This window comes from Carassius gibelio, chromosome B20, assembly GCF_023724105.1.
Source record: "Carassius gibelio isolate Cgi1373 ecotype wild population from Czech Republic chromosome B20, carGib1.2-hapl.c, whole genome shotgun sequence".
Classification (NCBI taxonomy): Eukaryota; Metazoa; Chordata; class Actinopteri; order Cypriniformes; family Cyprinidae; genus Carassius; species Carassius gibelio.
In genome coordinates this window covers 25,055,729-25,116,676 of record NC_068415.1, presented here as the reverse complement: position 1 = coordinate 25,116,676, position 60,948 = coordinate 25,055,729, and the positions used below count along the sequence as shown (strand labels likewise).

General features: G+C 39.3%; 1 protein-coding gene across 1 annotated transcript; it reads left to right on the top strand.

The window, feature by feature from the left end:
* The first annotated feature begins 14,634 nt into the window (after positions 1-14,634).
* Positions 14,635-30,101, top strand: LOC127984364 (transmembrane protein 200A). Its single transcript, XM_052587009.1, has 2 exons — positions 14,635-15,545; positions 21,690-30,101. The coding sequence occupies exon 2, from the start codon at positions 21,708-21,710 to the stop codon at positions 23,199-23,201; it is 1,494 nt and encodes a 497-aa protein (XP_052442969.1). The 5' UTR covers positions 14,635-15,545; positions 21,690-21,707; the 3' UTR covers positions 23,202-30,101.
* Positions 30,102-60,948: the final 30,847 nt, after the last annotated feature.

Below are 60,948 nucleotides of genomic sequence, written 5' to 3'. Positions count from 1 at the left end.
GTCAGACTTGGCGGAGCAGTCTGTCGCCAGGCCCAGTACTGGCGTTAGCATGCCCGGAGCCGGTCAGCCCCTGTACTGGGCTAGGTGTCCATATGGCTGGGTTCCCTACGGGTAATCCCATATGTGTATTCTTCCATGGTAAGGTTTCCCTCTTGGCAAACCCGTGTCTTCCCTTGACAGACCGTTCTGTCAGTCTCTTCTGGCAGCCGTTCCATCCCTACTCCAAGGTAGGACCTGCCTCAGAGACCCCTTCCATATGTAGTACTGCCCCCTGGGTCAGTCCATATCGGTATATCCACATGTCACCTCCCTACGGGTAGGATGTGGTCTCCGTAGCGGCCTTTCCTAAAGGCTCGCTTCCCCATTGTCTTGCCAGCTGAAAGAACAAATAGGGAAGATTTGAAGCAATCTTTCACCGAAGGTTGAAATCCCTTCCATTTACTTATGTGGGCGGAACAGCAGCATGGCCTTCTCCAGCAGCGATGTACTCACCCTTTGGCCCCTTCGGTACCAAGGTCAGTGAATTTGCGCTGGGGCTTTGGGAAGGTTACGACCTTAAGCGTAGCTTTTGTGGCACGCCAGGGCTTGTCAACAATTGCAGCGCCACAGGGTTGTGACGAGGTTCAGGTTGTGGCGTTTTCCATAGGACCCCATTTGTCGGTCGACATAACTCGTAGTGACCGTCAGATAGGGAACGTCTCGGTTACGTACGTAACCCTCGTTCCCTGATGGAGGGAACGGAGACGTTATGTCCCCATGCCACAACCTTGAACCATTCGCTGTTGCCGGGACACGTTCTCGGCTCCTCAGTGTAAAACCTAATGAGTGGATGCACCTGTCACCCTATTTATAAATGTCGGTACGGGAGTGGCTCAGGTATGTTAATCCACTAGCCAATTTTCATTGCCGTTTCTCTTAAATTCAGAGATGATTGGCCTCCCAAGTGAGACCCCATTTGTCGGTCGACATAACGTCTCCGTTCCCTCCATCAGGGAACGAGGGTTACGTACGTAACCGAGACGTTCTTTCCACTTAGACCTATAGGGCTTCAAACGTTCATAGTGAACTACCTTAGGTTCTGCATTCACATTTCTCACATTCAACACTGTGTAAAAAATAACTGCCATATCCAGTGTAAGCACCTGATGTGGTCCTGTCCATTTTGGCTCAAGTTTCTTTCTCTGTGTGGTTGGATCATTCATCCACACCAGGTCACCCACTTTAAAAGGCCTGAATTTCTCATACCTATTAAAGTAGTAACTCACGCTTAAGTCTCTGATCTACACTAATGTTAAGCACTTCTCAAAACACAGTTTCATACGTTTGACTAGAGCTGAACCATAAGTCTGTGTAGTGTCCATGGCTCCATCTGATGGAGAATCAAGGTACATGTGTGCCGGTAAACGAGGTTCACGACCATAAGCCAAGAAGAATGGTGAGTACCCAGTACTAGAATGAGGTGTAGCATTAAATGACAGTGCAACTGCAGATAAGTACTGGTCCCATTCACCACCACTCTGAAAAAGAACCTTTGCTAATTGATCCTTTAATGTTCTATTAAACAGTTTTACCATTCCATTACCATGGGGTGGTAAAGGTGTAGTTCTCTTTTTAATAATGTAATCTCTTACAGATATCCTGCAAAATCTCAGACTCATACTGACGTTCCTGATCAGAGAACAATTCCTCTGCAACACCATGTTCAGGTATGTACTGGTCACACAACCACCATGCCACTGCACTGGCTGTTTGGTCCACCATAGGATATGAATTGATGCATTTAGTAAAATGATCTTGCACCACCAACACATACCTATTACCACAGGAAGTGACAGGCAGTTCTGTGATATCAGTATACACAAACTGAAAAGGTCGTAAAGCACTAATAGACTAGAGAGGTGCTCTTCGCTGAGGAACAGGCTTCTTCCGAGATTCACAAGCTTCACATGACTCACAATGCTGTTCAATGGCACGTCTCATTCCTGGCCATAAAAACAAACTCTGAGCTCTTTTCAGTGTACGTTCAGCACTGTAGAGCCCAGAACAGGGATCACCATGCAAATAGTATAAAGTGTCCTGAATGAGAACATCAGGAATGACCACCTGATAAGTTTGAGGTTTACCTGGAGCACTACAGGCTGTTCGACACAAGACTCCACCTTTCAACACCATACGGGGAACCTGCCACCAAAGTTGTCTCAATTTCCCCTTTACTTGTCTAACATCAGGTCTCTTCGGATTTTCAACCCAACTATAGACCTGTGAGAGCAAATCATCTGTTTTCTGGTGGTATTCAATGTCCTTTCCCCCTCACCTAAAGAGGTACACAGCAACTGCACAGTCGACTCAGACAACCCATCATTTTCACATTCCATCAGACAAATTTGTGACTCCACCTTAGGCTGACTTTCTGTACCATTTACACCAACCAAAACAGCAGTCTGAGAAGTGGAAGGCAAGTCATCTGTTTGAATAGATACTGTCTGTGTGAGAGGTGTCGGAGTTGTAGATGAATATATAGGAACACGAGACATTGCATCCACATTAATATGGCTCTTGCCATCTTTGTGGATGATCACCCATTCATACGGATCAAGCTCCATAGCCGACCACTACATTCCATGGGATCAATATCAAAGTTAAATTTTCTCAGGCCAACAAGAGGTTTGTGATGAGTAACTGCCGTTTTATGATTGTTACCTAAGTAGTGATGAAAATGCCCAAATGACCAAACTATTGTCCACAGTTCTTTGTCGTAAGTGGACCATTTTCATTCAGACGAGGTAAGTACACGAGTAGCGTATGCAACAACTCGCTCTTTGCCAAATTGAATTTGAGACAGGACAGAACCAATAGCTGTATTGGATGTATCCATACTCAATGTAAATGGCTGATCAACTGGGAATGCCATGACAAGTGGAGATGTCAGAGCATCTTTCAGTTGCTGAAAGGCTACTGAACACTCATCAGTCCACTCAAAACATATGTTTATGGAAAACCAACATATATGGAAAACCAAAGCAAAAAGTTAATGTCAAGCCCTATATATATATATATATATATATACTGTACAGAGAGAGAGATCGAGTATGTTTCCAGAAGTCATAGTACCTCTTATGACTATTATTAATTTCTCATTGTCATTATGATATGTCCCCAAACCCTTCAAACTGGCTGTTATTAAGCCTCACATCAAATAAAAAACCCAACTTGACCCCAAAGAACTAGTTAATTATAGACCAATCTCAAATCTCCCTTTTCTGTCCAAGATAATAGAAAAGCTGGTATCCTCACAATTATGTTCCTTCTTAGAGAAAAATGGTATATGTGAGGATTTCCAGTAAGGATTTAGACCGTATCATAGTACTGAGGCTGCTCTCCTTAGAGTTACAAATGACCTGCTCTTATCATCTGATCGTGGTTGTATCTCTCTATTAGTTTTATTGGATCTTAGTGCTGCATTTGACACAATTGACCACAACATTCTTTTGCATAGACTTGAACACTTTGTTGGCATTAATGGAAGTGCATTAGCATGGTTTAAATCGTACTTATATGACCGCCACCAGTTCGTAGCAGTGAATGAAGATGTATCATATCGATCACAAGTGCAGTATGGAGTACCTCAAGGCTCAATACTAAGGCCGCTACTCTTCACGCTTTATATGTTACCCTTGGGAGATAACTGTTATGCTGATGATACTCTGTTTTATATTTCTGCGCGGCCTGGTGAAACACACCAATTTGAAAAAACAAACATCGTATAGATTTAAAAATATTGCCTATTACTTATAAAGCCCTGAATGGTTTAGCACCTCAGGATTTGAATGAGCTCCTTTTACATTATAATCCTCTACGTCCGCTACGTTCTCAAAACTCAGGCAATTTGATAATACCTAGAATGTCAAAATCAACTGCGGGTGGTAGATCCTTTTCCTATTTGGCGCCTAAACTCTGGAATAACCTACCTAACATTGTTCGCGAGGCAGACACACTCTAGCAGTTTAAATCTAGATTGAAGACCCATCTCTTTAACCTGGCTTACACATAACATACTAATATACTTTTCATTTCCAAATCCGTTAAAGGATTTTTAGGCTGCATTAATTAGGTAAACCGGAACCGGGAACACTTCCCATAACACCTAATGTACTTGCTACATCATTCGAAAAATGGCATCTACGCTAATATTTGTCTGTTTCTCTCTTGTTCTGAGGTCACCGTAGCCACCAGATCCAGTCTGTATCCAGATCAGAGGGTCACTGCAGTCACCCGGATCCAGTACGTATCCAGACCAGATGGTGGATCAGCACCTAGAAAGGACCTCTACATCCCTGAAAGACAGCGGAGACCAGGACAACTAGAGCCTCAGATACAAATCCCCTGTAAAGACCTTGTCTCAGACGACCACCAGGACAAAACCACAGGAAACAGATGATTCTTCTGCATAATCTGACTTTGCTGCAGCCTGGAATTGAACTACTGGTTTCGTCTGGTCAGAGGAGAACTGGCCCCAACTGAGCCTGGTTTCTCCCAAGGTTTTTTTCTCCATTCTGTCACCGATGGAGTTTTGGTTCCTTGCCGCTGTCGCCTCTGGCTTGCTTAGTTGGGGTCACTTCATCTACAGCGATATCGTTGAGTTGATTGCAAATAAATGCACAGACACTATTTAAACTGAACAGAGAAGACATCACTGAATTCAATGATGAACTGCCTTTAACTAATCATTTTGCATTATTGACACACTGTTTTCCTAATGAATGTTGTTCAGTTGCTTTGACGCAATGTATTTTGTGACTTGACTTGATTTGACTATGTACTAAGTAATGAAATTTTCTAGGGATTAATCTATTGACAGACCTCTGCTGCTGATAGAGCAAGTCTGAACATGACTGTTGTGGAAAATAACTTTATATTCGTAATGTAAACATCCCTTCCTTTAACTTTAAAAATCTATAAATTATGCTTTTCATACATTTTACCTAGATTCATGTCTCTACTTTGTCTGTTATCTACTGTCTTGAAGATAAATATGGGTAAATAAGTTTCACATTCATTCGTGCTTCTTCACAGCCATAAACAGGGTTTGGGTATTGTTGAGGATTGTGCTATAATTACACATACAAATGCAACCCATTTAACCCAGACATGTAGCTGTTTGTGAAAAATGTTTAATGGGGAATGTCTCTAAGCGATTGAGGTTTTTTGTAGTCGGATGAAATAATGAATATAGCAGTCATCATTTACTTATGACATCTGATCCACTGAAGACGCAGTGTTGTTTTTCAAGGGAATGCATCCCCCTGATCTGTCTAAATGCATCTATGTTTGCGTGATTTAGCTTCACCTCCAGAAGTATTGAGTCTAAGTTGTAGGTTTTTTTTTTTTTATGAATTTTGCAAATCACTTTTCCTAATAATGTGCTAGTTAGCAAGTTTCATGAGGCTAAAGTTTACAGTTTACAGCTCATTAGCATTTAAACGGAAATGCACTAAAACGGCTTGCTTTGAAAAGAGCTGTTTTTGACAGGGTAAAAGGCGTTTTGTTTTACACTACCATTGAGACATTTTAACCAAAGTATGTTATAGACTTTTCATTAAAGGGGTCAATGGATGCAAAATTCACTTTTGTTGTTGTTTGAACTTAAATGTGTGTTGGTAAAATGATAAAAACCCACCCAGTGTTTTATTATTATAATTTTTTAATCCCTATTTTAAAATCCCCTTTATCAAATCAAGCTGTTCTGTGATTCCTGTCAGAATGACATAGTTCTGCACAGGCCCCTCCCATGATAGTTGATTGACAAGTCCGTCTTAACTTAAGACCCGCCCTGAGTGAGCTGTGAGCCGTCAGCCATTGTGTTGACCCTGGTGCAGTGGAAGAATGTCTTAGATTAAGCGATTGTTGTTGATTGTTACTGATCGTTTTGTTGCTGGATGTAATAATGAACATAGCAGTCGTCAGTCGACATTTGAGCCACTGAAGACACAGAGAATTAACGTTACTTTTCATTCATGATTGAGCTTCATCTACAGAACTGAGTATACACATCTAGTAAAAAATTTTTTGTTGTTGTTGTTTTTTTATGAATCTCTGCAAATCGCCTTTCCAAATAATGTGCTAGTTAGCAAGTTGCACATGTGGTGTTTTTTTGTTTGTTTGTTTGTTTTTTCAGAAGGGACCATTTTTATTCAGTTTATGGAAAAAATGTGGCACCTGTGTTTGCCAGAACTTTACAGTAAAATAAAGTGACAGTGTTACAGGCATTATGGGATGGCAACTGTATTTTGTCACTGTTTTTCATGTCATTAAATTATAGCATTTAAAGAAACCATTCTCAACACTATTAAGTACAAAGTAAATGTTAAAGCTAACTCATAAAATAAGACAAAGGGAAAAATGGAAGGCTACACAATGACTTCACAAGTTCCAGTAATTGATGCCAATTATAGGAGGGTAATACCAGGGTAGTCTTGTAAAGACTAGATGCTAGAAGGTCTTATCCATATAGCAGTTAATTCTGAAAGGTTCCAACACAAGTGCTTAGGGGTGCGGTTATCTGAGATTAAACCACTCTGTGGATAGAGTCTAGAAGAATATTTCAAATAGTGGTGCATATTTTAAAGATTTGACACAAACCTTGCAACCTTACATTAACAGAGTTTATTTCTTCTTTAAAGCACATGCTTAATGATCTCTGTACCCTGTAATCAGGACTTGGTTTCCAGATTGACATTGAAAACACCTGTGTGCCCTTGTAGTTTTTGTCAAAGTTATTTAAAACCACCCAATCAGATTAGGAGGGCCAGTGTCCAGAAGAGTTTAGCTCCATCCCTAATCAATTTTTCCATCTTTCGTCTCTGGTCGGGGGCTGAAGTGAAGGAGGATGCTTTCATCATAGGGATTTAGAGTGGAGTGGCTGGCGGGCATGACCGTGACACCCGCTGAAACATGTTGATACAGGTGATCATCCAAACTGCACCAAAAAATGGTCTTTAGTGTGTCATCGCTTCAGGGCACTTGATGTGAAAACTCTAGGAACTCCTCTAAGTAGCCCTCAATCGGACGGCCATCTTGGAAGAGAGAGTGAAAAGAAGATCTGCTGGTTTGTGAGGGTGAGGTGAATGCCCATGTTGTAAGGGAAATTTTGTAGGTCTGTTTTTCTGTCAGCAAACAGGCCAGAAACACAGAGGGAAGTTCTCAACAACAGGTTTACTGACAAACAGGCAGTAGTCTGAAAGGGAGTAGTTCAAGGTAGTAAAGGAATTCAAGTCTTTTAGCTGAGGTTTAATAGAAGAATGTCTCTTGCAGGTGATCCGAGGGAGCGAAGGAGCATCTAGGGGTAAGTAAACGCAAGTAGTCAGGCTTGGTAATGCTATGCAAATTGTAGACCAGACAAAAAGAGAGTGCAGTGATATGGGGGCTTAACGAGCTGAGGCAGGTGCGGCCAATCAGTGCTCTGCTGATTGGGATCTGGTGACTGAGGTGACTGTGGTGAGGTGGTGAAAAATGCTGCCTTCATATTCTATTGGAAATTTTTCCTATTTCCTGCTTATCAAGTCATGATTACGAGCTTGTCGTATTCAACTGCTTTAATGTTAGAAATAATAAAATGTAGCATCCCCTTGGTTGACTATCATAAACATTCAGTTGCATTTCAGTCAAAAACATGCTCATTTCACTGCTTATAAAACATACAATATACTTCGGATTATCTTTCATATCTAACCTACAAATACACTACTTTAGTGACAAGACAAAAGGATGTAGTTGTGAGAACAGCATTGTCAGCAGCAATGGTTGTCCCCTCGACCATGTTAGATTATGACCCGCCCAACTTGGAAGCTCTGGAATCAGAATTATTTCCAAATTTCCCAATAGTAAATACCGCTTGAGAGGTGTTCAGATCTAATTTTCGATTAGGAAACTTGTGTTTTCGATACTTCCGAGAACACATGAAGACAACATGAGTCTCCCTGACAATTTTGCAGTAAGATATAAATATAAAAAATATAATTGTAACTCCCACATCAGGTTCTGCCTAACAGTAATTACCAGCACTTAGCTTTCCAACTTCTGGCAAAGTCCTGTGAAATCTAGCACTTGTTGTGAATCAGGAGGATATATTATACCCCATATACTGTATCTGTGTAACTCTGTATGTATGCACACAGCTCATGGGCTTTCTGGTGCTTTGTTGCTGTTATTTGCTGTTTTGTCCATTGGTTTATCTTGTGTAACCTCCACCAATCTGCAAATAAACCTTGCAGTTGCACCCACATTCTGGTTAATAGAAGATTCATTGCAATAATCTTTCAACAAATATTGTAAGGTAACTTGTGGTTAAGCAATTAACAGGTTATAATGTTTTTGTTAAACTTTAACTGTTCATGTTAATCTTTTTTTTATGTTAGGTTAACTTTTGTAAATGAGTGGAGTTGTCAAGAAGGCAATGTCTCCACTGTTTTTTTAAATGCATGTGGAAAATATGACTTGTCTCTTCGGATTGGAAACAGATGGTATTCCATGGCTGGTCTTCTGCTGGAGCAAAAGATGTTTTGAGGAGAGATGTCCCAATGTCTTAACATGAGACACAGATGCACGAGTGCTGTGATGAGAACTGACACGCTGCCTGAGACCAGTTTCAACCGTTCACACAGCAGTCCAAATATCTCAGCCGGCAAAGAAAAGTGCAAGAGAGTGAGAGAAAGACAAATCAGACAAAACCTAAGCCCCTGCCTAAAACTTGTGATTACTGCCTGCAGTAATTTTGTGGTTGTTTTTAATGCTTGTGGTTGTGATGCTTGTGGAAACAGCAACATGAGTTTACTGGTAAAACACTATTTGGTTGCCAGTCCTTGGTAATTTTACACTGTTTCTGATGTGTTGACTCACAAGACATAAGACATTCATAAGACATTCAGATTTGAAGTCTAATTGTGAAAACAGATAACTTTATTTTGTTAAATTTGCTTCACACTACCTAAAAAATACTTTCTATGAAGCCCATATTTATAATACATTATGAGGGTATTCTTAAGGCATTATAATGAATGCATAACCCATCATAAAAAAAAATTACAATATGTTATATCAACTCATGAATAATCATAACAACAATTATAATACATCATAATACTTATGTATGTGTTGTTATAAGTTAAAGAGTATGATTATTTATAAAATACAATGAACACCGTATTAAATCTACTTTATTTTCAGTATGATGGACTGTATCATATCTTGACATTGTTTAAGATCTGCACAGTATCTTACTACAGCTTGTGATTGGTTAGATGTTGAGTGTTATTTGAGTGTTTCCTGTGGGGCTAATGTTAATTTATTGATGTGATGTGTAAAAGATACTCCAATCCTCCAACTGAAAAAAATCTTTTATATGGTTACATTTTATTTTGATGGTCCCCTTAATCAGTCGACTATAACCAACTTTGCAACTACATGCCAAATAACTCTCATTGGAGTATTAATATGTTCAAGAATGGTTGAATCTAGTACGGTAGAATAAGCTGACGTACTTTCAGAGACACTTATAGTCAGTTTATCTGTTGGCTGAACATCAAAATGAAGTGTTAGCATATATTTACAGAAGCAGACATACTAATACTCTAATGATCACTAGTTGATATGTAGTTACAGAGTTACTTATCAAGAACTGTCTAAAGGGTACCACCAAAATAATCAAACTGATATTACAATAAAAATAGTTCAAAGCAAATGTCAAGTCAAGTCACCTTTATTTATATAGGCTTTAAACAAAACCGATTGCGTCAAAGCCACTGAAAAATTTTTATTATGAAAACAGTGTCTCAATAATGCAAAATGATAGAGGCAGTTCATCATTGAATTTAGTGATGTCATCATTCAGCTCAATTCCGTTTAAATAGTTTTATTTCAATCAATCATTTGCAATCAAGTCAATGATATCGCTGTAGATGAAGTGACCCCAACTAAGCAAGCCAGAGGCGACAGCGGCAAGGAACCGAAACTCCATCGGTGACAGAATGGAGAAAAAACCTTGGGAGAAACCAGGCTCAGTTGGGGGTCAGTTCTCCTCTGACCAGACGAAACCAGTAGTTCAATTCCAGACTGCAGCAAAGTCAGATTGTGCAGAAGAATGTGTCATATTACACATTCATCTGATCTGATATCTGATCGTATGGCTGTTTGAGAGAATTAATATTTTTATTATTATTATTACTACTTATATGTGGTCTTTGAATGCGTAACTAAAGTAGCATCAGAAAAATGGCAAGATATGAGATTTATAATGCATTATAACTATGAGAAATATACTCCATTGTAATAGTGGATGAAATGTGTTCATTGTGTTATAAATCATCATACTCTTAAAGGCTATAACCACACATAAGTGGTTACAACATATCATACGTTTTTTTTATAATACATTATGCATTCATTATAATGTCTTAAGAATACTATGACGAGCGTCCCGTGTCTCCCTGGAAACAAAGGAGGAACACCTGGCCGTCCTCATCACGGGCTCAGGATCGGTCACAGCTGCACATCATCAGACATAAGCCACGCAAGCCCTAACACCAAAGAGACACTTCTCCATGAAACTGAGCATTAACTCTCCCTCTGATTTCTCCCACAGACAGCAGTGTGTGACCGATCATGCCCACAGGAGCACAACACAGACCCACTGCACTGGGAGGAAGGAAGAGAGCACTCACCTGGATCTTTCTCTTTCACCCTGCCTCTTATAAATAAATCCACCCTCCGGGGCATTTATTGAGCAATCCTTGTCATGTGGTTCTTCACCCCGTGAAAATACCCTTATAATGTATTATAAATATAGGCTTCATAGAAAGTGTTACCAAAAACTGTAACAAGCACTGTTTTCCAATGCTTAATGATGAGTGTGTGTTAACTCTGTTGGTGTTTGTGGAGGTAGTGTGAACTAGTCTTCGGGTTGTTTTTGCAGTGGCTATACACCAATGCGCTCCCACAGACACCTTTTTTAAAGATTGTATATGTGTCTGTCACCTCCAAACTACCCTGTGTTGGCACGTAACAAAAGACACTGCTTGTGTACATGCTGAGGAGATAGATGAATCCTCGTGTGTGAAGGGTAATCCATCTGTGGACTGAATTCTGGTCACTCATTATGTAACAGAAAACTGTTGGAGCAGTATTCAACTCTGTCAACACGTTATAATGCTTTTACCTTATATAATCATACTCAAAAATGGCTAAAAACTGAAAGATGGTATGTTTGTGGCACATGTGGTTCTCTGTAATGAACTAATGTAAGAAGCATGCATGCATTCCTCCACAGTGAACACATATCTAGGATTCATGACGGCATCAGGCTTTCCTCAGCTGTCTCTTAAGATGATCGTCTTTTCATGAATAATGAAATGATCGAGCAAACAACAAAATCCTGCGTCAATGCAATGGTGGGATTCTTCATTTTTCCCCCAGCATGTGCAGAAAAGCACTCATTAACTGAAGAACATGCCTATTTTTAGACACTCTTTGACTATAGTGATCACACCTACGCTGTCTGCCGTGCTAGATTCATCCTCCACTGCTCTTAAGACTCATGTCTCTATTCACCTCCTCTGTGATGCTGGCTCAATTACACGCTTGTGGAGGAAATGAAGATGTTGTTGTTAGGTGCTTGTGATAAGCACTCTATAAACTCAGAGACTTAGTGCAAATTTTCAGTTCACTCAAGAAATTTAAATAATCTTCATTACTTATATTTTATCAATGGACTTTATAGAGCACTTTCCTTTCTTTCCTTTTCATTTCCGTGGAGCACAAAAATAGATGTAAGGCAGAATGTCTAAGCTTCTCGTTTCCATGCAACAAAAGTGGATGATTTTATAGTATAACCAAGCTCCAAAATTGATTAAAATTAAAGCACAATAGATGTATCATAAATATCGAAGGTATCACTCTTGTGTAAAATTGTGCTACTCTCAGAAAATGTAATTCTGTATTATAGCTCTCAAAAAATATTCTCACATCCAAGTTTGCATATTGAAACTTGGCATGTCATGTTTAGCTGTGAGCTGGGTGGGAAAATGATCGCCATCACCAGCCAAACGTGGGTAATTTTTCACAGGGGTGGTTAATTTAGCTTTATTTACCAGCTCGATGTGTCAGACGGCTTGTGTTGGATTGGCCTTATGCATTCTTGTTGAAGTAACATATTTATGTACTGACTAGCAAAAGCAGAAACAGGTTCTTGTTCACTTCACATTTTTGTTCTTGAGTTTGAGTTAAATTCTTTCAAAGTTTTTTTCTGTCTTTTTTTTTTATTTTTTATAAATCCACACCCATCAAGGTGTAATACTTTGTGCATTAATCATTTTCATATATGCAGTGAATTCTGATGTTTAAATTCAAAATCTATAATAAAATGGTTGGCTGATGTGCCATGTGAGTATGTGAGTGAGATTTGAGAGTCCCAAAAAACAAATTAAAGTTCTTGTATAAAAAGCTATTTTAAGATTTGTCATGGTACTTTTGAAGCAGTACCATCTACTTTTGTTGAATGCTAAGAGCAGCTCAGACATTTGTGCTTCTGATGTGTCTCATGAAAGAAAACAACACAGGATCAGAAAAAACTAAGGGTTTATAAATGATAACAGAAATTTCATTTTTAGAGACTTTTTTTTTATTTTTTAAGCTGGCTCTTCTCTGACTATGAGTCTAAGGCTTAGTGTTTAAGAAACTAATCATGTATTCCCCTAAAAACACATCTCAAGCTCATTTATGTCTGGTGGAGTCTGATTGACTTTCAGTGATTTAATGATTCATCAGCTTAGGATTGTTCCTCTGTGTCGTTATCATTATTGCTGTGGTTAGAACTTCCCCACAGAGAAATAGAACGACAATTAAAACCTCATAGTTACCGTCCTTGTTATAAACGGCCCATTAGACTGTGAGAGTGTGTTCGGATGTAATGTATTCACCTGAAACATCTGCTGGGATGACAACACTGAGAAACACATTAATACAGAAGGAATATGTTGTAGCGCACTACACAAGCCCATCTGCCTACGCTCCGCTTGAATAAAATATTCATCAGACAGACTACGCAGGCTATGCAATCTTCTTCATGACTCCAATTTTGAGCAGAATCCAGCTATGCTTTCATGAATACCAAAATTACTTATTTTAAAAAACCTGTTTATTCTTCCTCAGTCTTGTTTGAGGGCAAAGACATAGTCCCTGTGTTGAAAACGGAAGAAAACTCATCCCAGATGCACAGTTTCCTTCTGGGGTGCATGCATGCATGTACTGATGTTAGAAAAAAGGACAAACATCAAGTCATTTGAACAGAATTAAAATGCCAGATCTGCTCCAACCAGAAGGTTTATTGGACATGCCTCCCTCTTAGCGTATAACAATGTTTTATTTCCTAATTGCTCATTGCATCCCTGTTAACCGCAGTGTCAATCAAATAAACAAGGACCTCTGAGAGCTGTGTGTGGGGGTGAGCAGCTCCAGAAGTGAGAGGCACTTCTCCACAGCAGGAAGACACACAGACACAATTACACTGATTCATAATTCAAATTAAAACAGTTAAGGGTCGGAGCCGACGTGTAGTGTGGTTTTCACTTTGCTTGCTGTCAATTCTAAGGACTGTTTTGTTAAAATTCATCTGTTTAGTCTGATGTCACTGTTTCTGGCTCCAAACGCTCCTTCAGATGCCAAAAACCAACAACGAACGCCACTCATATACACTGACTTTTAAAAGCTCAGCTAAAAGTTGTGCTATAATGAACATTACACTCATAAATGGCTGCTGGGAGTGTTCTCACCTCAAGGTTCCATGCATCGCAACTTAACAGACAGGGAGGAAATCATCCGAAAAAAAATGAATCTTTAAAACTGTTAATGAATTACAAAATATCTGATCACAAGAAAAGAAGAAAAATAGCACGTTGTCATAAAAGCCCTTGTTAGCGAGTGAGAGACAGAAAGAGCGAGAAGAGAGATTATATATTCATGTTTGTGAGAGAGAAAAAGCCTTGTGAACTCAGTTATGCATAGCTTAAACACAGGAAACCAGAGAGATGCCGACATCTGTAGTCTTTTAGATACAGCATTTCAGTGCATTAACTCTTCAGCTGCCACACACAGATGAAAACATGGTGTAAAAGAAGGAAAAAGAATAAGTCAAATTTATTGAACTTCCTAAAACTTAATAAGAAGTGAGGACCACTATATGTTAAAAAATTTATTTAAAAAATCCCCATTTTATTATAAAGAGTTAAAAGGGTTACCTCATGATTTACTCACTCTCAAGCCATCCTACTGTATTTGACTTTCAAATGAATCCAATCAGAGTTATTATTTAAAAACGTCCTGGCTCTTCCAAGCTTTATCATGGCAGTGAATGGCTGTTTTTTTTCAATAGTCCAAAATTTGTTCAATAAAGTGCACCCATCCTTAATAAAAATCCCTCACATGGCTCTGGTTGTGGGGGTGAATAAAGGCCTCCCATAGCAAATCAATGGACCCCCCCATATTTAAATCCCCATATGCTAAACAGTGAAGTATAGTTTACAGTATTGAGATTAAATTAAATATGAATGGTTGGATTCAAGTGTGTCCTTGTTCCAGACCCTGTCATCCAAATCTCACTCCAGCCAGTCAATTCACATTGCTATCTAATATAGAAAGTGGCATTAGTAACAAAGTTTATCTCCTGTAATAAAATATGTTTTTATGACAGTAGCTGTGGTTGTTAGCCTACAGAAATATTTGCGTCCACGAAATGATCATGTCAGCGTTGGTTTCAAGTAACATACGTAATGTGTTTGCAAGGAGGTTTCTTTTCTTTTCTTTTTTCTTTTTTTCGTCCCACGCAAATTATTTATTAAAATTCGCGCTCTCGCTCTCTCTCTCTCTCTCTCTCTCTCGCTGTCAGTGTGCGTCATCTGGAGTGGCGTCACGTGGGAGTACAAAGCCAGCGCTCGCGCTCTGCGCGTTACTAACGATTCGCGCCTCGGTCTCGAGAGGAGATACTTCACAAAGAACGATGCTATTTCTTATTTACTACAACCATACAACCAAATATGAGTGACTTTTACTTTTTGTCGACGCGAACTCGTCTATTTAGTAGGATTATTCACGCTCGCCTTGTGCTGTTTATTATGGATGTTTAGACTAGAAAAACGCTCGACCGGTGGACAGAAAGAAAATAAAGGGAACAGTGGAAGAAAGAGAAACTAACTTGTTCCGTTTTCGAGATATTCTCGTCCAAACCACATCTTTTGCTCGTAAATAGTGAAGTTTGTCTGGAGCACGTATCCAGCTGCTGAGATGATGGAGAGGATGAGCGCTCAGAGGGAAGTTTTCTCTCCAGACATCCAAATAAAGAGAGTCTCACCGACCCGATTATCAAACTACAGAAAAACAGCTCTCAAAGCAAAGTACTGGCGAAAGTGTCCTTCACTGTGAGGCGGAAATATGATGCTGCGCGCGAGATCTACTTGTGCGTAATGGACACATAACATCAGGAGGAGCCTCTCAGCAGACAGGTGTGTGTTATCGGTCAAAAAAACATTCATGTTAAGCTTTATCATTCACTGAATAGCAAACCAGTAAAACATATACATTTAGTGAAGTGGTGAAGGGTGGTCTTGTTTTTAGATTAGCCTTCATCAAACCTGTTTTTGTCATTACGCACAGATTTCAAATGTATTTCTCCACTTCTGCCAGGTTCTCACAAGTATTTTATCTACTCATTTATCTGTTTATATGAATGATGCGATAAAAATAAATAAATAAAATGTTGAGCATGTTTGTTAAAGGTCAGTATCTCTCCATCAGAAAAAAGGCCAGTATTGGAGAGCAAATGATCGATGTGATTGGGCCACAGAGGACTTTATTACTTCTGCCTCCCACACACGCACACAGATCTGTGCTCATGAACACCAGATGATCGTGGGAAGTCATATATATTCATACAAGAATCTACCCTTAAGAATTTATATATGAATTCTATCTCATAATGAAAAATAAATACACTTATAAATATTCAAATATATTTATACATTTAGCGTGCGTATTAAATATCGTGTTTTTGTAATGAAACAATGACAAACAGAAAAGATCATAGGATTCTTTGCTAAATAAGTAACTGTTTTTTCTATAATTTAACCAGTTTTTAAGCATGAAATGAAAACTGTCCCTGTTTACTTTCTTAATCCACAGTTTGAGGCTTCCGGTGGGATTCTGTTTAGCTGTTGTGATCATTTAGACAGCGTTACTGATGATGGCAGGCACTGGAGGCTTGTACGGATTGCTGTGGAAGACAGCTACAGAAAGCTCAGGGCCATCACTGTGGCAGTCATAAAAACATTAGGGCTCAGCTCTCAGTGCCGAATGTTAACAGCCCCAAGGAATGGTTCATGTTTCTGCCTGGTTTTATGTTTTGCACAGAGTTGAGCATTCTAGCCTTTCAAAGCAAGAATCTTGAACCCCGTTCATGGAGACACACTGAAGGCTTCGTTGGAAGGTGTGTGTACACTGTGAAACTTCAATGTAAACACCCACTGCTATGATTGGCTAATATTGCTGTGCTCATTCTTACATACCAGAGCAAAGTCTGCATCAAAGTATTTCTGTATTGACGCCAGAACTGTTTACACAACTGCATTCCCAGAATTTTTTTTTTTTTTTACATGAGTTTGTACAGTTGTGTTTGACATGCACAGCTATGAGGACTGCTTTTGAGGACCATACAGAGATCTTATACTCTTTTGAGCTCATTGTACAAATTGCACATCCACTGTTGTTATTCCAGCTTTGTTTTCTGTTATCATTTTCATTTCTCATTATGTTCAGCTACTATAGTTGTTATCAAACTGCAAGTGACACATATTTTTCCTGTGTACTGTGGAGCCAAAAAACAAAACAAGACACCTTGGTGCTGGTGCTGAACAACAAAGTTTTTATTCCTTTATTTATTTTTATAAAAACGATACAAATATGCACATTAAACTGTTTGATTAAACATACTGCTGAACAATGATCACTGGTATTGTGCTTTGTTAGGGGATTAATTAACTTAACCTAATGCATCCTTTACAAATGAGATGGATCTGATAGACAGATAGAAGGACAGTTTTCATATGTTTTTGCATCTTCATGTCAACTAAATTATTATTTTATCAACAAAAATGAAGAAAATAGAGTAAAACCAACTAAAACAATTAACTGAAATATTTACCAACATTAAAATATTTAAGGCAAAAGTTTATTTGTCTAAAACAAACAATTGTGTTAAAATGATAAAATGAATCTTCTCACATTATCATTGTGCATTTTTGTAAAACTAGAAAGGCACCCTTGTTAACAACAGCCAGGTTTTTTGTTTGCAGCAGTTTTGTTTGAATTATATTTATTCGCTGTACCCCTTGTAGAGGGTTCATTTAAAAATATGGAAAAAATATAAATATGTTTTGATCTACTGCAATCATGACCTCAAGTTGAATAAAAATATTTCAAATAAGGCAAAACAGGCATTAAAATAAGCTAAACAACCACATAAATAAATAAAAATCGAGATCATTTGGATTTTAACTCACCTTCTCAACATACATTTTTTCTTTTTAAAAACCCTTCTATCCACTGTCTTGGAAGACCTGAATACTAGAGGAAGACGTTTTCAAAACATAATATAGCATTGTAATTCAGTAAATCTGGGGCAGGGAATGAGAGAAATGTGAGAATTGTTTAGTGTGTCATATCCTCCTCCATTGTGTGTGACAGACCTTTGGAAGACGAGAGCAGATTTTCTGCAAAAATAGTTGCTATGTGTGACATCCTCTACAAAAATTGAGTTACAATTAAACATTGCCTTTTATTAGCACCTCGTGAAATGCTCCTCGAAGTGCTTTATTGTATTGTAGTTCCTTTGTATCTCTGAAAACCCATGTCTAAAATAAAACATCTGGGATAACGAGCGATGAATGTATTGTGCAGTCTGTTGAACACATGTTTGAAGATAAGATGTTTGAAGCTGCTGATAAACACACAGGCAATTAGTAATGGCTCGCAGAGAGTTAAAGCATTCTTTAGAGCAAAGTGCCCATTTCCAGACTGTAGCATACAACAGATGACTGTTGGCTATGATCTCATAATGTGTGCTTTTGTTCTCATGTTTGTTTATATAATCTCCTCTAAACACCTCTTCTATCCTGAAGCTTTCAACTCTATTAACATTTTGTAGATTCATGGCTTGGTTTCCTTTAGTAGAAAATAAGTTTGTGTATGTGCAGTGGATTGCACTACTCGCCTTGTGTCGTACGTACATCAAAAGTCATCGTTGACATCACATGCTTCATTCTCTTGGATTATAAATACAACATCACACTAAGGCAGGCTAATAACAGGGTTTTAAGCACCACCTGTTAAGTGATTAGATTAAAATTTAACTAGACATGACACTAATATAGATGGATGTTTGCTTAGTAGATTAAATCTTTCTCCAGTCTTTCTCTTGTCTCCTCCCTAATGATTTTTATAGTGGACTGACAATTTTATGTATTTTTTTTATTAATTTATTAGAAGAGGTTGGAAGACTCTTCTGGCTTTTATTAACACCCATCTCCCCTCAATCTATCTGCCCCCTGCCACCAATATTTGATGAGTTTACCCAATGACTCAACATCAAAAGAGAAAAACATCAATACCTCTTACTACTATCTGAATGCATGGGGGTGCTAGTTTCACCTGGGATCTGATTAGTTCCTGTTTGTCAACATTTAGTCATAATTTTGATCATCACTCGCTTTGTCAAGTCACCTTTATTTATATAGCGCTTTAAACAAAATACATTGCGTCAAAGCAACTGAACAACATTCATTAGGAAAACAGTGTCTCAATAATGCAAAATGACAGTTAAAGGCAGTTCATCATTGAATTCAGTGATGTCATCTCTGTTCAGTTGAAATAGTGTCTGTTTTTATTTGCAATCAAGTCAACGATATCGCTGTAGATGAAGTGACCCCAACTAAGCAAGCCAGAGGCGACAGCAGCAAGGAACCGAAACTCCATCGGTGGCAGAATGGAGAAAAAAACCTTGGAAGAAACCAGGCTCAGTTGGGGTCAGTTCTCCTCTGACCAGACGAAACCAGTAGTTCAATTCCAGGCTGCAGCAAAGTCAGATTGTGCAGAAGAATCATCTGTTTCCTGTGGTCTTGTCCTGGTGCTCCTCTGAGACAAGGTCTTTACAGGGGATCTGTATCTGGGGCTCTAGTTGTCCTGGTCTCCGCTGTCTTTCAGGGATGTAGAGGTCCTTTCTAGGTGCTGATCCACCATCTGGTCTGGATACGTACTGGATCCGGGTGACTGTAGTGTTCCTCTGATCTGGATACAGACTGGATCTGGTGGCTATGGTGACTTCGGAATAAGAGTGAAACAGACAAATATTAGCGTAGATGCCATTCTTCCAATGATGTAGAAAGTACATCGGGTGTTATGGGAAGTGTTCCCGGTTCCGGTTTACCTAATTAATGCAGCCTAAAAATCCTTTAACGGATTTGGATATTAAAAGCATATTAGTATGTTATGTGTATGCCAGGTTAAAGAGATGGGTCTTTAATCTAGATTTAAACTGCAAGAGTGTGTCTGCCTCCCGAACAATGTTAGGTAGGTTATTCCAGAGTTTAGGCGCCAAATAGGAAAAGGATCTGCCGCCCGCAGTTGATTTTGATATTCTAGGTATTATCAAATTGCGTTTTGAGAACGTAGCGGACGTAGAGGATTATAATGTAAAAGGAGCTCATTCAAATACTGAGGTGCTAAACCATTCAGGGCTTTATAAGTAATAAGCAATATTTTAAAATCTATATGATGTTTGATAGGGAGCCAATGCAGTGTATTAAAACTTTATCTGCAGCCAGAACTAACTCGGATGTAAAATCAGCAAACTCTTTAATAAAGTCTGTATGGTGGCCTGTATACAGTAGCCAGTACAAACATAACAGGGGATTTATCATTAACATTTGTTTCTCTGGATAATGTTATATAAAGCACCATTACTTCAAACGAGTTATACTTGAAGCCTGCCCTCTGAGAAATCCTGAAAACATTGTTATAAATTGAAGCAACACCTCCCCCTTTGCCTTTTAGACGCCGCTCATATTTATAACAGTAATCTTGGGGGGTGGACGCATTTAAAATAATGTAATCATCAGGTTTTAGCCAGGTTTCTGTCAAACAGAGCACATCTAGATTATGATCAGTGATCATATTATTTATAAAAAGTGTTTTCGTAGAAAGGGATCTGATATTCAATAAGCCAAGCTTTATCATTTGTTTATCCATATTGCATCTGTTTTTTTTTTTTTTTTTGTTGAATCTCAACTAAATTGTTACTGTTTAACTTGTTTTGGACATTCTTTGTATTTTCTAGTTCGGGGAACAGAGACAGTCTCTATAGTGTGATATCTAGGTGAAAGAGTCTCTATGTGCTGAGAATTAATTGACCTCTATGACGTGAGGCAGCTAGCAGTTGGTCGGTTTAGCAAGTCTGTCTGCTTCCTGATCTATATATACTTTGTCAGATTGAATATAAATTATTATTTAACAACCTGATAAAAAATGTAAAATCGACAGATGCAGTTGGTTAGTGCACTTCAAGCAAAATGTCTGTGCATGAAAACAGCTCGCCTTGAGATATAGGTCATAATGCTTTGAATCCAATCAGTGGTAAATCTGATGTTTGACAAGATTTTTGGTTGTTTGCTGATAGACAGCACATTCCTACTGCCTGCTGCTTTTTGTTAGAAATCTCCATTTACAGTGGTAGAGGGATCGAGACATGGTGAGATATTCTTTAACAAATCTCCATGTTGTCTCCAGACTCCAGAGTTGTCTTAAATTTCTTCTTCTATTTTTTTTCTTTCTTTTTTTCTCTCATGTAGTTCATAATTGTGACACTGGGCCACAAAACCAGTCGCAAATAGCATAGATATATTTGTAGCAGTATCCAACAATACATTGTATTTTTTTTTTGTATTGTATTTTTTTGTTTTTGCATTATTGACACACTGTTTTCCTAATGAATGTTGTTCAGTTGCTTTTACGCAATGTATTTTGTTTAAAGCACTATATAAATAAAGGTGGCTTGACTTGACTTGTATGGGTTAAAATTATAAATGTTTCTTTTATGCTAAAAATTATGAGGAAATTAAGTAAAAATCATGTTTCATGAAGATATTTTGTAAATGTTCTACTGTAAACTTAAACTAAATTTTTTATTAGTAATATGCATTGCTAAGAAATTAGTTTGGACAGCTTTAAAGGCGATTTTCTCAATATTTACATTTTTTACACCCTCAGCTTCCAGATTTTCAAATAGTTGTATCTCAGCCAATTATTGTCCTATCCTAACAAATCACACATCAATAGAAAGCTTCTTTATTCATCTTTCATATGGTTTTATGGTCCATGTTCACAATTATGTAACTATCGTGACTTTATTTGCTTGCTCTGTGTACAAACCAAGACAAAGGTAACAACATAATGCTGTGATCGGAAAACATTTGAAAACCTTTAGACCAGTTATCAGTGAACAACATCCAGAGCTTTACCTTGAGATCAAAGATTAGATGCTTGAGTCAAGACTGAAGCCTCCAGCTTACTTTAACATTTGTTTATTCCTTTATTTGCAGGCTTGTATTGCCGTAGCAATGATTGCAACAGGTGGGGTGATCACGGGGCTCGCTGCATTGAAAAGACAAGACTCCACCCGCTCTCAGTATCATCTGCCAACCCAGAGCCCCACCTCTGCACCTGAGAAGAAATGCACTAAGCGTAAACCCAGAGCTGATGTGGTGGTGGTGAGAGGAAAGGTCAGACTGTATTCAGCCTCAGGATTCTTCCTGGTTTTGGGAGTGCTGATCCTCCTGGCAGGTATTGCAATGGCTGTTCTAGGATACTGGCCTCATAAGGACCACCAGAAGGCACCAGAAAGCAAGTTGTCTGTGAACAATACACAGTTTGTCCGAGAGCAAGTGGGCTCCATTGCGCAATTCTTAGAGCAACACCTGCATTCAGAGAAGATGAAAATGTTGGGTCCTTTCACAATGGGAATTGGGATTTTTATCTTTATTTGTGCTAATGCCATCTTACACGAGAACAGGGATCGTGAGACAAAGATCATCCACATGAGGGACATGTACTCGACTGTCATAGACATTCACAGCCTGCGGATTAAGGAGCAGAAGTGTACAAACGGGGCCTACATGGGTCCCTATGCGGACACAGAGATCCGTTCCTTCGGTCTGGACAGTCAGTTTGCCTCACGGCTCACAGCAAACACACTAATGTCCTTCTCTGGTCTCGATGGGGATGTCCGATTCTCCCACAGGACCAGCTCAGCTGAGGATGATGAGGGTCTAATGAGTGAGGCCAGAGGCGGATTAGGCCTGTTGTCGCCTACCTACAGAGACCGCTCTGAATGTATCTTTGGTTTCCAGGGTGAGGGTATTCGTCGGTGGGAAGACAAACGTGGCGCACTAAAGAAATGCCAAACACGCTCCATCGTTTCCTCTTCCATCAGCGCCTTCACACTGCCCGTCATCAAACTCAACAACTGTGTCATCGATGAGCCTGACATTGATAGCATCACGGAAGACTTAGAGCCGAACAGGGTCCACTCCAGACCTCCATCAATGGAATCTTTAACAGTCCCTGTTCCCGACATTGCCAAAGCTTTCAAGCCTCCGGGTGGCCACTTGCTCCGGAGCAACTCAGCCACTGAAACCCCGAGTCCTGCATCATCCCATTCTTCATTGTCTCCTAGATCCACCAGTGGTAGGTTCCTGTCCCCGGGAGCGGCACGTAAAGACTTTGGCTCCAATAACTCCCTCCACATGTTTTCAGCCCATTCTAAATCTCTGGATTTAGAGAGAGGGCCCACAATGCTGACTGTCCAGCCTGAACAGAGGAAACACCCGAGCTGGCCCAGATTGGACCGAAGTAATAGTAAAGGATACACCAAACTGGAGAACAAGGAGGACCCTATGGACAGGCTAATAGTTCCCCCGGTGGCCGTGAAGAAGGACTACACTAAAAAGGAGAAACTTCTTATGATCTCCAGGTCTCACAATAACTTGAGCTTCGAGCATGATGAGTTTATGAGCAGCAGTTTGAAGAGAGGCACCTCAGAGACTAGATTTTAAAACTGAGCTAGGGCCTTATATATAAAGCGTGTGTACGCTCAGATTTGATCTTAGAGTGTGCGCACCCTTAAATCCACACCAACACTCATATTTGTCAAAACTGTCTTTGATGTGGAAAAGTGCTTGGTATCACTTCAGAGTCTGAGCAGACATACAACTTTTTCGTTTTTACAGCAGGTTTTTGGAAATGTAAACTATTCTAAATGAAAGAATTTGGATGATGACTGCAATCTTTTACGTGTTAAGGACATTAATTAGGAGTTGTTTACAAGGCAGAAAGCTGAAACCATCCTGTTGATAATGTTCTAGATCATTTGCAATTCATAGATTTCACATCTGAAAGAGAGGCGTACGTGCGTTTTTTGTATGTACGTTCATTCTATCAATCACATGTTCGCATATTTGAGAGATGATTATAAGATAAAATATAGGATGATTTCTGTGCAAAATTTTATAAATCAGGCCCCTCAAATGTCAACCCAGTGGCTTCTGACGTTCACGATCTGCCTGCAATACAGAATACAGTTCTTGCTGTTTTTTTTATTTTAAGGCCCTTGTAAGCTCAGAATTATGCTGAGCTTACAGAGCTCACAAAGCTGAGCTGCAGAATTATACGGCTGAATTTATTAAAAAAAAAAAAAACACCTAACTCTAAAAAAAAATCTAACAAATGGGTTGTCAGCTGTTTTTCGTAGTATTAGTTGTACTTGATAACATACAAAAAGTTTACCAAAGTTTGACCAATAGAAAGGTGTGATTTTCAAGATGGTGTCCAAGATGGACAGGGAGCACTTAAAATATCCTAACTGCTTCTTTATTTGACCTAGCCAAGTAATCTTGTTGTCTAGCCCAATGTTTTCTGGGACTATAATGAATCCATTGGAGATGTCTAAATTGAACTGACAGGATTACATACTTATGAAATACGTGATTTGTCAGATTACTGTAAGGTTTTATCAGTGTTTGGGGTGAACCAGAGTTGTAAACAATTTAACCTATTTCATGTAACTGCTATTCAGATGATCCACTGTTATTGCACAACTGCCGAACACAACGGTGCAGTTGCAGGGCATATGGACTGCCATGCATGCCTGCTTGTGGACCATGTCAAGTTGGGAATAGTGAGAATCATCATAATCAACCTCTATTCGAGGAAGAGTATGATGACTAATGGGAAATATACAGGTGCTAGTCATATAATCAAAAAGTTGATTTATTTAACTAATTCCATTTAAAAATTGAAACTTGTATATTATATCAATTCATTACACACAGACTGATACATTTCAAATGTTTATTTCTTTTAATTTTTATGATTATAACTAGATTTGTTCTGATTCCGATACTAGTATCGGAAATATCACCGATAACACAACAAATTCTGGCATCGGCATCGGCGAGTACATTAACCCATATACCGATCCGATACCATTTTCTTAAACTACCTAGTTATGGCCGCTAGCTTTGCCTAACTGCTGCACGGTTCTTCTTCGCTGCTCAGAATGCATTGAAAACACAGGAAGTTGTGCTGTGTTGCCACAAGCAACTCCTGTTTAGAGCAGCGAAGAAGAAATGACAACGAGTTAGCAGCACTGATCTATATATGACTGGATCGCTCATCGCGTTCTGAACTGCCAACAGACAGTGAAGCGGCTTCTATATTGTAGATCAGTGGTTAGCAGTATGTCCGCTGTTTAGCAGTATTTCAGACTGGACCAACCAGACAGTAAAACGGCGACTAGGGATGCCACAAGTACTGGCACTTCACTACCAAGTCGGTGCTGAAAATGTAAAAATGTGAAGATACCAGCGTCTCTGTAGAACCGGTAGTAAGTTTGAGTATATTCGTAATAATAATAATACGTCTCTATTAATAATAATAATGCCTCGACGGTTCCTTGTTTTTTACTTGTTTTGCTGTAAAGAGATTATCTGATTAATATATAATTTTTTATATTCCTAGACTTATTTGTTGCAGTTTTTTATACAGTTATATTGTAAAACTAAAATACCTTTTTTTGGTTTGGGGTGTTAGATTTTTGCCTGCATTTGAAGTTCTTTTTCGCTTAAGAAAATAAATAATATTACTGTCAAATTCATGTCAGATAATAAAAATACTGTAATAAATACAGTAGTTCACCATGTACTTGTTCATGTTTTATCAAGGGATAAGTCTGAAGCACACCATAAAATAATTCTAGCAATTAACACAGGGCTAGTAGTATATACAGCTGTATATAGAGATACACACCCAGGTATCGGATCAGTACTCTGTATCGGCCGATACCCTGAGCCCAGGTATCGGAATCGGTATCGGGAAGAGAAAAAGGGTATCGGAACATCTCTAATTATAACTGACAACTAAGGAAAATCCCAAGTTCAGTATCTCAGAAAATAAGAATATTGTGAAAAGGTTCAATATTGAAGACACCTGATTCCACACTCTAATCAGCTAATTAACTCAAAACACCTGCAAAGACTTTAAATGGTCTCTCAGTCTAGTTCTGTAGGCTACACAATCATGGAGAAGACTGCTGACTTGACAGTTGACCAAAAGATGACCATTGACACCTTGCACAAGGAGGGCAAGACACAAAAGGTCATTGCAAAAGAGGCTGGCTGTTCACAGAGTTCTGTATCCAAGCACATTAATAGAGAGGCGAAGGAAAGGAAAAGATGTGGTAGAAAAAAAGTGTACAAGCAATAGAGATAACCGCACCCTGGAGAGGATTGTGAAACAAAACCCATTCTAAAATGTGGGGGGGATTCAGAAAGAGTGGACTGCAGCTGGAGTCTGTGCTTCAAGAACCACTACACACAGACGTATGCAAGACATGGGTTTCAGCTTCACATTCCTTGTGTCAAGCCACTCTCGAACAACAGACAGCGTCAGAAGCAATTTGCTTCAAACAGGACTGGACGGCTGCTGAGTGGTCCAAAGTTATGTTCTCTGATGAAAGTAAATTTAGCATTTCCTTTGGAAATCAGGGTCCCAGAGTCTGGAGGAAGAGAGGAGAGGCACACAATCCACTTTGCTTGAGGTCCAGTGTAAAGTTTCCACAGCCAGTGATGGTTTTGGGTGCCATGTCATCTGCTGGTGTTGGTCCACTGTGTTTTCTGAGGTCCAAGGTCAATGCAGAATACCAGGAAGTTTTTGAGCACTTCATGCTTCCTGCTGCTGACCAACTATTCTGATTTCATTTTCCAACAGGACTTGGCACCTGCACACAGTGCCAAAGCTTCCGGTACCTGGTTTAAGGACCATGGTATCCCTGTTCTTAATTGGGTAACAATCTCACCTGACCTTAACCCCATAGAAATCTATAGGATATTTTAATGTGGAAGATGTGATGTGCCAGAGCCAACAATGCAGAAGAGCTGAAGGACACTATCAGAGTAACCTGGGCTCTCATAACACCTGAGCAGTGCCACAGACTGATCGACTCCATGCCACGCCGCATTGCTGCAGTAATTCATGCAAAAGGAGCCCCAACTAAGTATTGAGTGCTGTACATGCTCATACTTTTCATGTTCATACTTTTCAGTTTGCCAAGATTTCTAAAAATCCTTTTATTTGTATTGGTCTTAAGTAATTAATTCAAATTTTCTGAATTTGGGATTTTCCTTAGTTGTCCGCTATAATCATCAAAACTAAAAGAAGTAAACATTTGAAATATATCAGTCTATGTGTAATGAATGAATGTAATATACAAGTTTCACTTTTTGAATGGAATTAGTGAAATAAATCAACTTTTTGATGATATTCTAATTACATGACCAGCATCTGTAGTGAAGGTCAGAGTCCAATAAAGTATAAAAAAACAGAATAAGATGCAACAACTGAAGAAAATAGAAAAATATATGTATAAATGAGAAAAGTATTAGAAATATTTATAAAAAAGGCAAACAAATATTTTACAAAATATAAACGCATATATATATATATATATATAATTGTTTTGACTAATTTTACAGTACCACACAGTTCTAATGAACTTATTCTTTATCGGAATTTTGAAACACAGAAACCACCAACATTAGGCAAAATGATATGCAAATATGCAATTATTTAAAGGGGGGGTGAAATGCTCGTTTTCACTCAATATCCTGTTAATCTTGAGTACCTATAGAGTAGCACTGCATCCCTCATAACTCCAAAAAGTCTTTAGTTTTATTATATTCATTAGAGAAAGATAGTCTGTACTGATTTTTCCCGGAAAAACACGAGCCGCTGGAGGCGTGACGTGTGGGCGGAGCTAAAGAATCACGAGCGCGAGTAGGCTTTTGCGTTGAGAGCGTTTGGAAGCTGTGACATTACCGTGAGGAAAAAAACATCCAAAACAAACCATGGCTAACAGTCAGATTCAGCCGTTTATTTCTGATCCAGAATCAGATCCAGAGGCTGAAATTTAACAAGAGCAGCATCAGCGACAACGTCTCTATGTGGTATGTACTGAAACTGTATATATTTGCTTAGCGGTTTTGGAAAATGACTAAGTTCCACTATATGTCGTCTTTTTTTTTTTTTAAGCTGTACATGTGGAAAGTGCAGTTTGATGACAACATCGCATGTTGTTTACTTGATGTGCTTACGTGCCGATAGCTAAGTTAATAACAGAGATATTTGAAGCAGTTTTACTCACCACATGCGGTTCCAACACACGATCGTGACTCTTTTTCGTTGGGACTGCATTATCCTTAAGAAATAAACGATGTGCAAATCCAGCGTAAAACTGGGCCTTGTTTGTAAAACAAGCATCTTCGAAATGCAGGGAACAAACAAAAACACTTGCACAACTCCGTTGATGCTCTGTAAAAATAAACTCCATCCACTGGTCCCTTAATGCTGGTTTATTTGGGTATAAACACTTTATCTGTGCAGTGTTGTCTTGCCCTGGCAAAAAAAACACTCTTCTCTTGTGACATTTCACGACGCTCTCGCTCTGATCAGTGATTGTCTGTGCTCAGCCTCTCAGTCCTCAGCTATACAGGAGCACGCGCTCTTCCGGCAGAAGTGCCTTTGGGACCCATATAAGGAAATTCCGCTCCATCTAACGTCACACAGAGCCATACTCGAAAAAAACTTTCCGAAACTTGTGACAAACCGGAACGTACAACTTAATTTTTGAAACTTTGTCCATGTTTAGCATGGGAATCCAACTCTTTAACAGTGTAAAAAACTCAGTATGCATGAAATAGCATTTCAACCCCCCAACCCCCCCAAAAGGGAAAATTGAAAATTGCTTCAATATATAATTGTACTTGCAATCGATTATCTGTCATGCACATATGCTAATTAGAATATTACATGCCCAAAACATGTATCGGCCACCAGTATTCCTGGTCTAGGAAGAATACAAAGGAGTAATGGTAATTTTAAGGACCTGACGGCCGCCATTTTGAAAATGGGGCATTTCTTGGAGTAAACTTTTAGGGTGCTTTCACATCTCTAGTTCAGTTCATTTGGTCCGAACCAAGGGCAAACAATTATACATTGTATTATTTTTCATGCGCTTTTGGTTCCTTTTCACACCACACTTTATTGCTTTGATCCGAATCAGTTGAAACAAACCAAAATGCAGTCACATGACAATATCCACATAACTCATTGGCAATGAAATATTTCCTAAACTGCTTTTCGATTGGTCAGAATTTGCGTGCGGGAAAATTCCAGCATAAGAGGAAAAGCCAGCAAACAACACGGAGACAACACAACTATGGAGAGATGACTGTGCAAGCTGGATTTGTCCCTGGCCATAATCTATTACATTGTTTGTATACACCACTATATGCAAACAATAAATTTCTATAATGCAGCTTGAAAACAACATTCTAATGCACTGCAAACGGGGAGTGGGAATCGATCGTAACTTCAAGCGGAGGCATGCATTAATTCTTCTCAACTCTGACATGCTCTTGGTCATCGGACCAAATTTCTATGAGGCTCCGCACCTCCTCACTACTCCAAGTTTGTCCACGAGCTACCATGCTAAAGTGCAAAGTGTCAACAAACACTTCCTCATCCCATAATGCACAGCGCATCTGACTACGGCAGCTGTTTTAGTCCAAAAATGATCAGTACTTTGTTACTTTTTCGAGGTCGGATCATGTTCTCACCACAAACGAACCGCTCCAGAGTTCGTGTGAAAGCGTACCGAGCCCACCTCTTCAAGCAGGTCTCGGTACTCTTGTTTGGTCCGCTTTTGGTGCGCACCCAAGTGAGATTGCTGCTTTGTCACCTGCCTAAACGTACCGCACCAAAGGGGGAAACGAACTCTGGTACGATTCAACCAAACTAAATGAGGTAGGTGTGAAAGCACCCTTATTATGTTTTTAAGTACATCTGATACTACTGTAAACCATTGAGAAAGCTTTTGTTAGAATTTTTTTGGGGTCAAGCCACATTTGCAGCTCACTAAATGGGTAACAATTTAGTTTGATTGCCCCTTTAGAACATTTTTTTTTGACAATAAGTACAACAGACAGACATTCAGGTGACTATAAGTAACTCTGAGAGCTAGTAGATACAGTATGTTGGTACAACGTTAATTATAGCCAACAGAATGGTTTAAAGGGACCTTTAAAATAAGGAAAACTTCAGAATTATATTTTACCATGAATTTGAAATACAAAAGCGAGCCGTAACGGTAAATAAAAGCATGGGTATGGTGAAAAATTTGGTAATTAACAGGTTAGTGAAACTTGTTCAGATGTGTTTGTAGTGTTTTTGTTAACATTCAGACAGGATCTATTGTCTGTTTGAGTGCAGTATGTGTGTTGTACCAGCACTGCTAGTTATATTACTAATTTATTGTTTAAAACACGCAGACACTGATATTTTTGAAGAGAACTTATCTATGTATAATGTATCTGTTTCTCAGAATAAACAACCTTTCCAGATATTGCCGTCCTGTTTTGTGTTAATTCTTATGTTTGTTGCACACTAATTAATCATAATAATAATTACATGTACCAGTAACTAGGTTTAGTATATCAGACTCATATTAATGGGATAGCTCACCAAAAAAATATAATTCTGGAATCATTTACTTATTATCACATTCTTCACAGTCCATATGCTGTTTCTTTCTTCTGTGTAATTTTCACACAGCTCTTTTCCAGACAATAACAGTTCCCTTTAAGGTCGGACACTCTTAATACCATGTCGGTGACCGATGAATTGGGCCCTCGCTTAGACTTAAACTAAATAGCCAATGGACATTGGCATGCGTTGATTGATTCCAGCTGACATTTATCACAGTGTGAGCATAAAAAGGCAGGCGCAACACATACCAGCTTTTCGCTCCGGAGCTGAGCGATCACATTTGACTACTCTACTGAGAGAAAAATGAAAGAGTTCAGTGCACTCTTTGGAGCACTTGGTGTTGACGGTACAGGGTTTCAGTAGTGCTTGTTTTACTGTGTCGAGTGGGGTGCACACATCAGGCTGCAGTACCCCCTGTTGTGTTACAGCATGCTAAAATAGCTTTTTCCCTAAAAGAGCATTCACAGATACATCTTTTTAAAGATTACATTGCGTCTTTGTAAATACAACATTGCGTCTTGCGACAGACAATGGATCACCCATGTGTTTCTGGATGTAGTCATTACTTGGCATCGGGTGATGGTCACGATCGCTGTCTCATGTGCCTGGGCATTTAGCATACCGAGGTGGTGTTTGCAGATGAGTCATGTTCTCATTGCGGGAAAATGATTGGTGTCGCGGGTCAAGCTCTGTTACCTCAAAGGGGTGAAGCTCTGTTGCCTCATCCTCGACCTAGTTCTTGTCATGGTGGCAGTCAGGCACAGGCCACTTCAGTCAGAAGCATGGTTGGTCTGAGGGTAACAGTAATGGTAAATCCTCTAGGGAACAAATCCTCAGGGGACCATTGCACCTCTTGCACTATGCAACCAGCCAATGGAACTTGCTGGGTCCTCTACAAGGAAAGAACCAGCGGTATCCTTTGGCACTCTTCCCGACTGGATATCAATCACTGCATCGGAGGGTGAGCCAGAGCTTTCTGGAGAGGAAGATTCGCCTGCCCTGCTGCCTCTGAGACTGTAGCAATGCCTGCATCCAGAAATAATGGCTATGCTTTCCCGGGCCGCCGTGAGGGTAGGGCTCGAGTGGAGACCTCCACCATGTCCTGAGCCCTCAAGGTTAGATGACTAGTTCTTTGGGGTGTTCCAAGCTGGTTAGGTAAACCGGAACCGGGAACACTTCCCATAACACCCGATGTACTTGCTACATCATTGGAAGAATGGCATCTACGCTAATATTAGTCTGTTTCTCTCTTATTCCGAGGTCACTGTAGCCACCAGATCCAGTCTGTATACAGATCAGAGGGTCACTGTAGTCACCTGGATCCTGTACGTATCCAGACCAGATGGTGGATCAGCACCTAAAAAAGACCTCTACATCCCTGAAAGACAGCGGAGACCAGGACAACTAGATGCCCCAGATACAAATCCCCTGTAAAGACCTTGTCTCAGAGGACCACCAAGACAAGACCACAAGAAACAGATTATTCTTCTGCACAATCTGACTTTGCTGCAGCTTGGAATTGAACTACTGGTTTCGTCTGGTCAGAGGAGAACTGGCCCCCCAACTGAGCCTGGTTTCTCCCAAGGTTTTTTTCTCTATTCTGTCACCAATGGAGTTTCGGTTCCTTGCCGCTGTCGCCACTGGCTTGCTTAGTTGGGGTCACTTCATCTACAGTGATGTCGTTGACTTGATTGCAAATAAATGCACAGACACTATTTAAACTGAACAGAGAAGACATCACTGAATTCAATGATGAACTGCCTTTAACTATCATTTTTCATTATTGACACACTTGTTTCTTAATGAATGTTGTTCAGTTGCTTTGACGCAATGTATTTTGTTTAAAGCGCTATATAAATAAAGTTGACTTGATTTGTCAGAGCCCCATCCCAGTGCATTTCTTCCCAGAGGTGCATGAGGGGCTTACCAGGTTGTGGAAGGTACCTTTTTCTGCTGCAAAACCAGCCTGCTAACTCATTCTCCCTCACCACTTTTGACGGTGGTGCAGCTGGGGGTATATGGGGGTCCTCCCAGTGGAGTGGTCGGTTGCAATGCAGCTGTGTCATGATACTGCGTCCTTCTTGCAGGGAAACCCTTGTCTCGCCTCCTGGGTCTGTAGGTATTCATCTGGTCTGTCCAGCAATGCTTATACGACCTGTGGAGAAGCTTCCTCCACCTTACACGATACAGCATTACTGTAGGTTCTTCAGGCTAAAGCTCTGAGGGACCTGCATGAGGGTGGTCACAATCCAGAAGTTCTAAAAGAGCTCCGAACTGCAACTGACCTCACATGAAGGTTACTGCGAGTTCTCTGGGTCGTGCAATGTCGACACTCGTGGTCCAGGAGCATCACCTCTGGTTGTGTCTGGTCGACATGAGGGACACCTACAAAGTTTGTTTTTTCAAGGTCCCTGTGTTCGGCAAGACAGTTGAGAACATGGCCCAGCAGTTCACGGCTGCACAGGAGCAGACTTAGGCAATCCGACCTTCTGCCTCAGCGGACTGCTATCTCTATCCCTTCTGCCACCCGCAGTGCCCCAGCCTGCTCATCACTGAGGTCAGCCCCTTGCGTCCACCCCCACTCATGTGCCACATCCACAGTAGCCTCTGTCCATTGGTCCTAGGAGGGCATGGAGATTCGAAGTGGAACCTGTTTCTTGAATGGTGTTCTTCTCACTGAGAATACCCCCGGATATTCCCGATCAGGGTCTTGCTTTTCGTTCTGCAGCAAGGGTTGGAGTGAAGGCCGTCTCCCTTCACCCTTAAAGTCTATGTCACTGTGATTGCTGCTAACCATGAACCCATGGAAGCGAAGTCAGTAGGGAGGCATGACCTGGTCTTCAGGTTTCTTAGGGGGGCGAGAAGATTAAATCCTCCCTGGTCCCCCTCTATACTCTCTTGGGACCTGTCTTTAGTGCTTGAAGTACTACAGCAGGGCCCTTTTAAGCCTTTTCAGTCAGTTGAGCTAAAGTTTCTATCAAACAAAACTCTATTCCTGCTTGCACTTGCTTCTGTCAAGAGGGTATAGGACCTTAGTTCTCGGTTGATGATTCGTGCCTAGAGTTCAGGCCGGCTGACTCCCAGTTAATCCTTAGGCCCCGCCCCGGCCCGGCTATGTGTCCAAAGTTACTATTAACCATTTCAGGATCAGGTAGTGTGAACCTGCAAGCGCTGTCCCCAGAGGAGGCAAACCCAGCCCTAGCTTTGCATTGTCCTGTCGGAGCCTTGACACGGTATGTAAACCGGACACAAAGCTTTAGGACTTCAGACCAGCTCTTTGTCTGTTACAGAGGCTGTTACGGAGGCTGGCAGAAGGGGAAGGCCATCTCTAAGCAGAGGATGGCCCACTGGATTGTGGATGCCGTCACCTGTCACCCCAACCTAGCCTTCCATATGTAAGGGTGAGCAACCATGGCGCTTTGGTAGGGATCCAAATTCATCAGTCACCGATGACTGCTGTGCCACTGCTGATTGGCCAGGTCACCGGCTCGGCTCCTCAGCAAAAACCTGATATGCATTGCCCCCTTTTCATGCTCACGCTGTGATTAGCGGCAGCTGGATGCAGTCATCGCATGCCAATGTCCATTGGCTTGTTTTGTTTACATTCAAAGTAGATTGGTCTCTCTAAGTGTAATCCCAATTCGTCGGTCTCCATTCTCTCCTTTAGGGAATGAGGGTTACATACCAAGATGTTTGTAGTTGCATTGTAAATCTCATAAATTAATTACCAGAAAAAATTGTCAAGGAATTAATGTAAAGTAGTCAATGCAACTCATTTGCTATATTCTAAGTCTTCCGAAGTCTTTATGTTATGAACTGAAACTAAAATTTTCACATTTGCTGATAAGCTCTTGAATCTTATTTATATTAACACAATTTGGAATTTGGATTACTTTTATGATAGTTTAACATACATATGTTGTCCTTTTTAAAAGAAAGATTTCTAAGGATTTGGAACAACATCCGATTAAATAAGAGAATCTTCTGTCTTGTTTAAGTCACATGGCCTGCTAAAATGTAAAAAAATAAATAAATAAAAAAATTCCATGAGGAAACCCTTGAAATTATGTTTTTATTAACAAATTCGGGAGGAGTTCGTCAAATACTTAGCCTGAATCAACACAGGTGGACCACAATCAAATAATCAATCCCATTGTATAAATATCGCTGACTTACCTCTATCCATTGATGGTTTATCAGCATCCCTCCTCCACCCCATCTCCTAACTTCGAGGTCACTTTATAAATAGACAGGGAAGGGTGGGGCCATTCCTGAGCTCGGAACCCTTCCCTGGACAGCACGCCAAATACGCATACCATACCTCAGCTAATTATATGTAAACATAACTCGTAAAAAGGGAGATTTAACACTAAATACAGTGTGTGCACTACGCATAATTATTAGGCACATTGATATTCTGATCATATTTATTTTTCCAAGCACATTTGACCAATTCCAAACCACATCAATCTTAATTACTATTAAATTTGTATTTTATAATTTATAAGTGACATATAATTGTCCATGAAAGCAGGAAATGGAAAAACTCCCTATATTCAGGTGTGGATTATTATTAGGCATGTTTTCTTTTACAAATAAAAGTTAAAAATGAACTCAGACTCAGAGCTCATTTTATTCCACCCCATATCCTGAAAAATCTGTCTTGCAGAGATGAATTGTAATTCTGTAAACTCCAAGAAGGTTCCAGTTCTGGAAAATGTTGGTGCTGGAGACTAAATGGTTCCTGATGGTTTTACATATAATTCTTTACATGAATTCTTAAATCTAATTCTTAAATCTAAGTCTTTTTTTCTCCTCCACCTTTTTTTCTGACCCTGCTGACACAATGAAAATTTTTCTGTTCAGTGGTCAGGTCTTAACTTTGCAATTTCTGTATTGCATTAATTTCTCATGGGGGTTGAATAATTTTTGTATTTTCAGTCTGAGTTAAACCTCCTTTTTTGGCTCCTTTTATATGTAAAAGAAAACATGCCTAATAAAGAAAATGAGTGATTAAATACAAAAATAATAGTAGTTATTAATATTGATGTGGTTTGGAATTTAACTTAATTTAACTCTAATCACCCTAGTGGTGACTTCAAACAAAACAATTATCATTACTGCAACATTAAATTAAATCCATTAACTTTTATGCAACTGACAGCAACCTTTTACACAATTTTATGTATACAATTAAGCAGTATATTTGTTTCTTGGGAATACAGTCTATGGTTTCTCCATTGTAAGTGCAATGAAGGGGAAATTATTATTTCTATTTGTGTGAATACATTTCCTATGTTATGAAACAAAATGACATTGAACAAAATTATAAATGCAACACTCTCAAATATTGTTCACAAATCTGTCTAAATCTGTGTTAGTGAGCACAGTAATCCATCCACCTCACAGGTGTGGCATATCAAGATGCTGATTAGACCACAGGATTATTGCACAGGTGTGCTTCAGGGTGGCCACAAAAATACCACTCTTTATACAAAAGAAAGAAGGAAAGAAAGAAGAAGACAACAATAAACAATCTTAAATAATCAACTGTAACTTCCTTGCACACTCACGTTTCCCAGCAGTAACTGTCATTGTAAAAGTGCCTGGTGAGAGCAGTGAGCAGCACTTGTGTGTTAGTCAGGGGAAACTCTAGGAGTATCATGGGAAGCGCTGCCAAATTCTGCTCCCAGTCAGTGAAGATCCATCTGGAGTAATATGACCAGTCAGGGTGTGACTGACAATTCACTCCATCCTGTTTCCATGGAAATCAAAGAATACTACGTATTACAGCTCATGTTTGGTTATATTATCCAGGATGGTTATATTATCCAGGATTTGATTAAACTGCATGTCACAAGAAAATTCACATGTGGTTTTAACCTGTAGATTATTCCTTAACCTATACGCTCCCACAGTGCTGTCTTTGTGTAGTCCTGTGTTCAATGCTGGTCATCCCATAAGTCGCTCTAAAAGACCAAACAGCAGACACTAAAATATATAGCAAATCACAACAACATGTAGTAGCCTACTTTTGAGAATACAGGCTGTTGTTTACCACAAATTTTCACACATTTTTATTACTGGATGTCAGTGCATAATAACATGATAGATTTACTGTGGTGTTACAGTATGTGTTCACATTAAATATTCTGCACCAGTATTAAGCAAACTGCCTAGAGATTTATTTATTTATTATTATGGATTATAAATTTATGCTATTTTATAAGTTATAATACACTGAATTTTGACATATTTTTTGTAAAGCTTCTTTCAAAAAGGGTGAATTGTGAAAAGTGCTACATAAATAAATTTGACCTGGTGTAAAGGGTGTAGAATTAGGATTCTATAGGACCAAAAGAAATGTAATATATATTTCTTATATATATATATATATATATATATATATATATATATATATATATATACACATGTAAATGTATATAAATATAAATATACACAGTACACACACATTTGTAAAGACAAACTTTTATTTTGGAAGCAATTAATCATAATTAATGTATTTTACAGCCCTAATTTGAGATACTTTAATTTTATTAAGTGTATTTCTTTTTTATTGTAGTGTGAACGTCAACTTCCAGATTTTTTTTTTTTTTTATCAAATACCATGTGCCAAGAGTGACAGCAAGAAATTATATGAATGAAATAATAATTAGCAGAAATGTTTTTATTTTTATTATTTTTTTCAGCAGCATCTCTTGGTAAGAAGAACCTTTGTTTGCCTGCGTGCCTCATTAAGGTCCTGTTGTACCAACACCCACTGTGACTGGGGTTACAGAATCTCACCATAGCAACAAAACAACCCCCTGCCAGCTAACAGAGTGACGTCAAAAGCCCCTCATAATGGAAACACCAGCTGCAACGGACAACTTGGACATCTGGACTGACAGGAATCATCGCTGTGAAATATTGTCTAATTTCATACTATCCATTCCTAGTAGCAATTTGGTATTTGTATTAAATGTTATATATAATCACTAGTTGTGATATGTATAAATACTGTACAGATATTTAGTCTGCATCTGTTTGTGATAACTCTCAAATATTATTAAAAAAAATCTAAAAACCAACAGAGTCTAAGCAAAGAAAATAATATAAACCCACATCTTTCCTGAAAAATGGTAAAAAAAAAAAAAAAAAAAAGAAGAAAGAAAAAAAAAATATGTGGTGGAACATAGCCTGTGCCATCTCCATGGCGGTGGGGAGTCCTTTCAAGGGGACTAACCAGCAGGACTTGAAGAATCTGTCAATGATAACAAGGATTGTTGTGAAACCATGGGACAGCGGTAAATAAGTAATAAAGTCTATTGATAGGTGAGACCAGGGACTTTGTGAAATGGGCAGAGGTTTCAGGAGTCCAGAGGGTAATTCCTTGGGGGTCTTAGATTGAGCACAAATCTGACAAGCTTTGACGTGATTAGTGACGTTATTGGACATTGAAGGCCACCAGAATGAGTTACGTACCAGGTGTAGAGTGTGAGAGATACCTGGGTGTCCAGAGCTGACTGAGGAGTGGACCTACTGAATGACTCTGGGGCGCAGACTTTGTAGAACGTAATGGAGGTTAGGAGGGCAGTTGGTAAGAGCTGGATCTTGGATCTGTTCCCGTTGAATCTCCTCCATGATATCCCAAGTAATTGGGGCAATGATTACTGATGGAGGAAGGATGTATTCTGGGGGTTTTCTGTCTATGAGGAGATCATACTGCCTGGATAGAGCATCTGCCTTACTGTTTTTGCTTCCTGGGTGATAAATCACTGAGAATTGGAAGCGTGTGAAGAAGAGGGACCATCGAGCTTGGCGAGGTTTGAGTCGTTTTGCACTTTTAATGTACTCCAGGTTTTTATGACCAGTAATCACTTGGAACGGGTAGACTGCTCCCTCGAGCCAGTGCCTCCATTGCTCTATTTCGGCTTTCATAGACAGGAGTTCCTTATTCCCTACATCATAGTTGTGTTCGGCTGCCATTAACTTCCTGGAAAAGAATGCACAAGGGTACAATTTACCCGGTTGACCATGGCGCTGTACTGCCCCAATGTCTGAGTCCGAGGCATCTACTTCCATGATGAACGGTAAGTTGGGGTCAGGATGCTTGAGGATAGGAGCCGTGGTAAATTTAACTTTTAAGACATTGAATGCTTGAGTAGCCTCCTCACTCCACCTGAGCTTGGAAGGTTTCCCCTTGAGAAGTGATGTCAGTGTTGTTGCAACCATGCTGTAGTTTCTAAAGAACCTTCGGTAAAAGTTAGCAAATCCCAGGAATCTCTGAAGTTCCTTGATAGTGGAAGTTTGGGGCCATTCCGTTACTGCCTTGACCTTGGCCTCGTCCATCTTAACGCCTTGATGACTAATGTGATAACCCAGGAATGATGTCTGCTTGACGTGAAACTCACATTTTTCTGCCTTGACGTACAGGTGATTCTTCAGGAGCCGAGTGAGGACGGTATTGACATATTCAACGTGTCCTGTGAATGCACTTCACTGAATTGAATTGTGAATAGAATCTAATTGAATCGTCCTAAATTTGCAAAAATCGTTCTTGAATTGAAAAGAAACCTATGAATCATGAATCTAATCTAATCGCATCCTACCCAAAGATTCACAGCCCTACTGATGACATTTTATTAACTCAGTACATTACGTTGATTCATTTAGTATTAATATTTATTTTATTTAGTATATCTTTTTCTTCATATTATTTATTATTTCTGTTTAATGTATTGTTTTATTCCCCCATGTACAGCACTAGAACAGTTTTTCTCTCCTAATGAATCAGAAATTTGATACTCTCTACATCTGATATCTGATTCATCTCTTTGGTGTTTGCATCTGTCCACATCTATCCCCTTTGTCTTTATTCTCTTTTTCTGTCTCTGTTTATCTGCACATCCAACTTACCCTTCACTCCTTATTTCTCCAGCCACCATTCTCACCTCTGACATGAAGGAAGCTGAGTGTATTTGCTGCCCGTAAATTGGTTTTAAAACCACATTTGCTTAATGACTGACTGTAAAGAGGATTAAATGTGTGATTCTAGCCTCTCTTTTAAATTAACTCCCTTTCTCCCACCACTCTCTCCCTTCTTGCATGCTCATTCTCAAAGCGTTATCCTCTTGTGTAATATATAGGAAGGATCACCAAAACGCTGCAGGATCCTTAGTGAAAGCTGTTGTATGCAAATTCCCTCTCCTCCAGGAAAACATGCTCATGATACGTAAACATCTTCCTCTCCTCTCTCACACAATTACTGCTGCCCATACACAATTCTTAACAAGCTACAGCTGGTTATTGTCTGGTAAAGGCACAGTCTACATCTCTCTGTCTGAACATATACAACACAAAACGCAATGATTATACATACCCTTTGTGTCAGCCAAGCTATAACGATGAGGAAAACACCACAGCGCAATCTGTGCCAGTTAAAATGACTAAATTAAATTAAAAAGTCTGTTAACCATCTACTTCATTAGTGCTAAAAACAAGACAGTCTTGACATCACTAAAGGCTGAGCATATGCATTAAATGAGACATCTAATATCCTCCACACAGAAGGAGTTCTCATTTACACCACAATAAATCAGACTAACACCACTGTTTACGGTTTCTGTTGTGGTATAAGAGCAGCACAGCTTGTTGGTAGATGATATTAGAGTTGCGCATTAAACTCAAAACAGGAATTTGAGATTAGCTGAATGTATTTATGAATTGAATTAATATATTGTAGAGGATACTTGGTAACACTTTCTATGAAGCCTGTATTTATAACACATTATAAGGGTATTCTTAAGGCATTATAATGAATGTATAACGCATTATAAAAAACTTTATAATATGTTATATCAACTCATGAATAATCATAACAACAATTATAATACATCATAATACTTAACAATGTGTGGTTATAAGTTAAAGAGTATGATTATTTATAACACACAATGAACACCGTATTAAATCTACTTTATTTTCAGTATGATGCACTGTATCATATCTTGACATTGTTTAAGATCTGCACAGTATCTTACTACAGCTTGTGATTGGTTCGATGTTGAGTGTTATTTGAGTGTTTCCTCTGGAGCTAATGTTAATTTATTGATGTGAGATTAATACTCCAACTGAAAAAAATCTTTTATATGGTTACATTTTATTTTGATGGTCCCCTTAATCAGTCGACTATAAGCAACTTTGCAACTACATGCTAAATAACTCTCATTGGAGTATTAATATGTTCAAGAATGGATGAATCTAGTACGGTAGAATAAGCTGACGTACTTTCAGAGACACTTATAGTCAGTTTATCTGTTGGCTGAACATCAAAATGAAGTGTTAGCATATATTTACAGTAGCAGACATACTAATACTCTAATGATCACTAGTTGATATGTAGTTACAGAGTTACTTATCAAGAACTGTCTAAAGGGTACCACCAAAATAATCAAACTGATATTATAATAAAAATAGTTCAAAGCAAATGTGTCATATTACACATTCATCTGATCTGATATCTGATCTATTATTATAATTACTACTAATAAGTGGTCTTTGAGAGAAATATACTCCATCATAAAAGTTGATGCAACGTGTTCATTGTGTTATAAATAATCATACTCTTAAAAGCTATAATCACAAATAAGTAAATATTATAATATATTAAAACTGTTCTTATTAATATTCATGAGATGATACAACATATTATACGTTTTTTTATTATTATCCATTATGCATTCATTATAATGCCTTAAGAATACCCTTATAATGTATTATAAATACAGGCTTCATAGAAAGTGTTACCATATCATTTAGTCAATCGTTAAAGATTACATTGGGGAAAAGAATCTAATTTGTTTTGCTAGTCCCTTGACAGCTCTTTCTAGTAGCATCAAAACACTTTAATAAAATGTTTATAGGTGATAAAAATGAGAAAACACAGTTTTAAAAGAAAGGATAAGCACTTTAAGAATTTCAGAATACAATAATTGCCATCACAAAACTGGAGGCTGTAACCCATGGCAACCCAATGCTGTTATTATGTGAGTGTTTGGAACCACTGTCTGCCAGAACAGAGCTGGATTCTACCTGACATCCCTAACCACAGGCCTCTCCGGACCAGGAGACAGTGGGATTCTGCTAACAGAACAATGCTGTGACACCACAAACAGTGTTACAAAAGCCAGTATGTTTTAAAATAACCAGGAGGACAACAAAACTGACATGGCTTCCAAAAATAAGACCAATTTTTGGCATATCATCTGCAAAATCGTTGGTTCTCAATTCAAAATTATAGGCTAAACCGGCCTGTAAGAAGGTGCTTATGTTCTTCACTGCCGTTCCTCTTTTCCTTTTAAAGTCTATCGATGCACGTAAAATATGTTTTAGTGTAGGAGAAAGGCTAGTGCACTGAGATTAGCATCACCTTGTGTCACAGTGACAGTTTGACCTTATCTAGCCATAAACAATCCTAACAGACAATGATCCACAGCACACCGATGCATTACAAGCTCTGCTCATGAATGACAGCTCTGTGGAGCACAGGTCAAGGGGAACACTCAGTGTACTCTTCCTAATGGTGTGCCATTAATTATTTACTGAAATCCTAGGTGCACTTTCACAAATAACATCTGTGCACTAACGCTCTGTTCCAAAACTCTTCATCTATTTGAGTCACTTTTCTGCTTGTCTAATAGATGACCCTTAGCAGGGGAAAGCACTGGCGATGACTACAACAACAAACGGACACAAGTACAAAGAAAAATACTGATCATTGGATTTTATCCCACCAGATCCCAGAAAACACATATATACAGAGGCATGCAAGGAAAACATTAACCTCTCGTTGCTCCGCACATGGCTTTCAATAATGAGCACCTGTACAAAAGATGCTATCTGAAATGTGTCTGGCAGAGGATAAAACAGCACTGATTGTTTTTTTGTAGCAAGAGGAAAGCTTGATTTGAGACAGACTCTTGATTTTTCTCCATTTGTAGCTCTTTTGAAGACTTCAGATGAGGCCAACTTAGGATGGACATTTAAAATGGCCAAATATTGTTCTTATATTGTTATCATTATGACCACAAGCTGTATTAATTTCCTTAATAATGTATATAAGGATAGAAATGAATTTAGCCAGTTTACATGACTTTAACTACCCACATGACTTGTATTAACTCAAGAAGTGTATATGATTGCCTTATGGACATTACTTGCCAGAGGATGGGCTTCACCTGATGAGTTAAGAGCTTCTCAAGGTTTCCTCCAGGACCTCATCACTGATTTCTACTTGATACAGTCACTTCAAACCTCTTGACTGTAACATTTGAAACATGAAACATCTCTGTAAAGTAGCTTGAAACAATATGTTTCATGAAAAGCACTTTACAAATAAATCTGAACTGACTTTATTTAAAGCTGCAGTAGGTAACTTTTGTAAATATATATGTTTTACATATCTATTAAACCTGTCATTATGTCCTGACAGTAGAATATGAGACAGATAATCTGTGTATAAATCAAGCTCCTCTGGCTCCTCCCAGTGTCATATTGCTATTTGCAGTTACTGACCGCTCCCGGTAAGAAACAACCAATCAGAGCTGCGGTCCGTAACTTTGTTTGTGTTCAAAATGTAGAAAAATGTATATAATAAGCGAGTACACCATGAATCCATTTTCCAAACCGTGTTTTTAGCTTGTCCTGAATCACTAGGGTGCACCTATAATAAGTGTTTATATTCGGACTATTTTAGATTGCTTCGGGGATACCGCGGCGGAGTAACCCAGTACCTTTGTGATTCTTCATAGACATAAACAGAGAGAAGTAGTTCCGGCTACGATGTTCTTCCGCAAGACGCTAGCAGTTCTGTTTATTAACCGCTAGAGCGTCAAAAGTTCCCTACTGCAGCTTTAACTTGAGTGAATTTAAGTCTAAATTAACTGAAGTACTCCGTGCATGGCAATATAAAATGACTTGCTTTTTATTTGAGATAAATGATTGAATTATGGTTATGGTCAAATTTGCATGTTTGTGCATATCTCTACATGTATCTGCACTGGTCAAGTGGAGAGGTGGAGAGTCGTATGTTTGCAATGCTACTAAGGCATTTAAAGCATAAATAAGAAAAAGCTCTGGGAAACCACCCTTAATCTCACTGTGAATAAATAAATAAATCAACGGTCTGTCCTGTCAGTTGCTATGCTCCTTTGCCACCACTCTCAGATCTCATTCATGTTTGCATGTTCTTGATTGTGGTGCTTTAAGGTGCTGACACTGCTACTGATGTTCTGTATGCTACTGTACGTGTGTCATTAAAGACGCCAGATATAGATTAAAGACAGTGTATCTGAGAGCTCCTGAATTCCCTCAGCGCAGTATACTCCTCAGGAAATGAACCGAGCAGCTTCATCTGCTGAAGAACAAGAAATGATACAGCTGAGAGCGTTTCCTTTATGGTCACATGAATGTGTTTGTCTTTTGTTGGCTATGAATACGGAGGATACACATACTGGACACTCTTTTATGTTCTGTCTGCATCCTTCGTTTCCATGGAGACCAAGGCCAGATTCTTCCTCAAACACAACCCCCACCTTTAGCTAGGCTTGATGAACACTGGATTAATTGCCAATTACCCACCGTGTTTTTTTATCCCCGACTGCATGAAATAATTATGCCTCATTTCCCTTCCATGAATTTTTATGCTTATGACGCATGTTAGACGACCCCTTACAGGGCAAAGGGGACAAATGCAGTCATTCCAGCAGAACAACCCCAGATTTAATGGCAGATTTCAGTGCAGTCAATTAACCACAACTAAAAACAGAAAAGCCCGTTCCTCGGCTCTGATCTCCCTGTCACGCTGAGACTTAGCTCTGCTGGGCCCCACGGTGGAAATCTCTTATCGTCATCAAGAACCAAAGCAGAATTAAGGAGAGCTGAAAGACAGTATTTGAATGCTGTTCATCCAAACACGTCCTGACGTGGTGAGAGGCCGGGGTAAGAAGAGATGGAGAAGGAAAAGAAAGGACAGATACGGTGTGATTCAGGATAGACTGAGTGATCTTACTCTCCAGGAAATGTCAGACTGCATTCATCCACACTAGCAGAAGAATGCCATCTAGCTCAAGCGGCAGTCACTTTATTTATTCTTGTGTTGTTTATTTGTTCTTGAGTTGCACGCTTGGCTCCTTTGGTGAAACTATATCTTATTCATTTTCTTGTAAATGCTGAATGTCAATAGAGTTTGTAATATCTGCACTTTTTCTTCATCAGGCAACTGGGAATATTAATGTGAAGCTTTATCCAAGTGATTTCTACTTTGCATTTGTCCAACAGGTAGGCCAAAATAACTGACTTCTAGTTTTCTCTTCAAGCTGTGGTTTCCAATGAATATAGAACAGCTAAGAGGCATTGTTCAATAAAACAATGGGGTTTATCACTATTATAAAAGTATTACAACACAATATTGGCAAAATATATGTATTAATATGATACTTTTTTAAAGCTCAGTAAGTTCCAGTTTATTTGACCCAAAATGTAGCAATATAACTGTATTCCACTTCTTTGTTTAGGATAACACGACAAAGTTACATTAACATTGAATTTCCAGTGTGGTCCATCATACTAGGTAATATGATATGCATCTCATAATACACACAATCAAGATGATCAAAATGACATAAATTCAAGTAAAAACTAAAAACATTCACAATATACTAAACAATTTCTGTGAAGACATCCTCATCACTCTTAAACCGAAACCATCACAATCTGTTAAAACCATAATAATCTTAAGGAAGCATATCCACTCTGCATCTGAATGTTTAAACAACCTTTGACCATATAAAGTCTTACACCGTCATAAATTAAGATCCATAATACTCTTGTCTGTTAAAATTTCCATGCCTTACATTAACAAGAGTTCAAATCCACTGGGGCTTTTTTATTAATAATTTTGTAAACTTCTTTTGATAGGTAACCAACCAAGCAGCCGAAAGTGTATATTTTCCACATGACTAAAACAGTGAAATACTAAAACTAATCTCCTTATATTATTGTGTTGCCTTTATAAATACCTTTATACTGTCTATCTAATAAACTAGCACATCTATAAAACTGTTTCTAGCATTAACTTTTCCCAAAACTTTCCAGGCCATACTTTCACCACTCAAATTATTATCCAGAACACAGCTAAGATAACTGACCGATGTTCTGTTAACTGTACATAACCATCAGCTTTGACTGCCAAATCATCTAGCTTTCAGAAATTGAATTTATACCCCAAAAGAACAGACACAATTTCCAGACAGCCAATCCTTCACCTAAACTCTTCACCTAACTTCTCCTAATCTCAAAATAATAAATCAGCATTATCGGCATATAAAAACATATTACACTCACACAGCTTTAGCAAAAAAAAAAAAAAAAAAAAAAAAAATTGCTATTCATCTGCTAGAAAAAAAATCCATACTTTAACATACTGATGGAGTTCACATAAAGAATAAAAAATAAATAAAAACATAATGCTGCTATTCTCATGTTTTGTGTTAGCCTATTTAGTTATTTTTAAAACAATAAATAATATTTCCTCACGCTCATACATCTGTTTATGTCTCAGCTGGTTTGTGCTAAAGTACAAGTTTGTCAAAGTCAAGTCACCTTTATTTATATAGCGCTTTAAACAAAATACATCGTGTCAAAGCAAGTGAACAACATTCATTAGGAAAACAGTGTGTCAATAATGCAAAATGATAGTTAAAGTCAGTTCATCATTGAATTCAGTTATGTCATCTCTCTTCAGTTAAATAGTGTCTGTGCATAAAGAACATAATTAAACCGTGTAACTCGATGTGCATACAGGTTATCATAGCGGTGTTGTGCCCATATTCAACCCCCTGAATTATTGCCCTCATTGAATGTAGAGTAATTTACAACGGCTTCAAACACAGTTTTATTGAATTTATTTTAATGGAGGTTCATTAACACATAATATCCATGCGTTTTAATATAATGATATTCATAAATTGTGTGAGCACATATTTATAGATCGACCTTTCTGGCATGATTAGTGATTTGAAACACTGGCCAAACGTGGGAGAAATACATTTATTCAATACCCTCTGGTAGTTTAGTGAATAGGGGTGGAGAGAAATATTAATACTGTATCAGTATTCTCAAGGTCGGAAACCATATTTCTTTAATTATATCTTTCACATGAATATTTCTCGTGGAGGGGATTTACCAGCATTCAGAGCAAATCTGAGAAGGTCAGGTATATTTTAGAGTTCATTTAATTAATTATTATAGTTGTGTTAACTAAAATCTCATAATAGTTTTATCTGCGACTAGGTGTATTGTCATGATGTCATTCACCAACAACACACAAAAGTTAGTCTGCCACTGAAGATCTATCTACACGAGTTGTAATGTTTAGCCAAACTGCTTTTTGCTGAGAATATTGTTTAAATCCAGAGGGAAGGTTAGCAGTAATTGAGACATGACTAAAATTGACAGAATGTGTATCTTTTAACTGAGCACTTAACAAGAGCACTTCTGCACAAACAAATCTGCTGGTCTCATGAGGTGCTATAATAAAGCAAGGACGACAGCAGGAAATACAGACCATTTATGATGTTGCTGTGTTCCTACTAAAAAAAAATCATAATTATTAATTGACACAGGCACTTTTGTCATGTGTTTCTGCATGCTGGGGCATTGAATGTCAGGCGTCTTACTCTGACTGCTATACTGTATATCAGTATAAACATTGGTTATAAAAATCACTAATAACTTAATATTATTATTAATATTATATAATAACATAACTACTGAATATGGTAGGATAACTTACTGTAAACTAATTACAGTTAAAAATGTAGTTTTTTTTTTTTTTTTTACATTATCTCGTTTATCTGACTTTATTGACAAAAACTATTTCACCTGTATATCCTGTATCTATCTATGTTTAGATTTTAGTCTGCTCTCCCTTTTTCTTGATAAATTAAAGCTGCAATTACATAAATATTTTGGAAATTTGTAATAAATGATTTAAGCTAACCTTGTGAAGACTGGCTAGTCTTCATGAATATATCTGATGGGCCATTAAGGAGACAGTAAATAAAATATTTATTGACTGGAGAGAGGAAATACCATTTTATTGCTGTCAAACATCTGAAACGAAGGACATCTGACAGCACAGATGTGACGTGAGAGAAACAGAAGATGACAGAGGGTGATCCAGACTCTGCCCCATCAGCCCCTGTGGCAGATGCTGGACCTGCACCATTCTGGAGACAAAGCTAGTTGTTTTATTGACTGAATGATTACTCAAAATAATTACAATAAATAGCATCTAGAATATTTGGAAGGTATAGGATATGTAAACCTCAACAGTACTGTACTAGACCTCAAAATTCCTGAGGTGCTTTAATAGTATATTTTTGAGTGTTTATTCAATTAAACCAATCATTCTAAAACAATTAGTCTAATAAATAGATAAATAAATCCTGGACCATTGCTGCTTGTTCCTGTGCCTCTCCACACAGCTTGCACTTTTCCTGAAGGACTTTAAATGGCAAGCTGTGCATAGCTGCATGTTTTCCACAGTAATGGCCAATGAAAGCCTGACCCCACAGAGCAGTGAACGCTGGGCCACAGGCTCACTGCACCCACACAAACAAACCTGTGTTTTACACACATCACAAATGTGTTTACAGTATGCATACTGTACCTGAAGACAAGTACAGTATGCATCAGTCAAATCAGTACAGACATGGTCCTCAATGTGTTCAGCATGTGTTCTAAATTCACTAAAATAAAATGAATGCAAATTAATCAATCAGTACTCATATTTTCTCAGAAATGTCTAAATGCTGCACTATGGTAGATTTTTTTGATAAAAAAAAATGTCAGAGATAAGGGATTGTTTCCAAAGTATTTTCATGTCACAAGACAACGTGAAACGTGATTTTGCTGTGCTATATTAACTTGTTGATTTGGTGCAGGTCAGATAAAGTCTAACTGAGCATTGAGAAAGACACAACAACATTTATTCACTGATCTCTTTTTTACATTGTCTTTTCATTTTTATTGTCTCCTGATTCCCACTCTTCACTTGCCTTGTGGGCTAACAGGAGAATGAATAAGGTGTTGGCCTTTTTTGGATATCAAACTAACACTGTAGTGGAGGTCTAGGTCTAAGCCCAACATCATTCCTACACTGTAAACCCTAATGTTGCCTTGACTTAAAACATCAAGTAATGTTGACTAAACATTACTTAAAATTTAGCATTTTGGCCCTGTCACTTAAAAATATGAGTTAATTTAACTAATTTACCTTAAAAATTCATAAACTTAAGATTTCAAGTGTTGTGAGCTCAAAATCATGAGTAATCCTTTGGAAAAACTCAAGGTCACTCTGTTCTTCCTTTAATGTGATTGGCCAATGGGAGGAATTCTGCCTAGCAACAAGAGAACAAAAGCACTGATTGGTGGGTTACAAAATTTGTCCTTTTGGTCTGTTTGGTTGCTGAACTACATTTCAAGAGGAAGTTTTTCTTTGTTTATTATGTTCGGTGACTAAAATTAGGTAGATATAAAGTTGTTTTGCATGATTTCTACTAGTGAAATATGTTCATTTAAATCCTTGCGGTACGTGATTTTGAGATGATTATTGAAAGGACAACTTAAGTATTTGATGAAGTGGCCCAATCGTTTTCCTTTGAGAGAAAGAACATGGCAGCTAAAGTTACTGCTTAACTCGTTAGACCCATACACTGAAAACCCTAATAAGTTGACTGAACTAAATTGATTGAGTAAACTCGTTGCCTCAGTTTAATTGAGTAATGGAGTCTCCCAAAACTTACATATTTAAGTTTATTCAAGTTGACGGGTTTTGTATATGAGCTTTTATCTACAATGCTACAATGCAGGTGTAGATAAAGAGTCGTAACTGAGTCAAAATTTTACATTACATTGCAAATTAACATTAATTGACATAAAAATCCAATATAATCATAGCACTGAAGATGAATGTGAGCTTCAAATTGACAGCCATATTTACATCTTTACGTATACAACAGTAATTATGATCTGATTTTCTGAACAATTCAGTTTTTCAATATTATTATTATTTTTTGTTCTCATTTATAATGATACAGAAAAGCCTGTGTGAATGTTTCAGTGTGTGAGAGTTCTAAGTAACATTGTACCATTGTAGGTTAATGAGATATGCATTTGTCCTCCAAAACACTCTCACTGTAACCTCTAAACATATACTTGGGGAAGAGCTGTCATCATTCTAAATCATGCTGTGATCCTATCCAAAGCTGTTTCCATGACAACTCTTTCCTACAACATCCCCTATGGAGATATTTCAGTCTGGTTTAATTCTCCATAAGAAGGTTAACAGTGTCATGCATTTAGGATTCAGTATACTGTAAAAAATAACCACAAATGTAACAACTACGATCTCTCTACATCACCTCTAACAGGTACATTTGCAAAATCTCTGGATGATCAGCCGTGGTGATGTTTCATTCATGAACGAATCATTATTTTTGAACGGATCTTTTAGGTGAATGAATCATTCTCATTCACATAATCCATTGATTCATATTTCCCTCTGTGAATCTGGTAGCTCTGTGAGCGGTTTCATCCTGTCTAAGAGTTACTCAACCTCAAAACAATAGCCTTCAAGTATGAGATGTGACGGAGCATGTGATTTGTTGAATGTAGTGAACGAATCGTTTGAGTCTGAACGAGATCGAGAAATTTTCTCGTTCGTTAATGAATTGACTTAACTGATACATCTTGTTTGTGAACTAAATGAATGAGCATATTCTAGATCAGATGACCATTAAGCATGTCAATCTCAATCAGCAATCAGCAGATGCAAAGCACAATTATAGGTACTGTACACTTGTTTTCATATGTAGCATACAGAACATAACTCCACGTTTAATCCCTGATTTATCTTTGTGAATATATTTTAGCCAATATGAACTGTCAGATCTAACAATTCAAATGTGAACTATGCCAGAAAACCTTGTGCTTTGTTCATCTTAACAACTTATTTAGACTTTATTTATTCAATTTGATTATGCACACATTTTATAATAAAGCCAAATCAGTTTTTGTAACAAGTGAATACGTTCGTTGACTTAAGACATGAAATGGTCACTGAATGAATTAGTGAATGAATCTGAACTAATCATTTTGGTGAACGAACTGAAAATGAACAAATCTCTTGAAAGGATCAAAATTTCCACCACTAAACAGCATAGATGTGATGAGACTCTGGAAGATCAGCTGAAACATGACATGACTCTGGACCATGACTGTGACTTGACTTAACTCATGTAGATCAGTTGAGACTTGACTCAGGAAGATCATCTGTGACATGACTTGACTCATGAACAACATCTGTGACATGACTTGACTGGAATGGCAATAGTGACGTGAAAGGGATGTTCATTCCATTCTGTGAACGTCTCCACCAATTTGTGAGCACGCTCCAGTGCAGCCACCATTACACGAGCCGACTCTGTGTCATGTTCCACTACTACACCCGCCAAGAACATGGAGCTGACACACTGCAGATCAAAAAAAATAGCTTGGAGAGGAACGAGGACCCTCATGGTTTAATCGTGATTTTAAAGGTTTATTTACTCCATCACAGAAAAAGTCTATCAAAACAATGTCCGGTAATCTGAATAGTGAGCAATGTCTTAAAACTCTTGAATATAGTTCTCCAATCACCGCATACATTGTTTAAGGGCTAATGAAATAGTTGCAGTATCCATACCTGGGTAGTTGTGACGATTCGTGACCAGTGAAACTCAGGGAGAGAGCAAGATCCAATAGCAGATGTTTATTAAAGGGGTAATCCAAATCGTAGTCAAATAAAAGCAGAGGTCAAAGCCAAACAGACAGTCCAAAAAATAAACAAAACAAATAAACAACAGTGACTAGCCTTGACTCTGAAAAGTCCATGGTACCTAGCCCTGCCTCTGGAAGGTCAATGGTGACTAGCCCTGACTCTGGAAGGTCAACGGTGACTAGCCCTGACTCTGGAGGGTCCATGAGCCCCTGACGCGACTCTGGAGGGTCAACCGGAACCTGACTAAGCTCCGAAAATTCAACGGGCACCTGACTCGACTCTGGAAGGTCAACAGGAACTAGCCCTGACTCTGGAAGGTCGACCACGACTAACCCTGACTCTGGAGGGTCCATGAGCACCTGACTCAACTTTGGAGGGTCAACCGGAACATGACTCAACTCTGGACAGTCAAAGGGCACCTGACTCGACTCTAGAAGGTCAACAGGAATCTGACTTGATTCAGGAGGATCAACTGGAACGTGACTCAACTCTGGATGGTCAACAGGAGCCTGACTCGACTCTGGATAGTGAACTGGAATTTGACTCAACTCTGGAAGGTCAACAGGAACTAGCCCTGACTCTGGAAGGTCAACGGTAACTAACCCTGACTCTGGAAGGTCGACGGTGACTAACTCTGACTCTGGAGAGTCCATGAACACCTGACTCGACTCTGGAGGGTCAACCGGAACCTGACTCAACTCTGGAAAGTCAATCCATCTTGTGCAGTGGCGTTGGCTTGGCAGACTTGCTCCTCCTTTCCCCTCTCCGTCAACACTGGTGAGACCGCGGTTCCCAACCGAACTCAGGGTCTCTGGTGGGCCATATGGGAGAGTGATGTCGGACCTCCTCCCGACCACTCACTTCTGAGCGATCTCCCCTGGTCCCACTGAATACAACCAGGCGAGTACCCTCAACTCGGAATACGAGAAGGCTGGTATACGAAGGGTAAGGACTCCATACAAACAACAGGGAAAGACTGGTATTTATAAGGAGGCTAATGACAATAGATTGCCTGCACCTCTGTGATTAACTGGAGTGCAATTACTGTGAAGACAGGACCAGACTAGAGGAATTCTAGTGCCTACGGTGAAGTACCTAAGGGGAAGTGAGCCCACTAGTGGACACCCAGGGAAACAGAGACTAGACAGCGTGACACTAGTGTCCACTTGAGCAGCCAAAGGGTGAATCCGAAACACAGGCGATGGTCCAGGTGAGGGGTTAACAGTATCCAAACAGGGCGAAATCAGAGGGGCAATACAAAGACAGGCAAGATATCTAAACCACAACTAGACTAAACAGGTAAAACAGACCAAGACTAGAAATTAAGCAAACTCGGTGTGGCTCTGTAATGTTATTATCACAGACTTAGCTATATTAACAAACAACACTCAGTGATCTGAGCAGGAACTGGGTGATTATTATATAGTGTGTGTGATTTGCCTCAGGTGAGCATGTGATTAACAAAATGGCAGATGGCAAATATAGTCCAAGGTAACGTGAAACAGTCTGTGCAATTTGAGAGTCAATAAGATAGAAAGGCGACCTCTGGTGGCAATCAGAAGGTCACAGACTGGATTTGTGACAGTCATTTAGTTGAATAAAATACTGAAAAAAAATAAAATGACTGCTGCATTGTCACCATTAGTGTGTCTGCACTGGCCCTTATTTCTCCCAGATGGTATAATGGTTTTTACATCTTACTGCCATATTTCACAATATAGTTCCAAAAACAATGTTTAAATCCCCAAAATTTTAACACACCCATAAATCCATCAATCAGTCAATAATACATAAAATAAAATAATAAAAAAATCAATAAAAAGCTAATGGAAACTTTCATAAAATATTTTTTAGTGATGAAAATGTATATTCAATATATCTTTCCTAGTTGCACAACTTTTACATATTTTATTGGCTAGAAAATTGTCAATGCAATCTTTATCAAATAATTTATCCTATACTCTTATATGACTGGAAAAGTCTTATAAAGATCCTGCATTTAATATACTATACTCATGTCCTCTATTATTGCAAAAATATATATTTTTTTTTTTTTTTTTATGGAGGTGGTTTAAATGCAATTTAAATCATATTGTAACAGATGCAGTCCTCAGTCTGACTACACTGGCTGCTAAAATCAGAACACACCACAATAATAAAGTATTCATACTGTATTCAAACTGAATTTTGCACTACTCAACAGGGTGTGATTTGGAGAGCAAAATGATGCACCTCTACGTTATAAAAGCCTCATCAATAACACGGGTACGTCTGTGTCATAACTAAAGCATCCCATCCAGATAAGTTGGTTATGCCTGGACACACAAATCTGGTTAATTGTCAGAGTGTCTGGTCTGTGTTTCCCTGGGTGTGGTGGGCTCCGGTTCCGCCCCGGTGGTCTCCGGTTCCGGGGTTTGTTTTTGTGTTTTGAGGAGCATGTGGTAGCTGCTCTTTGGGGGGGGGGGGGTAATGTATAGAGTCACCCAACTGCAGCCACTACATTTCCCACAAGCCTTTGTCCCATTCATCAAGGTTTATTGCACACCTGTTAAATGCACTCAGCTGTTCCCACTTTCATCGTTTTCACCGGTCCATATCACCTGTTTGTTTCTATCTGTTTCATGGAGTCCTTGGTTTATGTTACCCCGCTTTTTTGTGTTCCCAAGTGTTTTCTGTGTTTCTTGTTTTGGACTGCTTTTCTGTTATTGACCTTTTTGCCTGTTTTGATTGAGATTTTTGGATTCCCCTATTAAAACACTGCTACTGGATATCTCTGTTTGTGTATGCATTCGTTACATTAATTCAGTTGCAGTGAATAGTGTGAACAGTCTGCCTGAAAAGAAAAAGAAAAATTGATTTGCCTGCAGACTGAACTTAGCAGTACATAAAACCCAACATAAGCCTGACAGCTAGGTTATTGATTGTGTGCCTGTTTGCTTCCATGGTTGCCTTTGATTTTCACCTGTGGTTAGTTTAGCTTTCCATTGTGTAAATATAGTCCTGAGTTTTAGTTGTTCCTTAATAGTTCTTGACTAAGTTACTGTTATTTGCCAGCAGCCATATCACCCTAGAGCCCAAGACCGGTTTTCCACTGAAGCTAAGCAGGGCTGAGCTGGTCAGTACCTGGATGGGAGACCTCCTGAGTAAACGAGGTTGCTGCTGGAAGAGGTGCTAGTGAGGGCAGCAGGGGGTGCTCACCCTGTGGTCTGTGTGGGTCCTAGCGTCCCAGTGTAGTGATGGGGACACTATACTGTCATCAAGCACCGTCCTTCAGATGAGACATTAAACTGAGGTCCTGACTCTCTGTGGTCAGTAAAAATCCCAGCATGTCTTTCGAATAGAGTAGAGGTGTGACCTCGGCATCCTGGCTCAATTCACCCATTGGCCTCTGACCATCATGGCCTCCTAACAATCCCCATATCTACTGATTGGCTTCATGAGGAGATACCCCCTGTCTATGTAAAGCTCTTTGAGTGCCTAGAAAAGCGCTATATAAATGTAATGAATTATTATTATTTGTGTTAATGTTCATCTGTGTGTCTTCTGAGTCATTCATGTCTGAATTACATTATTTCTGAGTCATTTATGTCTGAATTACAGTACACACAGCGGTGTGACGCAAGGAGAAAGATAAGAATCAGGAACATTGCGAAACAATCATACAGACTAAAAGCCCATAAAAACAACATAAACCTCACAATTACAAAGTAAATGTTTTTGTAAGTGACATTACTTGCATGCATATAAAAATTGTGTTCGTGTGCAAATGGGGAGGATAGAAATATCAGCTGTAAAAGCAATAAATGTACCTGTGTGATTGATCATCTATGATTTGATAGAAATGCATGATGCAGCTGAGGCTTCATACTCTATCTGTGCCTGAATATCTCCAATGTAATCTCTCAAACTGTGACAATGCATGGCCATATCCATTTATCATTTTAAATTAATATTAATTCTCAAAGTATTTACAATATTTACCAATGAATGAAAGGTTGCAGACATTGTCCTGCTGAATGCATACATTTATCAAATGTTAAACTACACACAGGAAAGCTGTAGAAAGACAGCAAAGTGATTTGAGGGCATTGAGCTTTAAATGTGGTCTCAGAAACAAAGTAATGAGCCCTCGAGGGATGAAGATACTTCAGAAACATGTGAAAAAGCCACACACATAGATATTAGATTTTCTCTGTATCCCTAACAGAGCTTCTCTCTCAATTAAGGCAATTCTGTTTAGATGGGGATCAATGTTATTTTCTGCTCAAAATATTAAAATCAAGAATAATATAAAAGAAGTACAAAATCATTACTAGAGCCACGCTGTAACGAATCTGGTTAGTGGTTTTCCATCTGCTTGTCACCAGAGTTCACTCTTCCATTATGTTGACTCTCACACTACACAGACTGTTACTTGTCACTCCAGACTGCAGTCCCCATCATCCATTGCACTGATCATACACACACAGCTGCAATCAATCAAACACACTTTATAAGTCTAGGACTTCCTCTTTTGGATTGCCAAATAATGTCTGCATTTATTACTTTCCTATTGAGATCAAATTAATGGAGCCATTCTGTGTTTCAGGAGTTTAGTTCCAGTCAGTCCTGTTTGATTCCTGTTTAGCCTTGTGTCTTGATTCTAGCCTGGTTTTCTTCATCCTCTCTGAGCTCTGCCTGCCCTGGAATTATCACCCTGTCTGTTGGATTACCCATTTGCTATGCCCCCTGGATCACGTTCACTACCGGTCGACCCCCGTCTGTTTACTGGACCACTCATCTGTCTTGCGAATACCATACCTGTTTACTGGTCTTCGACCCTACCTGTGTTTTAGATTAGATTAGATTAGATTCAACTTTATTGTCACTGCACATGTAGGTACAAGGCAACGAAATGCAGTTAGCATCTAACCAGAAGTGCAATAAGCAGTAAGTACAGAATAAAGGTCTATAATATGTACAATAACTATACAGGTAAGTATTATGGACATAATTTACAGATATTAAATACTATAAGCACGATATACAGATAGGTGTACTATGAACATACTATACAGATGGGCTATGTAAAAGTGTATGTACACTATAGGCAGAACTATGAACATAATTTACAGTATTGCAATGGACAGTAAAGTGCATAGGAAAAAAATATTTCAATGTGCAAATGGATTATACAGTGTTCCTGGATGAACAGGCAGTAGTGCAAGTAATAACAAGTTACTTTTTGCTTGTTGTGAGTTAATAAATAAATCAGTGTTGAAGAGGGGGAGGAGTCTATGTGTGTGGTGTGGGGGGTGTTGAGGGGTGTCAGAGGGCAGAGTTCAGCAAGGAGACAGCTTTAGGGAAAAAGCTGTTCCTGAATCTTGTGGTCCTTGTCCGGAGGCTCCTGAAACGCCTCCTGGAGGGGAGGAGCTTAAACAGTTCGTGGTCAGGGTGAGAGGAGTCCTTGAGAATGCTGCGAGCTCGACGTAGACAGCGTTTCCTCTGGATGTCCTCAAGAGCAGGAAGTGGTGTCCCTGTGATTCGTTGGGCAGTTTTCACCACCCTCTGCAGTGCCTTGCGGTCAGCCACTGAGCAGTTCCCATACCAGACTGTGATGCAACTGGTCAGGATGCTCTCGATCGCACACCGGTAAAAGTTCACCAGGATGGTTGAAGACAGCTGGTTCTTCTTCAGTGTCCTGAGGAAGAAAAGGCGCTGGTGAGCCTTTTTGATGAGGCTGGAGGTGTTTGTAGTCCAGGACAGGTCCTCCGAGATGGTGGTTCCCAGGAACTTGAAGCTGGAGACACGTTCAACAACCATCCCGTTAATGTGGATGGGGTCATGCGTGCTTCCTTTCTTCTTCCTGAAGTCCACAATGAGCTCCTTGGTCTTATTGGTGTTAAGGAGCAGGCTATTGTCAGCGCACCATGTGGCCAGGTGCTGTACCTCTTCCCTGTAGGCAGTCTCATCGTTGTCACTGATGAGGCCAATCACCGTGGTGTCATCTGCAAACTTAATGATGGAGTTGGATCCATGCACAGGCTTGCAGTCGTGGGTGTAAAGGTAGTAGAGGAATGGGCTCAGCACACAGCCCTGTGGTACGCCAGTGTTAAGTGTGATGGTGGTGGAGTGGTTGTGGCCTGACCGAACATGCTGAGGCCTGTTGGTCAGAAAGTCCATATTCCAGTTGCAGAGGGAGGTGTTAATGTCCAGGTCTCCAAGTTTTGTGGTCAGCTTGGAGGGAATGACGGTGTTAAATGCTGAACTGAAGTCAACAAACAACATCCTAACATACGTGTTGTTATTGTCCAGGTGTGTGAGTGCAGAGTGCAGCACTGTGCATACTGCATCCTCCGTGCTCCTATTTCTGCGGTAGGCAAATTGGTGTGGGTCCAGTGTGGGTGGGAGGCAGTCTTTGAGATGTGCTAGGACCAGTCGCTCGAAGCACTTCATAATGATGGTTGTGAGTGCTACGGGGCGATAGTCATTGAGGCACGTTGGGGAGGAGTGTTTTGGTACTGGCACAATGGATGTGGACTTAAAACATGTAGACACGGTTGCTTGGATGAGGGACATGTTGAAAATGTCTGTGAAGACCCCTGCAAGCTGCTCTGCACATGCCCTAAGCACACGTCCAGGAATGCCATCAGGGCCAGCAGCCTTGCGTGCGTTGATCCGGCTCAGTGCAGTGTGGACATCTGTGGAGGTGAGTTTGAGAGGTTGGTGGTCTGAAGAGGCTGAGATTTTGGTGGCCGTCCCCTTGCTGTCGCTGTTGAAGCGAGCATAAAAGTCATTTAGCTCGTTAAGGAAGGAGACGTCCGTGACTGTTGGTGTGGAGTTGCTTGACTTGTAGTCACTGATGATCTGGATGCCCTGCCACATGCGTCGGGGGTCAGAGTTGGAAAAGTGTTCCTCTACCTTCAACTTGTAGCAGTACTTCGCCTTCTTGATGCCCCTTTTCAGGTTAGCCCTGGATTTACTGTAGGCCTGAGCGTCGTATGACCTGAAAGCGGTGTTGCGGGCTTTCAGCAGAAGTCGCACCTCCTTGTTCATCCATGGCTTCTGATTAGGGTATGTTGTTATCTGTTTTTCTGTTGTTACACTGTCAATGGTGGAGTTGATGTGATCCAGTACAGAGGAGGTGTAGATATCAATGTCCGTGTGAGAGCCACAGGCAGCCTGTGAAGCAAACATACTCCAGTCAGTGTGTTGAAACCTGTCTTGAAGTAAAGAGTCAGCTCCAGTTGGCCACACTTTGATGGTCCTCACTGATGGCTTCACACGGTTGATGAGGGGTGAATACTTAGGGGTGAGAAACAAAGAAAGGTGATCAGACTGTCCGAGGTGGGGGAGGGGGCTCGTGATGTAAGCTCCATTAATGTTTGTATAAACATGATCCAAAGTTTTGTCTCCTCTGGTGTGGCAGGAAACATGCTGGTGAAATTTGGGGAGTACTGTTTTTAATTTGCAGTGATTAAAATCACCCGCGACAATAAAAGCAGCCTCCGGGTGAGCAGTCATGTCTGTGAATAAAAGCTTGCATATGGATCCACATGCCTCTTGTCTCGTTCACCCCCTTACAGAATACTCAGCCACACAAGCAGCTTTTCTGAGGAACATTGGCCAGGTATGGACACAGCAAGAATTTTTTTAGACCTTAGACAAGGCCCACGATTGCTGGAGAACTATATTCACGAATTTGTATCCATCGTGATCTATTCCGATCTACTGTACTACCTTTTGATAGAGATTTTTTGTGATGGCGTTAATCAACCTCTACAATCTGACCTTAGACGCAAGGTTCCACGTTTTTCACTTGCTCAGTTTATGGATTATGCTTGGTTGACGGTTGGGTCTATGTTTACTGTGGGTGTCGCGGAGGAAGAACGCAGACACCAAACACACCAGAGCATGCTCACATAATGGCAGCGACAGCGGAGCCAGTTTGCAAAATGGTGGCCACAAATCATGTAACTGCTCCCATTCCTGAGTCAAGTCAAGTTACAGCTACTCTTCGTGGGTGCTTCTGTTGAGTCTGAAGTTGAAACATCTGTCTGTCCAGTTTCAAACAAGGTACCTTTTATCTGCCTCATTAGTCCAGTTATGAGCCTAGAAAATATAAATGCTCTCCAAAATCTATCCTGATAAACCTATCACTGCCTTAGAGACCATTCATCAACTATCTACCTGTTCTGTTTTCCCAGTTGTGTCTGTTGAACTGTCTGCCTTGCCAGTCCTAATCTGTAGCCCATTGATGAACTGTCTGCCCGTTCAGTTGTCACCAGGGAAAATATGGATGAACTTGCGTTCCCTGCTTAGGTCTTTGAGAGCGTATATCAAGTTAAGTTAAGCTTTATTGTCATTCCGCTACATGTGTGGACATACAGTGAAAATAAATGTTGTGCCTCACAAGACTACTGTTCTACATAAATACAGACATACTAAAACTTGCTCTTTTCAGCTGGTGGAGAAAGTGTAGGCACTGTTGTGCCTTCTTGGAGAATGGCATGGTGTTGGTGGTCCAGGTGAGATCCACCCCCAGGAATTTAATGCTGCTGACTTTCTCCACAGTTGAGCTGTCGATGGTCAGGGAGGGATGGTCAATGGAGTTTCTCCTGAAGTACATCAATGCACTGATATTCGTTTAAAAGTCTTTTTGAGTTCATTTTGGTGCATCTACATCTTTAAAATTCGGCTCCTCATGTTTCAACCATGTTCCCAATCAACTATTTAATTTGTATGGTTCACTCTAAAACCCTACAAGTAAGAACATTTACTTATAATCCAAAAGAGAATAATACAGAGCAGGTATTCCAAAGCATTTGAAACATTCTAATAGAAACAGTCAAACTTTATATGAATGTGGGTGAGAAAGTCAGTTTGTGTGTGTGTGTGTGTGTGTGTGTGGGGGGGGGGGGGGGGAGTGTATTGAATGAGTGTGTGTCTTAGGCTACTGATGTCTTTAAGCACAACAATTTTCTCAGAGCGGCTAACAGTAAATGCTGCTGCTCTACGCAATTACACCAATATTGTGGCATTAAAATGTAATGTTGTACAACACTGAAACGCTGTATTTCTTTTTTTTTTTTTTTTTTTTTTTTTTTGAGGTACAACCAACGAACTTAACATATGCTCCAAGTAGCAAGCTGTAATGATTGGTCAAGAAGGTGAGGAAGCAAGTGCAAGTTTAGAACATTTAATGAATAACAAAAAAACAATGAACAAGAAGACAAGTAGTACGGGGAATCTAGAAGGTAAGGGAGATGTCGAGGAAGAGGCAGAGCTCACGGGTGATCCAAGGTGCGATGATGCTAGAAACCGAGCAACAGAGAAGGACAGCATCTTGTGTTTTGTCTTGTTTACTCATTAGACTACTGTGTGATCCAGTGTTAATTTCGTTGACTAAATATTTTCGTCATTATTTTCGTCACGAATATATTTTTGCGGACGAAAACGAAACGAAAACTAAAATAGAAGGCACTGATGGAGACTAAAACTATGACTAAATTGATTGACATTATCGTCAACGAATAAAGGACGAGACGAAAATAGACTGTGACGAAAATCAAATCAGCAGACGATGCGAGGAATCAACAAAAAGAACCAATCAGAGCCTGACTTATTGAGACGTGAAGCGAAGGTTTTCAGTTTTTAAATGAGCTCCCGGGAAGACGGCATTCGAAGAGGTGATGTCTAAAAGAGCGACAAAATATCCACAGCTCACTTCACGTTTGACGACGAACAAAACAAAACAAAGTGTAAAGCACGCGGAGAGCTCATTCTTGGCAAGAACACCACCAATTTGAAAAGAAATTTACAGACGAGCCACCTGGACA

What these genes read in the sequence shown, in the direction of transcription:
- LOC127984364 (XM_052587009.1), top strand. Translation starts at nt 21,708, where the DNA reads ATGATTGCAACAGGTGGGGTGATCACGGGGCTCGCTGCATTGAAAAGA.